The following is a 51,273-nucleotide window of genomic DNA, read 5'->3' as shown; positions in this document are numbered from 1 at the left end:
GGTGTTGCCTGATAGCTTGGGCCAGGGGTTCAATAGCCAGAACAAAAATTAAAGGGCATAATGGACATCCTCGTGTTCCATTGGAGATGGGGAAAGGAGCTGAGATTGCACCATTAACAAATACCCTCGCTGAGCGAACTGAATATAGGGCCCTTATGGCTGTTAATAAAGAGTCCCCAAAACCTAAATGTTCTTGTACCGAGAAGGCGAAGGACCAGTTCAGGAGGTCAAACCGCTTCTTGGCATCTAATGTGACCATAAAGGCTGGGATACCTTTACGGTTAATAAAATCTAGAATGTTTAAAACCTGCCTGGTGTTATCTGTGAGCTTGTCTGCATTGAAGTCTACTTGATCTATCCCCACTATAGTTGGAAGTATATTGGAAAGTCTGTTCGCAAGGGCTTTAGCATAAATAATGATGTATGTATTTAATAGGGAGATGGATCAGAAGTTTTGGGGTTTATCCGGTGATTTACCTGGTTTTTGGCAGTGACTATAGTCTATATACATCTGTTGTGGGAATAAGCCATCTCTAAATGCTTGGGAATACATTGACATCATATGAGGAAGAAGGCACGTGAAGAAGGATTTGTAATATGGATATAGGATTTGACTAAAAATGTGAAATCGTGTTCAAGTACATGATGTATTCTCCATATGTCATATAACTCTTCTCTGGTTAGTAAAGGATTTAAAAATGCATAGTTCGATCTGGAGGATGCCGTGGAATCCACTATTGAATCTGGGACAATGTGAAAGTCACCACAGAATATACTATGGCCTTGTTTTATTTTAGCTACTTTGGCTAAAAGTCTGTGGAGAAAGCACACCTGGTGTTTGTTGGGTGCATACACCGCCACTATAGTGTATGTAATGTTTATTATACAAACTTGAATGATAAATCTACCATTGGGGTCTACCACTGTGGTGATAGGCTGAAAGGCAAAGGAGGATTTAAAAGCTATTATGACCCTTCTTTGTTTTTTGCGATAGTGGGATTGAATAATGTGTGGGAAAAGGTGGTGTTTTATTTTGTGGGCGTCCTGAAGGATGATATGGGATTCCTGGACACACAGTACATCCGCATGTAACTGTAATGCCTCATTCCAAACATATGAACACTTCTGGGGACTGTTAAGGCCCTTAGTATTAAGGGATACAGATGTAAGCACCATGGTGAACGCCTATGATGCTGTATCTACGATGATGCCTAGGATAAACATTGACTAGCGTAGGAGCTACCTGAGTGAACACACAAGGATGCAGCCCTTCTGAGACATAAACTACCCAATATAACAGAATAAAATAACTGTAAATCCTGAAAAGAAGAACAAAAAGGAACAAAAGTCTTATCTATAGTAGCATGAATCCGGGTAGGTGCTGGCACATAAATGTCATTTGTGTGTCGGATGAAAGGAAGCAGTGAAGGATCAAAGTTCGGATCGTTGCCGAGCTTGTGCAGACCGCTCCTAGGCACTAATGAAGAGCTTTTAATAGTCAATGCTTGGTTCCCCGTCTAGCCCCAACTGTGCACCATTCTGGTTCCAGCGGCCACAATGAAGGCTTGTGGATGACCGTTGGGTCTGTAACAGGGATGTTCCAGGTATCCAGCAGATGGCGACCTTCCTCCATCGAAGAGATGCTGTATTGTTTCCCATTCTGGGTGAGCAAGATTTTCACCGGGGACCCCTATTTATACGCTATTTTATGCTCCTGTAGAGCCATCATAATTAGGGCTAGCATCCAGTGTTGGTGTAGAGTGGCCGCCGAAAGATCTGCATATAGCTTCACCTTCTGGTATGGGGCCGTTAATTCAGGCATCTGTCTGCCCGCAGCTAGGGCAGCTTCATTTATGTGATAAAAGTGTATCCGTGCCAGGGTATCCCTCAGTGTTGTCTCTGGGAGATGGCGGGGTCTAGGGATCCTATGCGCTCTGGCAATGGTAAAGTCCATGGTTGAACAAGAAGGGAGAAGTAGTTTGAGGAGAGCTTGTAAATACGGCGCTAAGGCTGAAGGGCTGACATCCTCTGGCACTCCCCTGAATTTGATATTATTGCGCCAGGGTCGATCTTCCAGATCGGTAAGCTTGGCTTTAATAAGCTCTATGTCAGCTGCCAACTCCTCATGAGAGTTGATAACTTGGTTGTGTGAAGTAGCAAACTCGCCCATCTTTACTTCCACATGTGAGACTCTAGAGTCAATGGCAGAAACAGAAGATTGAAGTGGGGTGAGTAGAGAGGAAAAGTCCTTGTGGAAGGCAGAGCTAAATGCCACCGGCATATTCCTTATTACCGAAGGCATATCCCTTATTACTGCTAGCCTCTTCAAATCAGCATATTTCTACAATTTTGAATGGGCTGTCCTGACAACATTGGATTTGTGTCTGTGCCACGATACCTTCACTCAGAAGTATAACTTGAAGCTCCTGGGCCCCAATATAAAATCTCTAGCAGGGCCTCTTACCTGCCATGTGTCTCTAGCAAGGCCTTCTTACATGAAACCATAAATAGATTAAAACCATATTTATGGTGTTCGCAAAAAAAATGACATAAAAACTATTTTGGAGTAATGTTTTTAACATTTTTAAAAGATTCCTGTATTTCACACTATGAAGCTATTTTGTGAGATACAGGAATCTTTTAAAAATGTTAAAAACATTACTCCAAAATAGTTTTTATGTCATTTTTTTTGCGAACACCATAAATATGGTTTTAATCTATTTATGGTTTCATGTAAGAAGGCCTTGCTAGAGACACATGGCAGGTAAGAGGCCCTGCTAGAGATTTTATATTGGGGCCCAGGAGCTTCAAGTTATACTTCTGAGTGAAGGTATCGTGGCACAGACACAAATCCAATGTTGTCAGGACAGCCCATTCAAAATTGTAGCAGGGCCTCTTACCTGCCATGTGTCTCTAGCAAGGCCTTCTTACATGAAACCATAAATAGATTAAAACCATATTTATGGTGTTCGCAAAAAAAATGACATAAAAACTATTTTGGAGTAATGTTTTTAACATTTTTAAAAGATTCCTGTATCTCACAAAATAGCTTCATAGTGTGAAAAGTTAAAAAAAAAAAAAAAAAAGGAAAAAGAAAAAAAAGGAAAGGTAAAGACAAAACTCTAAAAGGTAAAAAGTAATGAAAATCCCTAATATGTGGTAGCTCCAATATATATTTTTTAATAATGAAACCTTTCAGCTCTGTGTCATAGGCATGAATACAAAATATACCAGTCATACTGTAGCTGGACTGTTAGTAAAAGGAACCCCTCTACTGTCCAGAACACACACTGCAGCTCAAATCACAATGACAGTATCTGAACTGAAGCGCTGTCCTTACTGTGCACTTTTTCTAACAAAGCATTACTGATCCTCCAGTGAATGCTCCAAATCCCACAGGAGTTAATTTATTCAAGGTTTCTTCGCCGTACACTAGGGATTCAGTTTGCCGAAACAAACATACAGTACATGTGTGAATGCACAATTATACACACCAAATTAAAGGCAGATCTAAATTTAGCAAGCCAAGGGCATCATTGGGGAACATTGCTGCTCAGGAGGGAGGAGATGAAAGTTATTATTTTTAGGACAGATTTAGAAGAAAGGACAGAAAAAGAAAAACTACAGCATCAACAAAAATGTATTGTACGCCATCATTTGCAATACAGTGTTTCAGCTCATAGAGCCTTTAGCAAGATCCATCTCTACTTCTGACCCAATCCCACCTATCCATCTTTGCACCTTAATTATGCCTCTCTTTTTGATCTAGGAAATAGATGCACATTAAAGAGGTTTTCCGAGGTTTTCCGAGATCGTTGGGAGTCTGACTCCCAGCACCACGCTGTTAATGCGTTGGAGTGTATGAGAGAAGCAATCTGATGATTGCTGGTTATAGTTCCCTATGGTAACTATAAAATAGTGTAAGAAAATGTAAAAAAATAAAAAATAAATTCTAATCACATCTCTTTCCCCAAAATGTAAATTAAAATATGTAAACAATAAAAAATGGATGCATGCTGCATGCGAAAATGCCCGTACTATTAAAATATTAAAATATTTTTCTCAAACAGTGAAAAGAAAAAAAGTCAAAATGGCCGATTTTTCTATTTTTTGGTCGCTTCCCCTTCCACAATTTTTTTTAATAAAAAATGATCAGTCATACACACCCCAGAATTGTATTAATTATAAGTACAGATCGCCCTGCAAAAAATTTGCCCTCACACAGCGCCATACACAGAACTACAAAACAGTTATAGGAGTCTTTTTTTTTTTTTTTCAGTATTAAAATGCAAGAAAAATTATACATATGTGGTATCGCCGTAATCGTACTGACCTGGAGAATGAAAGTAACAGGCAGTGGCGTATCGTGGGGGGGCCAGGGGAGGCGTTGCCCCGGGCACTAGACTGCAGAGGGCGCTGGCTGGCCGCTGGTGCAAAATCACTGACTTAATGTTTTCGCTCTGTTCTGCTGCACTGCACAGAGTGAACGCCGAGCTGTAAACTTTCCACCGAAAGAGCATGCGCCCTGATGAATCACCAGGGCGCACACGGCAGTACACATTGATATAGGCTCCGCCCACCGTCCCGACACTGCGGAGCAAGAAGAACTTAAGAAGAAGATGGCTGCCGCTTCAGGACTGAGTGCAGAGGCGGCCTGTGTGTGAGCGACACAACACTGACAGTGAGTGACAGTCAGTGTCAGCTGGCCTAACTCATACCAGATGAGGTAATAAATAGGGATCCTGTCGCACACAAATGTGCCAAAAATCTTTATCCGCAAGGGTGCATTTAAAGGAAATTTTAAGGCGGTAAATGCCTTTTAGGATTTGGGGTGTTGTAGGTTTCACCCCAGAGTGGCTAGCCCGGGGGACACATGGTGGCACAGCCACCTGCCTCAGTTTTTACCTTATCTTATATAATTGGTAATTTGAAGGAGTTTTGGGGGCTTATGTATTAATTATTTTAGTTGGTTTGGTCCTGCGTATTCTCCACCCAAGCCCTATTTTTGTTTCCGTTGGACTCTGTTAAGGTCATCTATGGGTTAGCTGCTGTGTGGTGCTCAAGCAGGGCACTATTGGGGAAGGAGCAGAGAGAAGAGGGAAAAGGGGACATTATACTAATGTGGGGGTCATTATATTAATAATAAAGAGGGGGCCTTTATATTACTAACAAAGATGGGGCCATTATATTAATAATAAAGAGGGGGCATTATATATACTAATAATATAGAAGGGCCATTATACACTGAACAAAAATATAAACGCAACACTTTCGGTTTTGCCCCCATTTTGCATTAGCTGAATTCAAAGATCTGAAACATGTTCTACATACACAAAAGACCCATTGCTCTCAAATATTGTTCACAAATCTGTCTAAATCTGTGTTAGTGAGCACTTCTCCTTTACCGAGATAATCCATCCCACCTCACAGGTGTGGCATATCAAGGTGCTGATTAGACAGCATGAATATTGTACAGGTGTGCTTTAGACTGTCCACAATAAAAGGCCACTCTGAAATGTGCAGTTTGATCACACAGCCAGGGCCGGTGCAACAATATATGCGAACTAGGCGTTCGCCTAGGGCGCCGGCCTGCTGGGGCGCCCTGGTGGGCTCCCCCTGACTGGGGCTGCAGCCCTGGGAGAGCGGCTCTTGAGCCTCCCCCAGCACCGTTACAGGGGGGCCAGGAGGTGGAGGTCCTTCTTAAATATGGCAGAGCAGGCATTTGCTTACCCTGATGGCAGGTGCCTGCTCTGCCAGTAAATTACCGGAGGAGACGAGGCGGGCGGCAAGGGAGGCTGTTCTAGCAGCTCCCCACTCCTCTCTCGTGCTCCCTCTGTGATGCCGGAATATGACGTCATTCCGGCCTCGGCATACTAAACGGCGTGCTGGAGGACTGAGGAGCTGCACCACACTGGACCCCAGGGAGGTGACTGTTTAAGTGTTTGACTGAGTGAGTGTCTGCCTGTGTATTTATGTCAGTGAGTGAGTGTATGTATGTCTGTCTTTCTGTCAGTAAATGTATGTGTGTCTGTCATTCAGTGTCTGTGTGTGTATGTCAGTGAGTGAGTGTATGTCAGTGAGTGTGGATGTCTGTCGGTCAGTATGTGTCTGTGTATTTGTCAGTGAGTATGTGTATGTTTGTCAGTGAGTATATGTGTGTGTTTGTCTGCCAGTGAACGAGTGTCTGTCAGTGAGTTTCTGTGTGTGTGTGTGTGTGTGTGTGTGTGTGTGCTTCAGTGGGTAGGTGTATGTCTGTCAGTGAGTTTCTGTGTGTGTGTGTGTGTGTGTGCTTCAGTGGGTAGGTGTATGTCTGTCAGTGAGTGTCTGTCAGTAAGTGTGTGTCTGTCTGTCAGTGAGCGTATGTGTGTCTGTCAGTGAGTTTCTGTGTACGTCATTCAGTGAGTGTCTGAGTGCATGTCTGTCTGTCAGTGTGTGTGTGTGTGTCTGTCTGTGAGTGAGTGACATGAGGGGGCGGCAAAATGGATCTTTGCCTAGGGCGGCAAAAATCCTTGCACCGTCCCTGCACACAGCACAATGCCACAGATGTTGCAACGTTTGAGGTGCCAATTGGCATGCTTACTGCAGGAATGTCTACCAGAGCTGTTGCCGCCCGTGTTATGAATGTTCATTTCTCTACCAAAAGCCGTCTCCAATGGCGTTTCAGAGAATTAGGCAGTACATCCAACCGGCCTCACAACCGCAGACCACGTGTAACCACACCAGCCCAGGACCTCCACATCCAGCATATTCACCTCCATGATCGTCTGAGACCAGCCACCCGGACAGCCGCAGCAACAATGGGTTTGCATAAGCAAAGAATTTCTGCAGAGGTGGCCTGACCGGGGATGTGAGCGGCTGCAGTGTGTGTCGGCTCCCGCTCATACTGTTTAAATAGCCTGCTCCGTGGGCTTTATCGGCGACACAGTCCTATTTAAAGTTACTCCCTGCCAGTATACTTACCTTGGGCCGCATTTGAAAGAAGTCTCATGGCTGGTGGAGCCGGCAAGAAGAACAAGGAGGCGGCTGGTGGCTCCGAACGGGGGTCACAAGATGGCGCCGGCACGCTCCCAGGGAAGAGGCAGGGCAGAGCGGGAGGCACCCCGGCCGCAGCACGGAATGTAACGACCTCCAGGGCTCCACATCAAATGCCGGAGCTGAAGGGGCCGTATATGGAGGAGGAGGAGAGGATCACTGACCCGGAGACAGCTTCCACAGGAGGAGACAACTCTGATATGGAGGTTGGTGCAGCGGGGGCTGTAATGGCTGAGGAGGAGGGGGACATGTCTACCCACAGTGCAGAGCCCACATTGAAAGATGTCCTCCAGGCTGTTACTAGATGTGGAGTGACTCTGAATACACTACAACAGCAAGTGGGGTCCCTAAAGCAAGAACTGTCCTTTATACGCCATGACCTACAAAAAGTTAATGAAAGAATGGGGGAGGTGGAGGGTCGTGTCAGCGAAGTGGAGGATAAGCTACCCCCTCTATCCAGGGCGTCCCGCATCTATGACCAGCAAATATCAGCATTAATCGCCAAGTCTGATGACTTAGAGAACCGTCTTAGACGCAATAATGTGCGGCTTCTGGGGATCCCTGAAAAAGTTGAGGGGCAAGACCCTACCTCATATTTTGAAAATTGGCTTAAAGAAGTATTTAGCACTGAGGTGCTTTCACCGTTGTATGCAGTAGAGCGGGCGCATCGAGTTCCCACCAGACCGCTGCCACCGGGAGCGCCACCGCGTCCTGTTTTGATTAAATTACTTCACTACCGGGACCGAGATGCCATATTGAGGGCAGCCAGAAATCGCCCCGACATTGCTATTAATGGGCAAAAGATTGCGTTTTTTCAGGACTTTTCATCAGAGGTCCAGAAGAAGCGGAGCCAGTTCCTAGATGTCAAGCCGCGACTTCGCTCCTTACAAGTATCCTACTCTATGATGTACCCAGCACGTCTGCGGGTGGCTGCTCTGGGATCTGTTCATTTCTTCAATGCACCGAAAGATGTGGCAACGTGGATCGACCAGCATGAACGTCAGCTGCGACAGGAGGAGAGATGATGGTCGTCCGTTTACTACAAGTTTCCATCCTTAGTTTTCATTAGGTGACCTGTTGGAAGGTTATCCCTCTACTGTTCTACTACTGAACTGCCCACGGAGCACGTGTATCCTTTTATGGTGGGGGACAATCTCGCTCAGCAGAAGTAGAGAGGTTGTAACGTTACTGTTGTACCCGGTTTCATGGAGGACTTGTGCCTCAGCCTGCTGGAAGACGCAATGCAGGCGCGATTTTTTGGTTCCAGTTTTTGTTTTTACTATACTTTTTTTGTTTTGGGGATTATTTACAGTATATCTGTGATGCTCTTTATCTGTGATATCATGCTTGCCTGTCGGTGCACTACGGCCGTTGTACTGTTTGTACCTACAACACTCACGTTACACTATGTTATTGGCTGGGTCATGTTCCTAGTATTTAAATATGGCTAATGTATTTACTGTTGTTAGCTGGAATGTGCGCGGTCTGGGTGATCGCGATTTGCCGTGCTGGATTATCTACGCCCGTACTTTCCCGCTATTATTTGTTTGCAGGAGACCCATTTTCTGCAGGAAGGGGTGCAGGCATTCCATAGGTCATGGATGAGCCATACATTTCACTCAGTGTTTTCTAGCTATTCCCGTGGGGTTAGCATCCTGGTTCATAAGTCAATCCCTTTCCAGGTCCAGTCATCCAGTGTCGACCCTGACGGCCGTTTCGTATGTATTCATTGCACTATCTACACGCAGGAGTACCTGCTGGTATCACTATATATACCGCCACCTTATAGCAGTGTGGCGTTGAGAGGCGCCCTGACATTTATTAATAATAACCCTGACATTCCAGTTATTATGGTGGGGGACTTCAATAACACTATACACCCCTACTGGGATAGATATGGGGGGACACAGGTGGATGCTGAGGGTCCTGTTTCATCCTTTGGTAGATTGCTGGAGGAGGTGTCCTTGATAGATCTGTGGCGTGTCCGTCACCCCAAAGTGCGTCAGTTTTCCTGCTATACTAGATCGCATGAGGCCTTGTCACGCATTGATCTGGCGCTGGGATCTGAATTGGTGTGTAGGCAGGTGGAGGAGGTGAAATTCCTGGCTAGGGCTTTGTCTGACCATTCCCCTCTGCTTTTGAAACTGTCCACTGCGCCCACGGTTCCGATATCTCAACGGTTGTGGACATTTAACTCTTTTTGGCTGCAGGTGATTGATTGTCCCCATGTCAGCTCCGCTATACAGGAATATTTTACTTTAAATGTAGGCTCAGCTGCAGGCGGGGTGGTGTGGGACGCCATGAAGGCCTGTCTAAGGGGAACGCTTATTCAGGGGATTAGTAGGGCCAAACTTAAAAGCAGACAATTTGGAGAGTTTTTGAGGGATCGGGTGGGGGTGACGGAGGCGCAGTATGTGGAGAAGGGAGATCAGTTATCTCTATCCGTCTGGAAAGAGGCACAGGACGCATATAACTCGCAAGTTGTGGAGCTTGCACGTACAAAACAATCCTTTCAGCGACAGAAGTATTACGATGAGGGAGAGAAGGCGGGCCACTTACTGGCCACTGTGGCTAGGGCGCAGACCACGTCGGCATATGTTACAACTATACAGGGGGAGGATGGAAGGGACATAGTGGATAGCCAGGCCATAGTGTCGGTGTTTCGTGCCTTTTATGCTGATTTGTACCAATCGCGTCTAGATTATAACAGGGAAGATATATCACTGTATTTGCAGGGGGTATCCCTGCCTAAGTTGTCAGACTCAGATAGTGTATATCTAAATGGCCCGCTACAATTGCTAGAAATCGAGGAGGCGGTGGCCTCTATGGCAAATAATAAATCCCCAGGTGCTGATGGGCTGCCGGTGGAAACCTATAAGAAGTTTGGAGACATCTTATTGCCCCAGCTGCTGAAGGTTTACCAGGAGGCCTCAGAGACTGGGTCGCTTCCTGCGTCAATGCAAGAGGCTATTATTGTGGTTCTTCCTAAACCTGGGAAGAATCCGCTTCTTCCAGATTCCTACCGGCCAATCTCATTGTTACCCATAGATATAAAAATACTGGCTAAGGTGCTAGCTCTACGCCTTTCTAAGGTTATCTCTTCCATTGTACATATGGATCAGTCAGGATTTCTACCGAACAGATCTACAGCGATTAACATCCGACGCCTTTATCTTAATATGCAGATCCCGGTAGATAACCCAGGGGATAGAGTCATTTGTTCCTTAGATGCCGCTAAGGCATTCGATAGTATAGAGTGGGAGTATTTGTGAGAGGTACTGGAGAGGTTTGGTTTGGGAGATAACTTTATAGAGTGGGTGCGGTTGTTATATGGACGGCCTACAGCTCGAGTACGGGTGAATGGATGTTTATCAGATGGATTTCGGCTTTATAGGGGAACTAGGCAGGGCTGCCCCCTATCTCCGTTACTATTTGCCCTGGCTATAGAGCCATTGGCGGCTATGATTCGGAGTCATGCTGACGTTATTGGGTTTAAGCGGGGCGGGTTTCAGGAGAAAATAGCATTGTATGCGGACGATGCCTTACTGTTCTTGGCCGAGGCTAGAGAATCCCTTCCAGTAGTTATGGATGTGATTGGCACTTTTGGGCAGTACTCTGGCCTGGTTACCAATTGGAGTAAATCGTCCCTCCTTCCTATAGATCGTGTAGATCACTCTATGGATTATGCTCAGTCAGGATTACAGGTGTTGAGTGAATTTAAGTGTCTGGGGGTGGTGGTGTCTAGGAAGCTTACTGATTATGAGAAACTGAATTTGTCTCCTCTCATGGGCAGATTCAAACAAAAACTTCATGTTTGGTCTAAGCTGCCGCTGTCAGTAGTAGGACGGATTAATCTTATCAAGATGATCTGGATGCCGCAGCTGCTTTACTTATTACATAATTCCCCCATATGGTTACCGCTCAGGTTTTTTCACTCAGTTAATAGGCTGTTTAGGGAGCTTATATGGAGGGGGGCTCAGCACGACTGCGGCTGGAAATACTGCAGAGAGGTAAAACTGATGGGGGTTTGGCTCTTCCAAACCCGTGGGTGTATTTCCTAGCTTCCCAACTTCAGCATATGAGGGGCTGGGAAAGGGAAGAGGGAGATACCCAGCATAGGCTACTGAGAGACTTTTTGGTGGTTTCAAATCTCTATGAGGCATTAGAGGCAGATAGGCTAAAGATGTCGGGTGTGGCGTTCCCTACGCTGCGCCTCTTGCATAAAATGTGGTGGAAAGTGAGGGACATGCAGGGCATTAAGGGCGTAACACAGTATACCTCTATATGGGACACCCCGTGGTTGCCTCATTTAGGTTCTTTGCAGGGAATGAGGGGTTGGCGTAACAGGGGCATTATTAGAATTCACCAACTTATTGATAATAATGGTCTTAAATCTTATGAGCAACTTCAGACGGAAACTGGATTGCCGTCCTCCGATTTCTATAGGTACTTGCAGCTGCGCCATGCCTTCCGGGCTGACCATGACGGCGATATGTTGAGCACTGTACTCCAAGACAAGATTATTGCGTTTATAGAGAAGAGGGATTCCTCCTCTGGGGTTATTTCTTTGCTCTATCAGTCCTTGCTGGATCTATTTCTGCAAGACCACCCGATTAATAGTAGGACAAAATGGGAAGCGGAGATGGGGCCGTTAGAGGAAACCCAGTGGCAGGAGATATTGGAGAGGATTCCGCAGCTCTCTCTCAGTGAGGCCCATAGGCTGTCGCACTTATATCTAATTCATAGGGTTTATAGAACTCCTCAGTTTCTGTTTAATATTGGACTTCGGTTGGACTCCAAATGCCCGCGATGTGGGGAGGATGAGGGTATGCTACACATGCTGTGGTCGTGCTCGGCACTGGAAGGTTTTTGGCGCGCAGTGCTGCATCTTATTAATTCTCTGTATGAAGTTACGCTGGATGTGACGCCATTTGTCTGTGTATTGGGGTATGTGGAGGACTTGCCAATCACTGAACCCAGGAAGATAGCAGTGGCCAGAATGTTGTATATGGCTCGTAAGCTGATTGCTCAACACTGGTTGGATGAGGGTAGTCCCAGTAAAACCGAATATATAGCCAAGATTAATTGGTTACTTAATCTGGAACGAGGGGTCTATAGGAAGAGGGGATCCATGGCCAAATTTGAAAAGCTCTGGACTCCTTGGATTGATGCCCCCGGGCTGGCGTCCAGGGAACTTCAGAGATACCGTCTGGGATTAGTGTGAGGGTACTATGGCTCATTGTACATATATGGCTTGGTGATTGGCGATTTCTCATAGAAGACATGGAATACGTCTACGATATGTAATGTAATGTGGGGAGGTTATGACCGATAACAAATGTATGTTTCAGCTCCGATTATAAGATCACAAATTTTCTCTCAAAATTTTGTGGGATTGTTGTAGGGATGGGGCTTGTGCCTGTGTAAAAAAATTTATGCGGATGTACTGGTGTAACCGAATGTTGAAGCTATGGAAGATGGAGGGCATCGCAATGATGGTTTGTGGGGGGAGGGTATGTGGGGGTTGGGGCCTTATGTTTGTATTATTATTAAAAAATGCTAATAAAAAATTACTTAATAAAAAAAAAAAAAGAATTTCTACAGAAACTGTCAGAAACCGTCTCAGGGAAGCTCATCTGCATGCTCGTCGTCCTCATCGGGGTCTGGACCTGACTGTAGTTCTTCGTCGTAACAACTTGAGTGGGCAAATGCTCACATTCGATGGCGTCTGGCACGTTGGAGAGGCGTTCTGTTCACGGATGAGTCTCGGTTTTCACTGTTTAGGGCAGATGGCAGACAGCGTGTGTGGGTGAGCGGTTTGCTGATGTCAACGTTGGGGATCGAGTGGCCCATAGTGGCGGTGGGGTTATGGTATGGGCAGGTATGTTATGGACAACGAACACAGGTGCATTTTATTGATGGCATTTTGAATGCACAGCGATACCGTGACGAGATCCTGGGGCCCATTGTTGTGCCATTCATCCACGACCATCACCTCATGTTGCAGCATGATAATGCACGGCCCCATATTGCAAGGATCTGTACACAATTCCTGGAAGCTGACTGAAAACATCCCAGTTCTTGCATGGCCAGCATACTCACTGGACATGTCACCCATTGAGCAAGTTCCAGTTCTTGCCAATATTCTGCAACTTTGCACAGCTATTGAAGAGGAGTGGACCAACATTCCATAGGCCACAATCAACAACCTGATCAACTCTATGCGATGGAGATGTGTTGCACTGCGTGAGCAAATGGTGGCCACACCAGATACTGACTGGTTTTCTGACCCCCGCCGCAGTAAGGCATAACTGTGCACATTTCAGAGTGGTCAGTCACCATGGTGATGGACCATGTGATGGACCATGTGATGAGCGCAGTGACGAAATCAAAGGTCCTTTAGCCAGGTCCTTAAGAAAGTAGAAAGAGGAGGAGATCCTCTACGCGATCAAATGGATGGGGTGAGTTAAATTTTTTATTATTTTTAACCCCTCAATGGACATTTTACTTAGCATTCTGTATTAAGAATGCTATTATTTTCCCTTATAACCATGTTATAAGGGAAAATAATAAAATCTGCACAACACCGAACCTAAACCCGAACTTCTGTGAAGAAGTCCGGGTTCGGGTCTGGGTACCAAACATGGCGATTTTTCTCATGCGCGTGTAAAACGCATTAAAACGCTTTGCACTCGCGCTGGAAAATCACACATTTTTCTGCAACGCACCCGCATCTTGTCCGGCCCTCACACGCGACCCCCGTGTGAAAGAGGCCTAAGGCCCACACTGCCGCAGACCAGCCCCAGACTTCAGGTCATACTGTGTGTGTTCAGGGCCGGATTAACGTAGGGGCTGATGGAGCTGCAGCTCCAGGCCCCTACCATAAAATAGGCCCATCCGCCAGCCAAAAGGCCGTCGGGAGCGGCCCGCGCTAAAAGTCCTCTGTTGTACACAGCGCAGCGTCACATAGCGCACAGACAATGCAGAGAAGCTCACCTCACGCTGGCAGCAGGGAGCCTGAGGGAGGGACTCGGGAAGAGCGTAATATGATCCTAGAGTGGAAGCTGCTTCTGCCAGCCCCTCCCCTCCCCGCCCACCAACCAATCAGAGCTGAGGCAAGGCAAGCACTAGCAGCTCTGAGCCGTCTGAGTAGTACAGGGAGTCTAAGAATAGAAATGAATCGAATGAGTCTCAGGTTAAAAGAATCTAAAGATCCGATTAGTTAGAGACTCATTCCATTATTTGAGTTAAAAGAGCCGTGAGTCAGAGTCTAGAACAGGTTACACTGAGGCTGTCGGCTCTCGGCTGCTTTTGTTGCAGCAGTGATAAGATTAAGGGACTGGAGCAGAGAGATGAGAGAAGTGACAGATGACACAGAGTTTAGATTACAGGTTGAAAATCACCCTTTAGGATCAAATTGGCTTCTCAGGAGATATATATGTTAAAGGCATCTCGTTCAGTAGCTATGTAACTAAGGGTGGGTTCACATCTCCTTTATGGATTCCGTTAAGTGGGGACTGTGGGGACTATTTTATTATCACCCAGTGACTGTGTTACTGTAATACTGTTATCAATTCAGCACATAGTTTTCCCTGTGCGTGCATTCACATTTCACTTCACTTGGTTCGTTGTACTACTGTCAGTGTCAGACTGTTGTCACTGTGGGTAACAATGCACAACAGACAACAATGCACACCACAGTGACAGCTCCTGAGTCCTCCTGTCCGGTGTCAGCCTCAGCTTCCCTTCACTATCACTATAATTAATCACTCTTCCTGATCCTGACTCACTCATTAGAGAGCTGAAGAGCCGACTGAGTCAGCAGCAGCAAGTGAATCGAATGGATAGCATCTGCGCATGCGCATCGGCACCTAGAGTCTTCGGTTCACTTGCGAGTCAGCTCAGCAGTCAGTGACTCAGCAAGTGAACCGAAAATCCGATTCATGAACCGATTCATCTGAAAGATCCGAACTTCCCATCACTACTGAGGTCATATCCGGCGGGCCGCGGCATTACAGGAACAGCACCAGCTGCTCTTACGTCCTGCCGCCGGATATACGTCACAGGATATCCGGCGGCAGGACGTCAGAGCAGCTGGTGCGGTTCCTGTAATGCCGGCCCGCCGGATATGACCTCAGTGGGCCCGCGGTTATCCCTCCTGCACGCTGCGCTGTGTACAACCTGCTCAGCAGTTTCGACCAGCACATGGCCCACAGCGCTCAGTCACACCAGCCCGTGAGACAGCAGGAGCTTCTGGAGCAGGGCAGGTATCAGATAAACTCATCCAGTTGGAAGGGAGGGCAATCATAGTGCTGTTATGATTTATGGACACAGCTCTCAGCATGCTTAGCCAGCCTTCTATCTGGCTGTGCTTCTTGAGAGTCACAGTCCACAGGCTGTTTCTGAGCCTGTGGACTGTGACTCTCAAGAAGCACAGCAAGACAGAAGGCTGGCTAAGCATGCTGAGAGCTGTGTCCATAAATCATAACAGCACTATGAAAATTACTGACTGGCTAAGCATGCTGAGAGCTCAGTCTAAATAACATAACACATTAAAGAAATTACTGTTTATAGCTGCTAGTCCACAGCAGGGATTCTGTCACCAGGTTTCACCCCTGTCAGCTAAAAATATGCTGATGTTCAGGGCGTCTTCACGATTCCTAATGTGTGCTTATAAATGTCATCTGTGGGCTAATTTAGCTAAAAAAACAGCTATTACTAACCTGTCAGTCAAACAAATAAGGTGCCCAAGGGGATGTTAATGGATGCAAGGTGCAGGCCGCACCCACCGCAGTTCGTGCCCAGCGCCGCCTTTCAGGACTTCTGCACCGCCTCCTAATCCTCTATGCCGCCTCTCGCTCTCCCTCCCTCCCCCCTCCTTCTGCTGTAAGATCTCGCGCTTGCGCACAGGGCTCTCTCTGATGCGCCCGTGCAGACTTCTCCATTTGGCTTCTTACAGCGAAGTGCGCATGCGCCGGCACTTCGCTGAACCCCTGTATGCGCGAGATCTTACAGCAGGAGGAGGGGGGAGGGAGGGAGAGCGAGAGGCCACAGAGGATTAGGAGGCGGTGCAGAAGTCTGGAAAGGCGGCGCTGGGCACGAACGGCGGCGGGTGAGGCCGGCACCTTGCATCCATTAACATCCCCTTGGGCACCTTATTTGTTTGACTGACAGGTTAGTAAAAGCTGTTTTTTAGCTAAATAAGCCCACAGATGACATTTATAAGCCCACATTAGGAATCGTGAAGACGCCCTGAACATCAGCATATTTTTAGCTGACAGGGGTGAAACCTGGTGACAGAATCCCTTTAATGTGTTATGTTATTTAGACACAGCTCTCAGCATGCTTAGCCAGCCTTCTATCTGACTGGCTAAGCATGCTGAGTGCTGTGTCCATAAATCATAACACAGCTCTATGAAAATTGCTGTTTCTAGCTGCTGTTGTCCACAGTCCACAGCAGCTAGAAAACAGTAATCTTCATAGTAATGTTAAATGATCACTATAGTGTCAGGAAAACAATGCGGTTTTCCTGACACTATAATGCCCTGAGGGTGCCCCCACCCTCAGGGTCCCCCTCCCGTGGTCCCCCTGCATGTTGCCAAGATAGACACCAAATGAAGGGGTAGTTGCAGGAACAAAATACTTTAATGGTATCGATAAAATATATATGTAATTAAGACACTGAGTGCAGTTCCATAAAAAGGCCCAGCAAAATCCTCAGCACCAGGCCCATGATGCTCTTAATCCGGCCCTGTGTGTGTTCTGAATTCTGGGTCCTCACACCCATCTACCACATTATCTGTACTCAGAGAGTTATCACTGTGTTATCTGTGGAGTTATGTAGGACTGCAAGTGATCTACTACATTATCTGTTAAAAAGGGCGTGCCAATAGGCTTGGGGGGAAGGGTGCAATTTTTGGCTTGCCCCGGGTCCTGGCAACCCACGTTACGCCACTGGTAACAGGTCATATTTACCGTATAGGGAATGCTGTAAAAACAAAAACAAACCCCATAAAACTGTTGCGGAATTGCATTACTTTCCAATTTCACTCCGTTTGGAATTTTTTTCCAGCTCCCCACTACAACATAAGAAATATTAAATAGCGGAATTAGATGCACGGTGGCTGTGCAGGGATCCGGAGTGGCGCAGGTGCCAGGAAGCAGGGTAAGTATGATCTATAGGAGGTGCCTGGGCATTGTGGGGGCATTTTTAGAACTGGATAACCCCTTTACAGGGATTGTCTCATCTCACTGTTACTAAGATGGTGGTCAGGACTCACATGACCGTTGCCTGTTTTGCAGCCCGCAAATTGCAGAACCGCAAAATGTGGATACCAGCCATGTGCATTCCTTTTTTTGCTGAACGGAATGTCCAGCCCCTATTAGAACAGGCCTATCCTTTCCAGTAATACGGACAATAATAGGACATGTTCTATTTTTTTTAAATTAGTATATGGCCTCATGCACACAACCGTTTTTTGGGTCCGCATCCGAGCCGCAGTTTTTGCGGCTTGGGTGCGGACCCATTCCCTTCAATGGGGCCGCAAAAGATGCGGACAGCACTCCGTGCACTGTCCGCATCCTTTGCTCCGTTCCGTTGTCCGCAAAAAAAATATAGCATGTCCTATTCTTGTCCGTTTTGAGGACAAGAATAGGCATTTCTACAATGGGCTGCCCGTTCCGCAAATTGCAGAAGGCACACGGGCGGATTCCGTTTTTTGCGGATCCGCAAAAAAACGGAACGGTTGTGTGCATGAGGCCTATGACTGAGTTATTCACTGAAATCTATCCATATAGCGCCACATGCTGTTTGCTCTTTTCCTAATTTTGCCGTCCTGATCACTGAGATGGAAGCTCAAGCTTAATTCCAGCCTTCAACTGCTTCTAGCTGCAGTAGAAAGGACACAGCTCCTGAGCTTCCCGCTTGAAAAGAAATCTAGCAGAACAATTGGAGCAATGAACGTGGAGATCTCTAGAGCAGTGTGCGGTACAGGACCGGTTCCAAGTTTGTTAGAAAGAGACTGCCGTGTACTATATCAGGGATGGCCAACCTGAGGCTCTCCAGCTGTTGCTAAACTACAACTCCCAGCATGCCTACAGCTATCAACCTATAGCATGGCATGGTGGGAGTTGTAGTTTTACACAGCTGGAGAGCTGGCCATCCCTGTACTATATGATGTATGATTTTCATTTTTTGTAATTAATCATGGGATAACCCCTTTAGCAATTAATGATGTAAGTGAAGGTCATGTATGCAGCAGACTAAGGAGCTGAGCTCAATCAATACACAGCTGGCGGCAGATGTGTTATACAGCTGGCACCCACCTGCAATGGATTCCAATGGAATCGGAGATATCCCCTAAGATGCCATGGCGATTGTGGTATCTAACCGGTTCCCCAAAATAAATAAAAAAATAAACCTATTTGGTATTACCACATATAAAAATCTTGAATGTTAAACTCCATAAAAGAAAAAGAAAATCCCAGTACCAAGATTTCCGTGTTTGTAGCCTATCAAAAATTTGTATGTATCCCTCATAAAGCTTCATCGAAGGAAAAAAAGTTGCAGGTGTCAAAATATGGTGATGCACACCACATTACATGGAACAAGAATTGGTGCCATTAAAATACGGGTTGTCCTGCAAGAAGAAAGCCTTCTTATAGTTATGTTGGCAGAAAAATAAAAAAGTTACTGCTCTTGAAAGGCGGGGATGATAAAATGTAACTTTTCATTGCGAAGGTGAAAAGGGTTTTTCTGGGCTCCTAATATTTGATCAGTGGGGGTCCAATGCATACCCCCCATCGAATAGCTGTACCCTGCAGCTGCCAGCGCCACAATTGGAAGCACAACTACCTAAAAGTTATGCAAGATTACTACAGCTCATCTCCTATTCAGGTGAATGGGAGCTGTGCTGCAGTAACCATGGGCGGGTTAGACAGACACACATCTTAGGCTACTTTCACACTAGCGTTGTTTGAATACGGCGTTCAATTCAGACACCGGAACTGACTGCCGGATCGGGAAAAATGTGTGAAAATGGATTACATTTGAATCCTGATCAGGATTTTGATCACAATGAAAAAAATGCATTGGAAAAAACGGATCCGCCATTTATGGACTTAACTTTTTTTTTCACATTTTTCGGGTTTAACATGCAAAAGCCGGATCCGGTTTGACGGAACACACGGCGCCGGCAAGTCAAGTCAATGCAAGTCAATGGGAAAAAGGCCGGATCCGGCGTTCAGTCAAAGTGTTCAGGATTTTTGGCCGGAGGTAAAAATACAACATGCTACGGTTTTCTGAAAAGCCTGATCAGTCAAAAAGACTGAACTGAAGACATCCTGATGCATCCTGAACGGATTACTCTCCATTCAGAATGCATTAGGATAAAACTGATCAGTTCTTTTGCGGATTTGAGCCCCTAGGACGGAACTCAGCGCCGGAAAAGAAAAACGCTATTGTGAAAGTACCCTAAGGCTGGGATCACATCATGTTTTTCCCATCTGTTTAACGTATACAAAAAACCTATACTTTAAGCAGATGCCTCAGACTGATGCCATACAGTGGCATCCGTTCACCATAGAGTTCCACTGAAAAAATAAAAACGTATATACCTTTTCTTTTTTTTACTGGACTGTGCAGGATACAGGAACGTGGTGTGCTGCGTTTTTGTATCCTTTTTTTTGTAATGTATACGTCAAATGGAGGCATAAAATATTATGTGAACCCACCCTAAGGCCTCATGCACACGACCGTTATGTGTTTTGCGGTCCACAAATTGAGGATCCGTAAAACACGGATGACGTCCGTGTGTGTTCCGCAATTTGCGGAACGGCACGGACAGGACAGCCATTGATATAACTGCCTATTATTGTCCGCAAAACAGAAAAGAATAGGACAGGTTATATTTTATTTGCGGACCACGGAACGGAGCAACGGATGCGGACAGCACACGGAGTGCTGTCCGCCTCTTTTCCGGCCCCTTTGAAGTAAGAGGGTCCACATCCAAGCCGCAAAAACTGCGGCTCGGATGCAGACCAAAACAACGGTCGTGTGCATGAGGCCTAAGGTGTATGGTCAGTTGTACGGACACCTTTAACAAGTCTGAAGTAGGTGTCCATTACATGAACGAAAAAAGAAACCAAATCCAAGTCAGATTTGCCTAATAGAAAGTGTTTTATTGTCAGTCACATTTGGAAATTAGGGTTTAATCTGGGTATTTCAACACAAACAGAAAATCTAGATCTGTGTCAACTGAGATGATATAAAGGCATTGATTGATATTTACTGCTGGTTCCGGGTGAGCCTAGAGGCAAGCTAAGATACACTATGAACTCTTGTGGCATCGAGATCATTAATTACAGATATTAGTGCTAATCAGTTTTATTAAATATAGAAATATTGATACATAGATTAAATGATGTCTCACCTGAGACATGATAGGAAATTAGATTGCATATGAAGTTATTACTATTGTTGCTTATGAAATGTGCAATTATCTATAATATACCAGTCTAGAATCCCTACAATGGGAACACAGGTTACTGGTATATTCAACTAGACCTCTCATTTTCTCATAGCCCGAGCAGCCATTGTATGGACTGAACCAACACTACAATCCAATTTGAGTGAAAAGACACTCAGCAATGTCAGCAATTGGTCGCAATACAATTTTGGGTTAGTCCAAACAAAATAGCATCTCGTGTAGCCAATGAGCAGGTCACACTAGTGCTTGAAGCGGGCAGCAGGGCAGCTTAAGACCACACTGGATGCTGATTTCTGGGAAGCTGGGCACACTGTAAAACTTGATTAATTTCCGGAAGGCATTTTTCTCTAAGATCATAACCTTGCCTGGGACTTTGGAGAGTATGCTGCCATCTTTTTGAAGTTCAAATTGTGGCACCATCTTTTCCACTATTGCGTCCCTGTTATGTGCAGGAACACTGTTACAACTAAGAGAACGGGCATTCTTTTTCTTGTCTTGGTTGCACCAGTATCGGTGTATAGAAGATGCTTGTCTGTGTTTGCTAGCCACACGCACATTCTCAGGGAAGGAGTTTTCAAAAGGATCCAAGTCATCTTCAGATATCTTTTCAACCCAATCTTTAGGGCTGAAATCTGCATGTTTGGGTTGTACGGTGATTTTCTGGAAGTTGTCTCCTTCCCTCTCACCTTTCACTGTGTCTTGGTTCAGTGATTTATGGCAGTCATTGGAGCTATGCTGCAGGTTGGTGACATTTATTGCAGCTTCTCTGATTAAATTCCAATCTCGCTGAATGTCTTCCCTTGTAGTGAACTGAGAGGTGACGATGAAACGGATTATAAACTTGTCATGGATAGTGGCTGGAACAAGAAACATGTTCCCTGATCTGGTCAGCTCTGCCAATAGTTGTTCCGTCAGATTGTTTGGACCCTAGATTTAAAAAAAAAGGTATTATAGAGTGGATCTAGCTAAAGGAATAAATAGAGCATCAATCCATACATTATTAGAATTATTTACCAGTTTGGTGAAGAAGCATGAGAATGGCCCTGATTGTCTAAATTATGGTGGCTTTATATGTGGCCCTTGACTCCATCATATGACCACATATCACTTCTACCCAGGGCTTATAATCTTCTTCAAATAATAGCCCATCCCGTCTTTGATCAGCCGGATATCTCAGGATATTTTAAATTGAGGAAGGGACTGCACATTATCCAGCTGTTTTCCACCCATTGACTTTCCCAAGCAGGCCTGGGACAGGGCTCCATCATCATTAGTGCATTTGAAGTAATTCCTTAAGGCCCCGCTGTGCACCTTTACTGGGGGGGAGTCCCCAGTCACCGAGTCGATTCGCCTTGTTTCCAGGACGCAGATACAACTGACCACCTGGCAGCACTGGCAGGTCAACTGAACCATTGGTTCTCTGCCCACCCCGGCCATGCTGGTGCTTTTCTTTGACATAAGCAGCGAAATGATGTCATCGTACCACCTGCAGCATTCCACATGAGCAGACCCGCCATATGAGTCCAGGGCTGTATTGCTGCATTGTGGGACCAGGGACGGGTGAGTATTATAATACAGTGTGTGTGCACTGTATTCAGTAGACACAGACAACAGGCACTATACATAAAGGGGGCACAGACAATATGCACAGACAAGGGGCACTATATATATAAAGGGGCGCACACAAGAGGCACTATACACAGGGAGAACAGACAAGAAGCACTAAATATAAGGTGACACAGACAAGAGGCACTATGTATACAAGGGAGTATAGACAAGAGGCATTATAAATGAGGGTACATAGAAGAGGCACTATACACAGGGGTCACTGACAACAGGCTCTATATATAAAGGGGAAACATACATGTACATGTAGTAAGCATCCGTAAGTAGGTACATATTGTAGATGTTTTTATATCTATAGTATAAAACTGCCAACTCTCCTGGAACATCTGGGAAGCTCCCGAAAAAGGGGAGATCTCACATATCCCCTGCAAAGCACATAGAGGACACTTCGTGAGAGGGGTTGGGGCCCTACACATAAGGGTGTGGAGTCTCATAAACAGGGGCATGTCCACACCTGGAAAAAAAAAACCTCTCCTACTGGTTCCTGTTGGCAAGTATGCTACATTATGGTGCACAATGCACTGAAAAAGGTCTGTGCTGGAGGAGGGCTTCACGTTAATTTGGGGCCCCCAATGAATGGACTGCTCTGTAGGATTTGAACATTACAAGGTGAAAGTCAAATGTCCCAAAACTACTGGAGAGATGCAGCAGAATATACCTGGAAAGAAAAGGCCACCAGACATTAGATTACCTTTAACCGGAAGACAACAAGCCCAAGGTGTCTCTTTGCAGGAACTTCAAAAATATGGTCAGCTTTAACCAGTGACTCAAAATACTTGGCCATATCTGTGCCCTGAAAGTATAGGTACAGCACATTCAATGTAGATTATATCCATCACCCACAGTCTATTATGGCATCCATTTAACAGATACATCATGAAAAGCTCTGATGTACTACAGGTGGAACATCATAGTACTATGCTATTTCATATCTTTTTTGTGCTCTATACTAAAATATACCAGCCAAACAAAAGCTAAATTGATGTTTTTGGCCTCGATCTGGTAATGGTAGGCTATGGACATGTTTGGTGGGAAAGTCCAGAGCTTCACCGATGTACATACAGCGTTAAAAAAATGTATATGTTTAACGTATACTTCCATAGGGTGCAACAGAATAGTCTACTATTCCATTAGTGTGTAGGTCTAGAGCTTTACTGATGTACACAGTAGACGTTAAAGAAACCCATAATGAGAATATGGTGTTCTGGGGAATGCTAGCAGCAAGCTTTGCAAAAACTAAATGTTCTAGCACCATCTAGTGGTGTGTGTTAGAATTAAAAGAATAGATTGGTTCAGTATCACTATAAACGCATACACAGCAACTGCAGTAAGACAAGTAAGAATTTATAAAGGGTGAGAAAATGGGAAGGCAAAAAAAATATTTTTTTTATGTGTACAAACAGATCACTCATTCCCCCACTTTCTTGCAAATTTTACACCACATCTGGCTGTGAATGTAATTAGCAGCAGGAGCTCCTCCCAATATCATAATATAAACCAGACAGACCAAGCCCTGACTTCTTACCCTCCACTCTCGCCCGCCATGTGCCAGTGGAAAATGCTGCCATATACTCACATGCCGGATGTGTGCCTGAAGATTTTTAATCCCAAATGATCGGATTACAAACCACAGTTTTAGGGAGCGGAAACGACGACTAAGTGGGATTTGCCAGTGCTAAAATCATGAAAATACAAAATGAGTGCATTTTCTGATGACACAAACATAATGCAAGGCATTAATTCACCTTAGTCCTTACATTCAGGCATAATGCAAATGTGTAACACCCAAAATAAAGAAACAAACTCACGTATTTCTGCCACTAACTGAGGAGACAGCAGGAAGTCGACACAGCAATTACTAACACTGTCTAAGGCCTCCTGCACACGACCGTTGTGTGCATCCGCGTCCGTGGTTCCGTTTTCCGTTTTTTTTCGCGGACCCATTGACTTTCAATGGGTCCGTGGAAAAATCGGAAAATGCACCGTTTGGCAGCCGCATCCGTGATCCGTGTTTCCTGGCCGTGAAAAAAATATGACCTGTCCTATTTTTTTCACGGCCATTGGTTCACGGACCCATTCAAGTCAATGGGTCCGTGAAAATCACGGATGCACACAAGATTGTCATCCGCGTCCGTGATCCGTGTCCGTGATCCGTGTCCGTTTTTTCCTATCATTTCAATGGCAAACTTGACTTAGATTTTTTTTTTCATTTTTCATGTCCGTGGATCCTCCAAAAATCAAGGAAGACCCACAGACGAAAAAACGGACACGGATCACGGACCAACGGAACCCCGTTTTGCGGACCGTGAAAAAATACTGTCGTGTGCAGGAGGCCTTAAAGTAAGACCGTGTCAACACAAGGGCAGAAAGAAGGGACAAGTGTGTATTACCAGAAGAAGGCAATGGTCCAGTCCTGAAACGCGTTGCTTTCATACACATATAATAAACAAACTTGATGTGACAAGATGGAAAGTCCCCTCTTTTTTTTGCCAATGTTTTGACGACTTTGGTTTCCGTTTTTTCTCTATCTGGTGAGACAATCAGGTGGCAGCTGTCTGATATGGGGGCTTCTAACAGAACCTTAGACACAGATGAACCTGCACTGATTGTTTGAAGGTCCAGTGTTGTTTTAAATAGTTTGTTGACTCACACCCCAACAGGCATAAAAACCAGGGAGTTCGAAATGCGTAAGCGTGTAATAGAATATGTGCGTTTGCAATCTCCAACTTGGATTTTATATTTTGCCAGTGCTGGACCGTACAATGTTTATGCCTCTGGTGCCTGGCTCTATTTCGTCTTACATTTTTGTAGAATGCCTTCTTTTTTCAATACCCTGACACTAAGTTTACTTTTTTTTTTTTTTTTTTTGGGGGGGGGGGGGTTCACATCAAAGTACTGAAATTGTCTGTAGTTGGCAGGTCCATTTTAAAATATTTTTCATAAAGCATCTAATAACATGTTCCCATTGCAAATTTATTTGAATTTAATATTTTTATACATATTTCGAGTATAACAATATGCCAGCACATGTGACCAATTTTGGTCTCCCATTGTGTCAGACCTCTAGGGGGCCAGTAGTGTGATCATGCAGAGGAAGTTCAACAGCCTCCTTCTTCCACAGTGCTGTCTCAGCTGAATAACCCTATAATACGTTTTGGAAAAATGCATGTAGCAGTGTACAATGGTGATGGCAGGTATTTGTGGGTTTAGTTTTTGTGTGCCTGGTAACCGCTTAAGAGTTCATGCACACGGCAAATTGCGGATCCGCAAAATATGGATACTAGCCGTGTACATTCCATATTTTGCGGAATGGAACATCTGGCATACAATAGAACAGTCCTGTCCTTGTCTGAAAGACGGACAAGAATAGGACATGTTCTATTTGTTCTTGTGGGTGCCGCAGAATAGACATACAGCCCTTACTGTCAATAATAACAGGAAAAACTGGGATTACACATTTTTTATAAATCTAGGAAAATAGAAAAGGCATCAAGTTGTCCAAAATATTGATTATCAATAGCAACACCCTCCCAGCAAAATAAGCTGTTTTCCTGGGGCCTCCCCGAAAATAAGACATCCCCCAAAAATAAGACCTACCTCTAGTTTTGCCTATCTCTGTAATATAAGGCATCCCCCCGAAAATAAGGCCTCCCCGATTATAAAGCATCGGCCGGACATAATGCCTCCCCGATTATAAAGCAAGCCACCCCAGAATGTAAGGAGCTCACTGATTGGCCGCAGCCGCCGCCAGGACAAGCTGCCGCCTTCTTCCGCTCGCAGCTCGCTCTGCCCTGATGGAGTCTCACAACTTGGCTGGCACGGACACACAGGGGACGGGGTGACAGGTAGGGGGGGGAATATCTGATGGAAGGTGGGGGATGTCTGGTGAAGATGGGGGGGGGAGACTAAAAACGGTAATTAAAATGACACAGGGTGATCAGAGAAGGGAATCAAAATGACACAGGGGTATCAGGGTGGGGAGGGGGATCATTTAAAATGGCACAGGGGGATCAGAGGGGGGAATCAAAATGACACAGGAGGATCAGGAGGGGGTACTAAAATGCTATAGTAATCCCCCACCTCTGATTCTCCTGTACCATTTTGATTCCCCCTTCTGATTCCCCTGTGCCATTTTAAGTGATCCCCACCCTGATTTCCTTTTTTTTTTGTTCAACAATAAATGTGTACTGTATTTTTCTTCATGGAAAAATAAGACATCCCCTGAAAATAAGACCTAGCGAATCTTTGGGAGCAAAAATTTATATAAGACACTGTCTTATTTTCGGGGAAACAGGGTATGAAGAGGGCACAAAGGGCATTATTATTGTGAAGGGGCACAAATGGCATTACTAGCACAGGGCAGTACTACTATTAAGGGGGCACAATGGGGATTTCTACTATGAAGGGGACACAGAGGGCATTATTACTGTGAAGGGGGCACAATGGACATTATTACTATTAAGGGGGCACAATGGGCATTATTACTGTGAAGGGGGACAATAGGCATTACTACTATTAATGAGCATTATTACTGTGAAGGGGGCACAATGGGCATTTTTACTGTGAAGGGGCACAATGGTCATTATTACTATTAAGGGGGCACAATCAGCATTATTACTATTAAGGGGGCACAATGGGCATTATTACTGTGAGGGAGCACAGAGAGGGCATTACAACTGTGAAGGGGCACAGATAGGGCATTGCTACTGTGAAAGGGGCACAGAGAGGGCATAACTACTGTGAGAGGGGCACAAGGAGAGCATAACTATGAAGGGGGCACAATGAAGGGATAAGTACTTTAAGGGAGCACAATGTGGGCATAACTACTGTTAGGGGGCACACATCTGTACAAAACTACTGTGAAGGTTGCACAATGAGGGCAATACTACTTTTTTTTTAAGTATTGGGGGGGGGGGGGGGGGGGGTGCCAGAGAAAAGACCCACCCTGGGTCCCAAACAACCTAGGCATGCCACTGCATCAGTAGCTGACTCTCATGTTAAAGGGATGAAACAACCACATTAAATAGCATCTGTCAGCAGATTTGCACCTATGACACTGGCTGAGTTGTTGCGTATGCGCTTGGCAGCTGAAGGCATCCGTGTTGCGCCCATGTTCATATGTGCTCACATTGCTGATGAGCTTTTAATATATGCAAATGGGACTATAGGAGCAATGGGGGAGTTGCCATTTCACCTAAAAGCTCTGCTCTCTCTACACCCTCTCCACTTTGATAGACTTTAGGAGAAGTCAGGGCCAGACGTGATGAGGTTTATAATGTCTTGCCCTGTCAATCAAAGTGCAGAGGATGCAGCAGTTGCTGAGAAAGCTGAGTTTCTAGGTCTAAAGCAACACCCCCCTGTTGCTCCTAGAAGATAATTTGCATATATTAAAACATCAGTTTTCTCAGTAATGCGGGCATATATGAACATGGGACCAACACAGATGCCTTCAGCTGCCAAGTGCACATGTAACAGGTCACCCAGTTTCATAGGTACAAATCTGCTGACAGATGCCCTCTTTAGTACCAACTACACTAGATGATTTGGCTGCTATCTTTCAAAGCTTGAAGTCAATATTTTCTGATTATCAGGCTATATAAAATCTTACCATGAAATCAGTTGCAGCTCCACTTTTGGCATGTCGGAGGTAGATGGGGTTGACACTGAATGTTTGCTGCAGCTTGTATTTGTCTTTTACCCTACAGATAAAAAAAACTATGTTAACCCAAAGTTATTGCAGTACAGGGGCACCTATGGATATGAGGTTTAGTACTCTTCAGTCTCTGTTGCCTATAAGATCAGAAGATGATGTGCAATCTTATCCGTGCATCATATTTAATGCACACCTCCTATAAGTGTATAATCATATGAGGCAGATTTGTTGCAGTTGTTGTAACAAACTGAGATATCATGACAACTCATATATGTGCAACGGGAGGGCCCTCTATGTAATGCGACCCAGGTATAGGAATGCCGAGTGGTACAGTACGGCCTAAAATGTACCCTTTATATGTGTCATGGTGCTCCTACCTGGATACAAATGGACCACAGGCTTTGGCTCCGAAGCAATAAATAGGGGGAATAATTGAGGAATTTGCAAGAAAAATTGAGTCCAGACCTTGTATATAGTTTAACAGCAGCTGTACTTGAATACATGTTCATCAGAAACAATTTTCAAGCTTCGTCTTGGTCCCAGCAGGCTTTACCATTAAACTGACAGGCAAACTCAACTCTGCTACATCTGTTTCTCTCTAGCTCTGCTGTACTGACAGGCTGACTGTATGACTTTACTTCTTCTTGTATGCTGCACTTCTCTTTATATGGTCTGTCTCTAGATTAGACCAGGGAACTTTCTTCCTGGCTCCTGAGGCTCTAAGCTTTGGCCTCCATGGCCAGCAGAGCTGAGGGTGCTGTGGCTGGCTTGGACACATCCAGCAGAGACGTGCCCTGCACGCTTTTCCCCTAGCAGGGGATAAGCCAGACTAACTCTCACTGGTCCCCATCCTTTCTGCAGGAAGTGGGACTAGTCCACTTCTCCACAGAGAAGGGTTAGAATGGAATGGAAGGTTCCACTCTATCTAAGATAGCTCTGCCATATTTGCTTCCACCTGCTGGTGAACCAGGCACATTACACATGAACATAACAGTTGCAAACAGATTAGGGATGCACAGTGTGGAGGACCTGGAATAAAATGCATAGATGACATTAATGTTAGCAAACACAGATAGAAGCCGGGTGCAGGAGTGGTAACACCAATCTGGGGTGTTACATATGTAAATATCTATATGTAGGGCTCCAGCATGATACTTGATTATTCTTACCAGAAAGCAGTGCAGTCAAAATGTACCATCATCCACTTTGATGGATTGAATGTAAAAGAATCAGCATATTCCACTCCACTGAATAGTGTTCTGAATTCTGGGCAAAGGAAGGCAGTGCCAGCATATGCTGCATCAATATGGAGCCATAATCCTTCCTTGGCACCTGTACAGTAAAGCAATTGCTATCAATTAATGAAATATAGCAATACAAAATTATATACAGTTATATATATATTGTAAGGGATCGCTCTCCCTCAGGGGGTCGCAATCACAGACTTCTCCTCTCACAACGGGTTCAGGTGCAAAATAAACACCTGCCCGTCTGGGCTGTACCTAATACACATGTTGTGTCTACTTCAACTATAGAGCGTCGTTCACATATGGGATTAGATCCGGCTTCCCCAGCCATAAACGGTCCAGCAGCCTCCAGGCTGTGACCACACCAGCACCCTTGGGGGGAGATGGTCCAGAAGTCTTCCCGACTGACCGTGCGACCCTCTTTCCGTAGGCGTCACTTGGTCCCCCAAACTTCAGGCTTTGCAAAGCCTTGTGGCCCCTCAGCCCTCCTGGCTGAGAACACACAGAGCCTTTCAGGCTTCCTCAGCCTTTCTCCCTCCAAGTCATACACAGAGGGTTGTTTTATCCCTCCTTGATTACAGCAGCAGGCCTCACCTGCGATCACCTCCAGCAAAAGACAATACATGTAGTGGAAGGGTATGGACTGGCAGATCCCACTACCAAACCTATCCTCCAGTCCACATGAAATCCAGCCCAGAACAACATCTAGACAAAACTGTCTCAGCAAACTATACTTTGCTGAAACCACTGCAGCTTTCTGGATTTCAGTTATCTCACCCAGCTGAGGTATCTGGGTGGGATATACACACCTTCCAGCACTTATACTGTACACATCACCACAATATATATAAAGAGAGAGATACACACTTGGTACCAGTTAGGTTCCGTTTTAGAAAGAAAAACCCACAAAAGTCACTGAAATAACTTGAAACTGATAAATGTAATAATAAATAAAAATGTACTGAAAATTAGCTAATGAAAATTGATTTTGAATTGAGGTTCAACAGAATAATTAAATAAAAACAAACTAATGAAACTGGCCTGGACCAAAATTATGCAACCCCTAGAAAAGATTGATAATAATTTGACCATAGGGACATCTTAAACTAAGGTGTGTCCTGTAATTAGCATCACAGGTGTCTTCAAACTTGTAATCAGTCAGTCGGCCTATTTAGAGGGTGAAAAGTAGACCGCAAGAGGAAAATTGATGACAGATTGAAGAGATGGATAATATGAATTGTAACCAAATTCCCCAGAACAACTTCAAATGAGATTGGTGGTGAACTCCAAAGTCAAGGTACATAAGTGTCAGATCGCATCATCCATCGCTGTCTTGGACTTAATGGAAGACAACCAAGGAGAAAACCACTGTTGAAAGCAAATTATAAAAAAGCAAGACTGTATTTGGGAAAATGCATATTTACAAGTCGCATAGCTTCTGGGAGAATGTCCTTAGGATAGATAAGACAATAATGGAGTTTTTAGAAAGTCACATCAGCTCTATGTTCACAAATGCAAAAATGAAGCATACAAAGAACAAAACATTGTACCTAGTGTGAAACATGGAGGAAGTTTGGTTATGTTTGGGGCTGATTTGCTACATCTGGCACAGGGTGTCTTGAAACTGTGCAGGGAACAATGAAATCTCAAGACTATCAAGGCATTCTGGAGTAAAATGTGCTACCCAGTGTCAGAAAGCTTGGTCTCAGACGCAGGTCATGGTTCTTCCGACAGGATAATGACCCAAAACACACAGCTAAAAACAAGAATGGCTAAGAGCAAAGCAATGGGCTATTTTGAAGTGGCCTTCTATGATCTCTGATCCAAATCCTATTGAATATGAGTGGAAGGAGCTAAAACATGCAGTGTGGAGAAGGCACTCTTTAAACCTGAGACAGCAGGAGCAGTTTGCTCACAAGGAGTGGCCAAAATACCTGTGGACAGGTGCACAAGTCTCATTGAAAGTTAAAGAAATCGCTTCATTGCAGTGATTGCCTCAAAAGGTGATGCAACGAAATATATTACGTTAAGGGTACCATCATTATTCTCCAGCCCAGTTTTATTAGTTTGTTTTATAAATTATTATGTTGAACCACAATTCAAGTGCAATGTCTGATTTCCATTAGTTGATTTTCAGTAATCTATGGATAGATTAACAGATGGATAGCTGAATAGATAGATAATCTCCTTTCACACATGCAGGGTAACCCAGAGGTAACCCATAAAGAGGAGCTTTATGTGTGAATGCAAACATCCACAATAGCTGTCCCAGACTTTTTCTCACTAGTCCCCCGTTACAAAATCTGGGCCAGAGCATGGGTGAACACAGCAGTGAATGTTGCACAAAATCACAGTGGGCGCTGTAGAGGGGCCACCCCATGCCTAGGCACCCAGAACATTTCCTCTGTGGTAAGAAAGCTCCCAACATGGAACATCTCCGGACTGATAGCTATGTGTGTGAAAAGGCAACTGCGGTAAATCTCCAAACCTGATATTCCTGAAATTTCCAGGGGTTTATTTGTAAAAACTGTAATATAGATAGATGATAGATAGATAGATAGACATATTGATAGACATGTAGATAGATAGATAGATAGATAGATAGATAGATAGATAGACATATTGATAGACATGTAGATAGATAGATAGATAGATAGATAGATAGATAGATAGATAGACATGTAGGTAGATAGATAGAGCGATGAGAGATAGAAAGATAGACAGACAGACATATTGATAGACATGTAGATAGATAGGTAGATATGAGATTAAAAGCTTTATTAGGGATCATGCCCACGAACATAAGGGCTCCGTGCCCGTGCCGCGGACCGCAAATTGCGGTCCGCAATGCACGGGCATCAACCGTGGGGCAGCCGCATGCGGATCGCGGACCCATTCACTTGAATGCACAACTTTTTTGCGGTGTGGAGGCACGGCCAGAAACACCACGGAAGCACACCGTAGTGCTTCCGTGGGTTTCCGATCTGTGCTTCCGCACCGCATCTCCAGTTTTGCGGACCCATTCAAGTGAATGGGTCCACATCCGTGATGCGGGGTGCACACAGCCGATGCCCCGTGTATTGCGGACCTGCAATACGGCCACGGAGGGGCAACGGCCGTGTGCATGAGCCCTTACACTGGCAGATTTTCTGCCAGATGATCGCCAACAAGCATTTGTAGTAACACTCGTTAGCGATCATGACTCCACATGCTATGGAGGAGAACACTGCATGTAATAGCAGCGGTCTCCTCCGCTAGCGAGCAAGCGATTGCCGGGAAGGAACGCTTCCCTCCCAACAATCCCCTGTATGATCGCTAGGTCTAATATAGGTTTAGGAATGTACTAACTTACATATTGGACCCAACTCTGCTAGATTATCAAAGGCACACACCCCAGTCGTTCCTAGTGTTGCACAGACCTGTAAAAATGAAAGATATACCGTAAGCGACTGTGTCTTGTGGAACAGGGTAACAGACCAATAGTTATTCTCTGCTTCGATGACTGTGTGCTATGATATAAAAAATGTGTTGTCCAGATATCATTGTGCACATGGGTTTAAATAATATTAAAATAATAATAATATTAAAATTCATGACTAGATTGTGTTACAGAAATTAGTGAAATTTAGTTTCTAACTCACAAAGATAGGAACAAGTCCACGTTTTCGGTCTTCTTCCACTGCCGCTTTTAATGTCTCTCCCCTAAGAGAAAAATTTTCATCCACTGGCAGAAAACGGACCTTTACTAGAGAAATTAGACTGGCTTTTTCTACTGAAGAGTGAGCCTACATAGACAAAATAGAGAGTTTTAATAGGAAATAGTATACTGACATTTGACCACTGGACATATTTCAGTACGAGATACAGGAGACACAGGATGCCACAGAGGATCAACTAAAAGATGCTAAGTTCCAGATACAGTTCTCAAAACTTAAAGGGGTTTTCTGAGATTTTAATACTGGTGACCTACTCTCTAGATAGGTCATCAGTGGGGGTCTGACACCCGGGATCCCCACCGATCAGCTGTTTGAGAAGGCAGCAGCGCTCACAGTAGCACCATGGCCTTCTCAGTTTTCCTTAGGTCGAGTGACGACACATTCATCTGTCACATGGCCTAGGAGCAGTTCCATTGAAGTGAATCTGTGATACCAAGCACAACCGCCTTACAATGTACAGCGCTGGGCGGAGAGAAGGCCACAGAGCTCACAGGAGCCATGGTGACTTCTCAAACAGCTGATCGGCCACCGATCAGATACTGATGACCTATCCAGAGGATAGGTCAGTAGTATTAAAATCTTGGTAAACCCTTTTAAGTTTTGGGGAGGGGCTGTATGTTGTATTTGGCTTCCAGCTAAGGTTTTATTAGGGCCTTCATTTAACATATTGGAGGACTATGCAGTCAAAAGGTTGTGGGGCTATGACCCTTTGACTGCATAGAGCTCCAATATGTTAAATATTCTACATTTTTCAAACCAGCAGCTGGATCTGAATTAGTAATTGCATGTAGCTACTGAGGAGTTATTCAATAAAATCTATCTGTATACAGCCACCTGCTGTTTGTTCTTTCCCTTATTTCTCTATCCACCTCACTAAGCTGGACTCACGTGCTCAGTTCCATCATTCGTCTGTTAGCAGCTGTAACAGCTACAGGGAGAGAGCTGCAGCAGAAAGGACCCCCCCGAACTGTGATAGTAAGATAGCTGCAGCAGAAAGGACACATCCCCGAGAACAGGGCTGGTTCTAGGTTTGTTAGAAAGAGATTGTCATGTACTATATGATGTCTGACTTTCATTTTTACATTAAAGGGGTTGTCTCACTTCAGCAAATTGCATTTATCATGTAGACCAATCTAATACAAGTCACTTATTAATGTATGGTGATCCTTTACTGGCTTGATTCACTTTTCCATCACATTATACACTGCTCATATCCAGGGGTTATGACCACCCTGCAATCCAGCAGCAGTGGTCGTGCTAGCACATTATAGGAAAAAGCACCATCCTATGCACACTCCCACGGTCTCAGCTACCAGGAAGGCTGGCGCTCTTTCCTAAAGTGTTTAAGCACGACCACTGCTGCTGGATTGCAGGGTGGTCGTAACCTTGGAAACGAGCAGTGTATAATGTGATGGAAAAATTAATTTAAGCCAGCAAACAAAGCAATATGGACAATCACAATACATTAGTAAGTGCCTTGTATTAACTTTCTCTATATAATAAATGCCACTTACTGAAGTGAGACAACCCCTTTAATTATGGGATAACCTATTTAATTTTCCCAAACTATTTCTCAATGAGGCTATCCAAACTAAGTAAGCAATCCCCATGCCCAGGCTGGCATTGAGAGATGGAACATATTAATTAGCATATGGTATTTTTAAAACCTGGAGCAGATACAGGCCTGCAAGGTTTAATGACTGAAATGTGTACATTTTGTTAATTTATGCAAGTAAGGGACTAACCTGATTTGAGGCATAAGCAATGAGACGAGAATTCAGGCTGGAATCATCTGAATCAGGTTCAGAGGTTTTCATATCCAGTATTTTGTCCTTCCTGGCAGCGAGTAAAGCTATCAGTGTTGACTCGCTCACAGTACTCTGCAATTGTAGAGAAGGATATGTCATGTAATAGTAAGGACCTGTAGCCTAGCAGGGCATGAACATGTGTTCTCATCTTTTCTTCTGAGGTTTATTTGTGCATATATATATATATATATATATATATATACAGTACAGACCAAAAGTTTGGACACACCTTCTCATTCAAAGAGTTTTCTTTATTTTCATGACTATGAAAATTGTAGATTCACACTGAAGGCATCAAAACTATGAATTAACACATGTGGAATTATATACATAACAAACAAGTGTGAAACAACTGAAAATATGTCATATTCTAGGTTCTTCAAAGTAGCCACCTTTTGCTTTGATTACTGCTTTGCACACTCTTGGCATTCTCTTGATGAGCTTCAAGAGGTAGTCCCCTGAAATAGTTTTTACTTCACAGGTGTGCCCTGTCAGGTTTAATAAGTGGGATTTCTTGCCTTATAAATGGGGTTGGGGCCATCAGTGGCGTTGAGGAGAAGTCAGGTGAATACACAGCTGATAGTCCTACTGAATAGACTGGTAGAATTTGTTTCATGGCAAGAAAAAAGCAGCTAAGTAAAGAAAAACGAGTGGCAATCATTACTTTAAGAAATGAAGGTCAGTCAGTCAGCCGAAAAATTGGGAAAACTTTGAAAGTAAGGGCTATTTGACCATGAAGGAGAGTGATGGGGTGCTGCGCCAGATGACCTGGCGTCCACACTCACCGGACCTGAACCCAATCGAGATGGTTTGGGGTGAGCTGGACCGCAAAGTGAAGGCAAAAGGGCCAACAAGTGCTAAGCATCTCTGGGAACTCCTTCAAGACTGTTGGAAGACCATTTCAGGGGACTACCTCTTGAAGCTCATCAAGAGAATGCCAAGAGTGTGCAAAGCAGTAATCAAAGCAAAAGGTGGCTACTTTGAAGAACCTAGAATATGACATATTTTCAGTTGTTTCACACTTGTTTGTTATGTATATAATTCCACATGTGTTAATTCATAGTTTTGATGCCTTCATAGTCATGAAAATAAAGAAAACTCTTTGAATGAGAAGGTGTGTCCAAACTTTTGGTCTGTACTGTATATTAAACGTAAAAGATTGTGAACCTTTAAGATTAGCAGATAATTTGAAGGTGAAATTAGAGCAGGGCCGGCTCCAGGTTCATGTGGGCCCTTGGGCGATAAATCCCAGTGGGCCCCCATGAGGCATTTTTTAACATTGACATGTCCCCCTGTGGCTCCTACACGGTATAATGACCTCCAGTGGCCCCTATACAGTATAATGACTACTAGTGGCCCTTCCACAGTATAATGACTACTAGTGGCCCTTCACACAGTATAATGAACCCCCAATTCCCCCCCCACTGTATAATGACCACCTGTGGCCCTGCATTCAGAGTAATAACCCCCAGTCGCCCCCATTTAGAATAATGACCCCCAGTAGCCCCCACACTGGGGGAATACTGTATGGAGGGGGCTCTGGGGGTCATTATACTGAATGGAGGGTCATTGGTGATCATTATACTAAATGGGGGACACTGGGGGTCATTATACTATGTAAAGGGCCCTCACAGTATAATGGCCCCACAGTGACCTTCCATTCAGAATAATGACCCCCAGTCGCCCCCACACTGGGGGTTATACTGTATGGAGGGGGCACGAGGGGTTATTATATTTAATGGGGGCTCTGGTGGTCATTATGCTAAATGGAGGGTCAATGGGGATCATTATACTAAATGGGGGGCACTGGGAGTCATTATACTGTGTAAGGGGCCCTCACAGTGTGATGAATGACCCCCCAGTGGCCCCCTCACATACCTATCATTGCAGGGGAGCTGGTGGTCCTGTCATTCACTAACCGCAGCTCCCTGCGCTCCTTCTCTCCTCCGGCCCGCTGCAACAGTGAGCCAGGCCCGGAGGAGAGAAGGAGATGTGCAGTGATGTAGCTAGAACTGACTGGGCCCCACAGCGAAATTTAGTACGCCCCCCTCCGCCCCCAATGTGTGTTCACATTACGTTTTTCCTATCGGTTTGATGTATACAAATGTGCAGCACTCCACGTTTTTGTATCCTGCAGAGTCAAGTAAAAAATGCATACGTTAACGTATATGTTTTTTTACCATGGAACTGTATGGTGAACGGACGCCACTGTACTGCATCAGTCTGAGGCATCTGTCAACGCATACATTTTCAGTATGCATTAAATGGCAAAAATAGGATGTGAACCCAGCCCTAGTGTTAGAATAAGCCCCAGTACACAGCGGAGCAGCATGGAGGAGAGGGGAGGCCGCCATGTACTGACAGAGCACTACCTGGTCCTGGTGGTCGGCGGTGTGGACTGTGTTTCCCAATGATCATTTTCTACTGGGAAATACAGGGCACAGTATAATACACTAGAATCTATATAATATAAAGATGTTAGCCCTACCCCCGAATAATAATACGATTAGGGGGTCATTTATTATATAGAAATACGTCTATGTTAGGCGTATTTCTGACACAGATGTGGCGCAAAGGTCCTTAACACCGCAATCTGCAACTTTTCCCGCTCATGCCAGGTCTAAAAAAAGTGGTGTGGGCAGGGAAAGGGATACAGTTATGGCCATGCAGTTATTGGATGCCACCGCCATATAGTGATAACACCGCCATACAGTGATAAAACCACCATACAGTGACCGGATAAAAGGGTATAAGAGGGCACAGTACAGGGAATGACTATGGGCACTGCACAGGGTGTGGTAGGAGGGCACAGTATGGGGTGGGGGGCACAGTATGGGGTGGGGGGCACAGTCACATGACCCTGTGATGTTAGAAGGTCCTTATGGTGAATGCGGTTCAGATGCCACCATAATGAGAGGCAGAGGAGTGAGACAGGGGCCTGGATGGACAGGAGGGGTGGACACAGCAAGTAGGTGGAAGGGGCTCTGAGGGGGATTCATACAAGTAGTGGGGGCAGGAACTCTGTGCAGGGCAGCAATAGGAGATAGGAGGGCGGGACAGGAGCCCTGGATACATGAGGGAGGAAAGGAGACAGCAGGGGCTCCATGAGGATGAGATAGGACAGGATATGGGGGGGGGGGACAGGTGTCATGGAGACAAACTGCTTAATGAAACAGTAACACAACTAAATAGAATGAAGCAGCAGTGTCCCTCCCTTTCCTTCTATCCCACAGAGAAGAGACAGTCACAGTGCAGACTCACTCACAGACTGTCTCCACACTTCTGCTCCAGCTCCAGCCCTGCGGTCTCTCTCCTCAGGCAGCGTGTCCTGTGTAGAGGGGGCGTGTCCTGTGTAGAGGGGGCGTGTCCTGTGTAGAGGGGGCGTGTCCTGAGTCTCTGCAGCTCAGAGGGCCCACCAAAGGGGTACTGCGTATGTGAAATGACAGCAGTGAGAGCTCCCATCTGTATTGATGGAAGTGCTCATAGCAGCTCAGTGGGCCCCCCCAGGAGCATTGGGCCCCGGCACTTGCCCGGGATGCCGGGTTATGACGCCGGCCCTGAATTAGAGTCAGGTGTTTTCAATCAATGGGATGACATTTAGGGGAGAGTGGCAACCCATTTTATTTTCAGAACAGGGATCTATCAAAGTCTGATCTTTACAACACATATATTTGGATGTGTACCATGATACAAACATGTCCATTTCTGAGGACATCAGAAGAAGAGTTGTTGATGCTCATCAGGCTGAAAGAGGTTACAAAATCGTCTCTAAAGAGTGTGGACTCCACCAATTCATAGTCAGACTGATTGAGTATAAATGGAGAAAATTCAATGGAGAAAGCCTGCGGCAGTGGTGATACGCATGGGGCTTTGATCCCACAACACCTCCTATGTGAGACACCTCAACCCTGCTTGTTTCATTTGTATTTTATTGGCTCATTATTATTTCAGCATACTTGCTGGTGTTATTTTTTTTTACTACAGATGCACTTTATAATTTTTTTTGCTATTTGTTGTTGCATTAGACATTTTTTGGGTCTGAACACGCAGATGGCACTTTAAGCACTGGGCACTTTGACTATTTGAGTATTTTCATAGTGTGTTGGGGTTTGGAAATCTCATATTTGAATGTTGTTCTATCAGGGTCTGGTGTTGGGGTATGGGAGTTGGTACATCATAAACACACCCTATGTAAAAACGACATTTGTTTTTAATTAGTTTTAATAGTTTGTGAATATGTGATTGTGGATACTAATAAAAATCTTGTGATTGTGTTATGTAGGTGTGCTCCATTTTTTGCACATGTATACTTTGGTCCTTTGCTTAGCTCCATGATAACCTTTGATTACCACCTCCCACCTCTGTCCTTTAGAGTTTAGACCCTCTCCAATTCAACCCTTACCACCTTCTTCTACGTCATACACTAGGCGGGTTTACATGGGCCGAGTTAAAGCTGATTGTCAGGAAAGAAGCGTTCCTTCCCGACAGTCGGCTGCTTGTTCGGTGAAGGATAAAGCTGCATTTACATGCAGCAATCACCTCCACAGTATGAGGAGAAGGGATCGCTATTGTGATCACTCATTCTCATACAGAATCATTGTTTCTGGACAGCAGATGACTGTTTAGACAGCACGATCTGCTGCCAAGAAACAATAATTTGTCTGCACAAATGACAGGATCACTCCGCTTTTTGCGCGTTCATCAGATGATCGGCAGCACATTTAGATGGGCAGATTGTCAGGAACAAGCTTTTGCAGAAATGTTCATTTCCAATAATCAGTGCAAATATCAGGTAATGTAAATCCACCTTAACCCAACACATGAGACTTTTCCCCCACCATCCAAACTGTCTACAACCTGAAAATCCATCTCTTGGAGTAGCTTTCAACCAATAACTCTGTCTCCACCAGACAACTGTATATTTAGAGTCTACCTTTCCCATGTAGACTGAAAGCTCTCTTAGGCAGGCCCACTCTACTTATTTTACTCACTTATATAGACATAATCATTGCTTTTTGTCTCCAATGGGGCTCACAATCTAAGTTCACTATCCGTATGTCTTTGGAGTTTGGGAGGAAACACGAGTACTCGGAGGAAACCCACACAAACACGGGGAGAACATACAAAATCCTTGGTCAGATTGGAACCTAGGACTCCAGCGCTGCAAAGCATCAGTTCTAACCACTGAGCCACCGTGCTGCCCATATTTCACATAGCAAGCTGATGATGTACCGTATATTTTGCCCCATAAGACGCATTTTTTTTCCCCCAAAAGTGGAAGCGCTCATTAGTACCAGGGGGACCAGGAAGCAGTGAAGGCTCTGTACTCACCGCTTCCTGGTCCACGACTGTTGGCTGTGCAGTGGCTGCGCACAGCATGAGGACGCTCTGTGACCTCACGCTGTGCGCGCCAGTTCACAGCATAGCCGGCGGCAGGAGGAAGCAGATCATGGGCTGAGAGGAGCGGCGGTGTCCAGGAACAGGAGAGGTAAGTGGGGTTTTTATTTTATAAAACATGGCAATATGGGGCTGATCTTTGGCAATATGGGGCTGATGTGAGGAAATATGGTGCTGATGTGAGGCAATATGGTGCTGATGTGAGGCAATATGGGGCTGATGTGAGGCAATATGGGGCTGATGTTAGGCAATATGGGGCTGACCTTTGGCAATATGGGGCTGATCTTTGTGAGGCAATATGGGGCTGATGTGAGGCAATATAGGGGTGATGTGAGGCAATATGGGGCTGCTGGGGGCTGATTTGAGGCAATGGGGGCTAATATGAGAGGCAATGAGGGCACTTATCTGAGGTCTAATTGGGGTCATTCACATTGGGGTCTGAGCTGAGGTCTGATTGGTGGTCTGACCTGAGGTCTAATTTAAAATAAAAATTCTTACTGTCCCCCTCTAAAACCTAGGTCTTATAGGGCGAAAAATACGGTAATTGTTTGAGGGTTTTGTTATATATTCATATTGAGTACTTCATATGTATAGCAGCCTGGAAGTTAAAGAAGTTGTTCAGGATTTTAAGAAACGTAGCTTGCAGTAGAAAATGGTCTAAATGGTTATAGGCATTACTATGGACACTGAGAATTAGCATTATTGTCTTGTGGATACAACCAGGAGTGGTGTAAATGGGATGACTAGATATGCATGGTGGCAGTTCTCAAAGAACTTGGCACAGAACCCGATGGGCACGATGTGAACCTGTTCACAATAACAATAAACATCATTTAGCTGCCCATTGCCACTGCTCTGGTGGTCCTCACCAGTCCTGTAGTGAAGAATACATCATTCTTGTGACGATTCAGCCAATCACTGGCCTGAGATGGTCAAATGTTGTTCATGCAAGGATCTCCCTTGAGACCAGTGATTGGCTACAGTGGTCACATGGATGATATACATGACGTCATCCCTGCAGGACCAGCTGGAACCACTGGTGCAGCTGCGGTGTTGCGGAGGGGGATTTATTGGGTTAGTAAAGGTTTTTGATGTGATACCATGTCCTGATATTAGCCAAGTTTCTTAAAATCTCAGACAACAACTTTAATCTAAACAACAATACAAATTCTGCTGCTAGCTGTTCTGTTATCGTGCATCCACTATCCCCAAAATGAACAGGTTCACACGTTTCCCATAGGGTTCTGGTGCCAAGTTTTTTGAGACATGCCACCATTCATATCTCGTCACCATGTCTACACCCCTCGTGGTTGTATCCACAAGACAATAATGTGTTTATAGTAATGCCCATAACTCAAAGGCAGACTGATTCTAGCATCCACAGTGCTAGCCTAAAAATAAGCACAACACTTTCAGCAGCCCGGACCTGAGAGTTGCCTATCCATAGTTGTTTCATGTAACCTCCTTTTCCTTAGCTGTTCTCTGGGTATCAGACAGATGTCTATGTGACAGGAGAACCTTAAGGTCAATGTGCAGAAGATCCGTACAAGTTTCTGTCTATTTCTCCACCATATCCCCACCAAAATCCACAATTTTTTTTTGTGTAGATTTGATGTGATTTTGCCGGAGATCTCACACTTCTTTGAAAGAGAGTAAAAATCCACAGCTAAAACTGCAAACATAATCGACATGCTGCAGATGTGGAAATGTGTACAGCAGGTCAATTTCCACACAGAAAAAAACCACAACGTGTTCATGAGATTTGTGTACAGCACGAGAACCCACACAGAAAAACCGTATATATTCCGCAAAGTGTGCAGGTGGCCTAAGGGTTCATTAATACTGCATTCTGGATTTATGGTCCTTGCCTTCTATACAAAGACGTAGATTATTTCTGCAAACAGCGACAAGAGGGGACATGACCCTTGAATGGGGCTAAAGCTGCAGACTGACCCTCGACATGCAAACTCCAAAACCACTGCAACACCTCAACATCAGCCTCGGACTTCTGCTGCCGATTTTTCCCGTAGAGAAATCCACCGTGTGAACATGTCCTAATACTGATCACTGCGGCTTAGTGCAGGATGAGTTAGAGATATGCACAGTAAGTGAATGCGTGGTAACTTACTTGCAGCACCCCTCCGCCTTTGCTCTCTGGGTAGTGATGAAGAAAATGACAAGGGAGGCCCATCATTTTTGCCAACCAATCCATCACATTCATCTCCAGTTCAGTACACGCTGGGCTGGAAGCCTTATTAGATCACCATGAAAATAAGAATAAGATTCAGTACAAGTGGATCAGTCATGTTTATTTCCATTAGCTTATGAGCAGTTTTCTGGAGGTAATTGTCACATAAAATACAAGTAATATCCACAATGATAAATCTACTGCCATTTTATTTTTTACAGGGTTATGTCCATAAAGATCAAGTGATCTTATATACTTAGGGAACCTGTCACCTCTCCTGATATGTCTGTTATAGTAAATGCTTGTATTCTAAAATAACACTTCTAGTACTCTCCTGTTATTCCTCTTATAAATGCATGGAGAATACAATAATTTACTTAACAGACATGGCAAGAGAGCAGACAGGCCCTCTTTCTATATTATTATACTCAGCATCTGTTCATTTCTCAAGGATCAAATTTTAGCATAGGTTATATGTACAGTACTTGAAGAAGCCAATGAGTTAACTTGCTTGCTGGTGGTTTCCAGGTAGAAAATTATATTTTTTATTGACCTCACCAATAATCATTTTGATTGACCTTACTAATATTATTCTAAACATTAAAATAGCCTAATTCAGCATTTTTTTTTTTACAATTGATATATTAGTGTGTTTCAATATTTTATGGGAGCGTGGCCTGTGAGCAGCACACAAAACCCTACTTCATGTCTCCTGTTATTGTTTTTAATCACTGGGAACAATCAGAAGTGCCCTTTTGTCAATATTTTTACAGATCTGTTGTGGTCAGAGAAAGGGAGAAGTTTTCAAAGCTGCCGCAGTAGGACCCTAGGACATAGCTCGCAGCATAGAGCTTTTAGGATGGGGCATCTAAAATGTATGTTTAATACATCAACTAAATGTGAGTGCATATATACTTGCTTTTTAATTTATATACATAACTGGTGGGGTACTGGCTCCCAATGAAGAGACTCTGTGGTGCGCTATGGGAACAAATATGCAAATTAGCCCTTATCATCAGCATATTATATGGAGCACTAATTTTAAAAAAATAAGTCTTCATACAATGCTGAATTCTCCTGCCCACCCCCAGGCCGCCCTATCCCACTTCTTTAGTTGCATCACAAGCATCTCACTGATGAGAAGGCCCTATGTTACCCTTAAAGGGAACCTGTCAGCTCCGCCATGCTACATCTCTGAGGGCAGCATAGTGACAGGCACTCTTATATCAGCAGTCTGTCCTAGCTAATGCTGCCAGCTAGGAGTCTGATGTATTCATGGTATGTACACTCCGCCCATCCTCCAGCCGCCGACTCACAGATTTCTCCCTATTACTGTGCATAGTGAGAAAACTGTCAATCAGCCACTGATGGGTGAAGGGAGCCCGCATATCATGAATTTATAGGACTGCTCTCTGGCAGCACTGATATAAAGTAAGTTCTAGAAAACTACTGCCTATTAACAAATAAATGACAGACCACTGAAATCAGCATGTTTGTTACTAATTTATGCTGCCCAGGGTTCCCTTTAAGGTGTTGATGAGCTGACATATGATGTTTTCACTGTATACTGATCCATTAACCGCAGCTAGCCTGAGTTTTGAGAATTCTCATTTACTCAAATGAGATTTTTATTTATACCACACAGAGTAAAAATATAATCGGACGGCCATAGTTTTACATTTGTTGACTATAAACCCAATGTTAGTCACTGGACATAGATTGGTTGTATTGAACCAATATGTCAGTTACAGAGTTTATCAGTCATTTATTATTATTTAGATTATTCATATCATTCAAAGACATCCTGTTTATGATTTCTCTTGCTAATACTATATCTGATTATATATCATAATCATAATAATGTAACAAATGCTAGAAGACTCCCATGTCAGAGTACAACATACCCATGTAAATCCTAAGCAGTTTATAGCATCTGCAAGCATGTCTCCAAGCAAGGAAGGCCAGGACGTCAGCGCTGGGAAGTATGCATGCATATGAGGACTCTGCCAGTGGACAACCTGCAGGGGCACATAGAACATAAGTGGGGAAAAAAAGTTGCATTTTTTGCTGAATTGTAACAAGGCGTACTAGACTCATCACACATGATAGCTAGATAAGTTGATCATAGGTTTTTTGGGACCCCAGGAACCAGCTGTAACCTGTTGAATATGACAGCAATTGTTCAATTTCCTTTACATAAAGGCTTGTTATTTCTTCAGATCAATGTTTGCAAAGAATCATCTGCTGGCCAGAAATGATGATTTTGGGTGTCACATCATCTATGGTTTTACTGAATGAATGAATGAGTATTTGCTTATTTATCGGGTGATCAGTGGTACATTTACACTGGTCAATTATCAGGAACGACTGTTCCCGGGAACATTCCCTCCTAATAACAAGCCCATGTAAAAGGACTTGCCAGGACTTTCAGAGCACGGGATGTTATTTGTAGATACAATCTGCTTTTGGGTCACCAACCGTCCAAAAATTTCTGGACAGTCCATAAAAATAAGCTACTTTTTTCCTCTATCCGTGAAAAAAACCCAGATGTGTCCGTGACTTTTTGGAGGCTGGTGGCACTTAACTAGATTATTTTGGTGGTAATTATCATCATTTTACAGCTCACAGTAATGAATTCTTATCAGTATATTGAGCTATAGACATGTATTAATTATAACCTTTATCTTTCATTATGGTTTTCCAACGTATCCGTAAAAAATGTTGGCTGTTCATGATTTTGGGCTAAGTTGTCCATAAAAAAGAAAGATTCTGGTTGGCAACCCTGCTCTGGCTAATAAACATCTGTCTATAAACTTAGAATAACAGGGTACTTGAAAATGTTTGTTCTAAACCAGGCAACTTGATTTGTAAATAATTGGGCGTAGATCGGTTTTCAGGAGATAAGAGGAGCTGCTGGAGGATGAGCCTTCAGAGAGCTTGTCTGACAGATCTCACAATGAATGCCGTTCTGCTGCCTGCTATGTATTGGAATACATGCAAACTGCAGAACAAAAATGGTTCCGAAATTTTAACAATTAACAATACTTTTAGCCCAAATACACGTAAAAATTTAAAAAAAAACAATGGTGTCCTGAGCCTTCAAGAGCACTTCCTCCCTGCACATGTATTTATTTATTCATGTTGCTTATATAGCACCAACATATTTTGCAGCCCTGTCCAGAAGAAATTATCATGCACTTCAGTCCCTATCCCCAGTAGGGCGCACAAAACTATTTACTATCTCAGGCACACAAAATAGACTCATTTCATAGGAAGCTAGTACATGTGACTTTAGTACTTTAGTACTGTAGTAACATTTTTTACTCCTTGGCCTTTGGCTCTTTTGTGACTCTAGGTCAACAGACAGTGATTATCATTCGACTTCTCTCAAGCTAAAGTTTCCACATATAGCAGGAGTTAACGTACAGATATTATCTAACATCTAGAGGGTTTATATTAATATTAGAAACCATTTTACCCCAGGCATGATGATGTCCTCAATGTCTCTGAATATGTTGTCCCAACTCTCCGATTCCACAGGGGCACTGTCAGGCATTAGGGCTCTCATATAACCAGGCTGTACATCTGGAGTTACCCGCCTTTCTCTTACAGTACTGAGATACTGACAGATGTAATCCACCAGTTCTTTACCTGGTTTTAAAAAAAACACATGAAGATCATGACAATCACAAGTTTCTAGGAAGCTCCAGCCACCAAGCTTAGGATGTTCACACAGACTCTTTGTATAAATATGCTAAATCCCCCACTTGTCTCATTTACATAGTGACATATCGTAACAAACTCTAAAATGTACTGAAGTCAACTATGAAGTCAATGTGTAATATATCTAATTTATTTATAACATGTTAAAGAAATGAAGTGCAACACAATACAGCAATAGAACATGCAGTTTCATTAAGAAATATATCATAGCTTAAAACTGAGATACTGTAGATAGATGATACAGTAAATAGATAATACATGGGTAGATATGAGAGATAGATACAGTAGAAAGATCATAGGTGGATAAGAGAAAGATAGATAGATAGATAGATAGATAGATAGATATACCTCTTTTTCTGTATTCTTCTGATTCCATGGTAGAATATCTCTAAAGTTGTGAGATCTGGCTATAATAAGAGTTGCCTGTCTCTCCCTCTCAAGCCTCAGATTATATACCCCTGTTATCTCTCAGTTATACGTCATGCACATGTATTGCTGCCTACGTAAACACTTTATCTTATTCCATTTGTTTCAGATGCCACTCCATCATCTCCATCATGTTGTGTCGAAATAAAAGAAACTCTTGAGCACTGTTTGCTTTGCCTGTTATCTTTGATGTCTTCAGCTGTATCTACACAACCAGCTCCATTCATAATCAGTTTGCTGGATGCTTGAGTACGGATTTTTTTTCCCCGGCCATTCTCTTCTGGAATCACATAAATCCAGTTATGACACGGTTAAAAATAAATTAGGACTGACACCAAAAGTAAACATATGGCGTATGGCGAATACAGGCTTTTCTATATAAAAGATTCAATATTGCTAGTCAAGACTGTTGATAATATAAATTGTGTATAGTAAGTATAGATACAATATAAAGCATCATATACTTTCTCAACATGTGGATACTCTTTGATATATGGCAGTAAATAATACTATGGTTTTATGAAAGAAAAACTGAATAAAATGGGCCAGATTTACTAATTCTGTGTAATGCTTAAACAGTGTAAGCTTAGACAAGACTGTCTCAAGATATGCCATATATATATGTTATGAGGTGTAGGGCCAAACTGGTTAAACATTTGTGACTTACAGGGGTGGACTGGCCACAGACCTTACATGGAAATTTCCCGGTGAGCAGATGCCCAGGGGGCTACTCAAACCCTCCATATGGCCGCCAGCCAGACATATAACAATCTTATGCTCTAAGCATTAATTCATTCTAGAAGCTTCAGGTACTTATGCCCCTGTCCAACAGCCACAGGTACCCTCCTGAACAGTGATGGTCAGTTCGCCGTATTCGCCAATTCCGAGAACAGCCGCCGGGGCCTTCATCGGGCTGTTTTTTGGAATTGCCTGCTCCCGGTGACCGCATTTGTTTCAGACCGGCTCGCGGAACAGGCACAGGTAAGGGCTTACCTGTGCATCCCCGGACTTGTGAGTTAAGATGGCGGGCGAATACGGCGAACTGGCCATCACTGCTCCTGAACTCAACTCTATCTCCATCCTCAGGACAGTGATACAGTTGAATACTGTGGTGAAGGTGGCAGCATTTTGTGCTGCACTGTGATATTTAGTTCTCATGAGGCAGTATTTTGTGCTACACCGTGCAATTTGGTTCTGCTGGGGCAGTATTTTGAACTACACTACAGTATTGCAGGCCCTGCCTACTTGTGTTGCCCTGTCTTCTGTTAATATGGGACCGGCGTATAGCTTTTATAAATCCCAAAAGATCAGGCGCTCATATCTTTGGTTTCTCTTCTCTTCTGCCTGTCCTGTCTTCTCCTCTGATCAAAATGGCATTGGTTGGGAATTCCTTGCTTACATAGACTTTTCTTATGAGATTTGATGTCTCGCAAGAACAGCAGGTCTACTCCCTGGTTGTGAAGCAGTCCACAGTAACTAGACTGCGTCACAGCTTGGAAGAAGACGCCCATCGAGAACAGAGATCTCTCTCTTCCTGTACTTTTACTAGTCATTTGCATATTAGGCGCCAGAACAGATCAGGGAGAAATGCAGCGGAACGGAGGAGCCAATTGAAAAAAAAATGCTGGAATCTCCTTAGGAGGGAAAACAATAAGAGGTTAGGTTTAAAAAAAAAAAACAGGTGACAGGTCCTTAAATAACTCAGTGGTTGTACTACATTTTTAATTGCATGCAATTACAAAACTAATCAGGTTCACGTGCTGATTTAAAAATGTAGAATATTTTTTGCAACACTAGTTTAACTATTTTCACTTTTACATCTGACATAACAACCTGCATGATTTATTTTTTTGTTTCCACTCTTCATGTGCCCTCCTTCTGTCCTTGTCTGTCTAGACTGTTTGAGGCAATATTTACATATGTGATCTCCTCTCCCAACATAAAGTAGTGACAGACACTCAGATTTCCGAGGTCTTTTACTTTTGTGTTAAATTGCTTGTCCATCCATTTACATAAAAAAAACTACTGAGAATGCTTTAAATTAATAGAAGTACAGTAATACGTGCCCTACCGATTCCCACTGCTTCTGTTTTGAAGCTTCGTGGCTCCCCTGCCAGTTACACAAATATAAAAAAAAAACTTTACTAATTTACTAATCTTATAGATGGAGGAAACTTAGAGATATGCACCAGATTTATCACAGTGGCTCAGGCCGGCTGATGAATCTGGTACAGGGATAATCACTATTGTCTACCTCTAATCCAACTATTGGTTGTCTTACTTTGAGACAGAATTTTACTCAAGAACTGTTGAAAAAATTTGGTGCAAAACATCACATCTTAGACCTCACCCCTTTACAGCGAAGCCCCGTGCTTTTTCACTAAGCCTCACCCCCCTTTCTTCTAAAAAGTCAGAAAACATTAGAAAAACTATAGCTGCACCAAATTGTGCCTATTTGTGCCACTTTTTAGACAGATTCTAGGCATTGACACTTTAGTAAATCTGGGAGAGTGTGTTAACCTACATCACGATTTTGTTTTATCTCCTCTTCATCTGATCTGAAAAAAATGATGGGTACTAGTGTTGGTCGAGCACCAAAGTGCTCGGGTGCTCAAGTAGAACACCTCGAGATGCTTGGGTGCTCTACAGAGCACCCGAGCACAATGGAAGTCAATGGGAGAACCCGAGCATTAAACCAGGCACCCCCTGCTCTGAAGAGGGGAGGGTTTCTGGTTCATAGGAAAAGTTCAGAAATTGATGGAAACACCACTGAAATGGTTCGGGAGGATGTCTGGATGCATCTTGGACTCCCAGGTCGCTGCTGGGAACGATGTTGTCCGAGTAGTACGCCACTTTTACAGACTGACAATAATAAACACCAAACCAAAGATAAAATTGATTTTAGAGGAAAAATTGTTAGGAAACATTCCTTCCTGTATATTTACTAGCATATAAAGTGCAAGTGCTGCCAAAAATTACAAGGAAGAGGCACTCCGATACAACTTGTATATCATATAAAGGAGGGCCTCATTCCCATTGTGGTCAATTGTTCAGGTAGTGGGACTCCTACACTCATAAAGCCTATGCACTAAGGGAAAGGGCTGCCAAATATTACAAGGAACTGGCACTCCAATGCACCCTTTATTACACATAAAGGAGGGCATCATAAACACCCTTGAAAAATTATGATTGATGGCCTGCTGGTGACCCTCAAAAACATTAGGCGCAAGGGCCTGCTAGTGACCCTCTAAAACATTAGGCGCGAGGGCCTGCTGCTGATCTGACCATCTAAAACATTAGGGGTGAGGGTCTGCTGCCGAGCTGACCATCTAAAACATTAGGGGTGAGGGCCTGCTGCCGAGCTGACCATCTAAAAAATGTTGTGGAAGAGGGCCTGCTGCCGAGCTGACCATCTAAAAAAATTTGTGGGCGAGGGCCTGCTGCCGAGCTGACCATCTAAAAAATTATGGGCGAGGGCCTGCTGCCGAGCTGACCATCTAAAAAATTTTGTGGGCAAGGGCCTGCTGCCCAGCTAACCATCTAAAAGATTTTGTGGGCGAGGGCCTGTTGCCGAGCTAACCATCTAAAAAAAATTGTGGGTGAGGGCCTGCTGCCGAGCTGACCATCTAAAAAATTTGGGGGTGACGGCATACTGCCGAGCTGACCATCTAAAAAAATTTGTGGGCGAGGGCCTGCTGCCGAGCCAACCATCTAAAAAACTTTGTGGGCGAGGGCCTGCTGCCGAGCTAACCATCTAATAATTTAGGGGTGACGGTGTGCTGCTGAGCTGACCCTCTAAAACATTATGGCTGAGGGCCTGTTGGTGACCCTCTGAAACATTATGGGTGAGGGCCCGTTGCTGAGCTGATCCTCTAAAACATTAGGAGTGAGGGCAGCCTAATAAGCATGTTAATATGATGGAGGAGGAGGAGAAAAGGGAGATTGAACCATATACCCTTTTTAGTGGTGGAAGGGGTGCATGGGAATACAGTGTATTCAATACACCATAAAAGCCACTTTTCTCTGGTGGAGTACAGAAGTCAGGGGCAATCCAGGCCTTGTTCATTTTTATATGAGTCAACTGGTCAGCATTTTCAGTTGACAGGCGGATGCGCTTCTCAGTTATTATGCCCCCAGCAGCACTAAATACACGCTCGGACAAAATGTTGGCGGCGGGGCAGGCCAGCACCTCCAAGGTACACCAAATAGTTGTAAGGCACACAGGGATCACTGAGGATGCTGACACGGTCTGCTATGTACTCCTTCACCATCTTCCAAAATATTTCTCTCCTTATGACACTAGGCCGCGCATCAGGGTGAGGGTGCTGGCGGGGTGTCATAAAACTGTCCCAGACCTTGGAGAGTGTTGCCCTGTCTCTGTTGGAACTGCTGTGTGTTCCCCTCGTCTCCCCTCCTCGGTTGGCCAAGAAATTACGTACTCTGCAGCCAGCATTGTCAGCTGGAAATTTTTGGAGCAATTTTTTCAAAAAGACCTTCTGGTATTGAACAATTTTGCTCATCCTCTCCACCACAGGAATGAGAGATGAGAAGTTCTCTTTGTAGCAGGGGTCGAGAAGGGTGAACAACCAGTAATCGGTGTTGGCCAAAATGCGTACAACGTGAGGGTCACGGGAAAGGCAGCCTAACATAAAGTCAGCCATGTGTGCCAGAGTCCCAACAGACAAGACTTCGCTGTTCTCATCAGGAGGATGACTCTCAATCTCCTCATCCTCTTCCTCCTCTTCTACCCATCCACCCTGAACAGATGGAATAAAACTTCCATGGGTACTACCCTCTGTAACAGAGGCAACCGTCTTTTGCTCCTCCTACTGCTCCTCGTGATCATCCAATTCGCGCTGAGAAGATGAACTGAGGGTGGTCTGGCTATCACCCTGTGTACTTTCTTCCCCCATTTCTACCTCTTCCACATGCAAAGCGTCCGCCTTAATTGTGAGCAGCGAGCATTTCAG

General features: G+C 44.3%; 1 protein-coding gene across 1 annotated transcript; it reads right to left on the bottom strand.

Annotated features, from left to right (window-relative positions):
* Positions 1 to 20,753: 20,753 nt before the first annotated feature.
* Positions 20,754 to 46,285, bottom strand: HDC (histidine decarboxylase). Its single transcript, XM_040415773.1, has 12 exons — positions 46,226 to 46,285; positions 45,633 to 45,805; positions 44,059 to 44,172; positions 42,095 to 42,217; positions 34,507 to 34,641; positions 32,687 to 32,830; positions 32,398 to 32,464; positions 28,968 to 29,130; positions 27,754 to 27,844; positions 23,722 to 23,820; positions 22,837 to 22,938; positions 20,754 to 21,446 (listed from the first exon to the last, which is right to left on the bottom strand). Exons 1-12 carry the CDS (start codon positions 46,251 to 46,253, stop codon positions 20,754 to 20,756), a joined length of 1,932 nt encoding a protein of 643 aa, XP_040271707.1. The 5' UTR covers positions 46,254 to 46,285.
* Between the last annotated feature and the right edge of the window lie 4,988 nt (positions 46,286 to 51,273).

The sequence above is a fragment of the Bufo bufo genome, chromosome 1 (genome assembly GCF_905171765.1).
Source record: "Bufo bufo chromosome 1, aBufBuf1.1, whole genome shotgun sequence".
In the NCBI taxonomy this organism is placed as follows: Eukaryota; Metazoa; Chordata; class Amphibia; order Anura; family Bufonidae; genus Bufo; species Bufo bufo.
The sequence above is the reverse complement of the archived record's forward strand: the minus strand, read 5'-3'. Positions and strand labels throughout refer to the sequence as shown.

What these genes read in the sequence shown, in the direction of transcription:
- HDC (XM_040415773.1), bottom strand. Translation starts at nt 46,253, where the DNA reads ATGGAATCAGAAGAATACAGAAAAAGAG. An exon ending in AGAAGAATACAGAAAAAGAG is followed by an intron (nt 45,806 to 46,225) that starts GTATATCTATCT and finishes TTTTAAAACCAG; the next exon opens with GTAAAGAACTGGTGGATTAC. An exon ending in AGCAGAGTTGGGTCCAATAT is followed by an intron (nt 29,131 to 32,397) that starts GTAAGTTAGTAC and finishes TTTACTGTACAG; the next exon opens with GTGCCAAGGAAGGATTATGG.